Genomic DNA, 71687 nt, shown 5'->3' on the forward strand with positions numbered 1-71687 from the left:
ACCTGGAATCACCACAAGAACCGCAATGGAGGCGAAAGGATGCCTCGCATGAAGGTGGTAAAAATAATGAAAATCAATTTCCCCGTAATAATCAGCTTCGCAGAATCCAATCGGTTACACCTTTGAAGAATGTATGTGTGCCTATGTGCGTGTGTGCTTCGATAAAAAATACGCTAAAATAAGTCATGCTCACTGTTGCTAGTGTACATCCTCCCTTGCGCAAGCGTTGTTCTATCAACCGAAGCTGATCGATGGTTGATCGGATGGGGAGTTTGTATTAAAATAAATAAATCCCATCATATCTTGATGCAAAACGCGTTTGCAGCTGTTCGGTAATTTGCTGCCAAGTGTTATCCTTCCAAACGCAGTCCACCGAATGCGACTGATCAATTTTGTGTGAACGGAGAAGATCCAAATAGCAGATGGCAATAAATTGGAATTATTATAAAACGACCGGTATGTTGTAGGGTATCTTCAATTCAATTCCTTTCCTTTTCTTCCCTCGGTACATGCCGTACAACAGGAGTAACTCCCTTGCTGTAAGTAATTTCGTTTCGCACGTATCCGAGGTACGATCGTGATTCGTTCACTGGAATTTACTCGATCGCGAAATGATAACGAATCCGGCGGGGTGGTGGTAATAAATTTTGCTGCCATTAAGAAGCTACATTAACCAACCTCCTAAACGACACGTTAACATTCATGTATGGGTTCGTTTCCAGGTGTAAGAAAAACCACGATTTACTAATGCTTTGATAGATTTTTTTATTCACTTCTAGCATTCCCCTCCACCGTCACTATTACCACCCATGGGGTGGTAAAATGATCGCAAGAAAACACGCACATTTAGTCGGGTCGGGTTTGTTTTCCAATTATAGAAAATTGGATCAATTATTGATATTGCAGCAGACATTCACACTTTGCGCCTGGGCCGATTCACACTACGCTTGCCACCGTAAAGGATAGCGAACATTTAAGGATTCCTTGCCGTTCGTCCTCTTAATCATCCACAGAAACGATCGTTAAAACTTAGACAACCTGATTAGCGATTGGTTACGTTACGTTCTGCTCCACGAAGGTGCGGTAAAACAGATTCATTGCAATGGCCAGAACAACATGCTAGTGTTTCCATCAGATTTTCGCAGTTGGAAGCGCGCGGAACTGAACGGGAATGGCGTAAAGGGGGACGCGAAATACTTCGAACCGTGATAACGATCTGCGTAATTTGCAGCGAACGAGAAACAAAATGCACAACAAATGAAAACGAAACGTCTGGCCGGGCGGCAAACGGCAGGCCGGATAGTTGTTTAAATCCAAGTAAACAACATTCATTACTGTCACGCATATAGGCGCGGCTGTGGCTGGTGGTACGCGTCTTGTGGTAGGAATGCATTCTTTACGCAGGTAGCACGCAATCTTCGATTCTTGTTTGTTCTGCAAATGGGTCGTGCTGCGGTGAGAAAAGATGTCTTAACGTTCTAGGCACTCGTTAGCCATGTGCCTGAGAACACTTTGTATATAATTTATGCGATAATGCCAGTCCAAACCAAGCCGGAGCAAGCCAGTGTTCCATGCCAGGATCGAACAGGAACTCGATCGATATATTAAGTTGAAATGTCAATCACCGTACTAGATTTATAAAAAAGTTACTCAAGCAGTTCATTAGTTTTCCTAGTTCATTCGTGCAATCTGGTGGTGTAAGCAACATCAATCAAAACAATTGTGCATAAAATCGGGTCAAAGGTAGTATAAAAAAACCGCTCATCCCAGTGTATCGTATTTTTATTGCACGATCATAAAAATAAAACTGCAAAAAAAAAATCAACACTCCATCGAAATGAAACTCCAAAATCGTCAACATCGAAAGTCCCAAAACAACTTAATTTGCGTGTACATTAACCTACCCACAACATCCCTACGCCGACTTCGCCCGGATGGTGATGAACATCATCAGCATGCTCACTGTTTTGCCGCTCGCGGCTATAAAATATGAAATTTTATCCATTTGACCGAAAATGGTTTCAATTCGTCTTCTTTTTTATGACAGTTTATTATGATGGCCTTTGGCAACGCGTCGCAAACGTAGGCTGGAGGTGTACCGAAGATCGCAAGAAGTGAAGAAATAGAAGGTTCACCTGAAAATTGAACCATCAACGGAAGGTTTGCGGATGACGAAGTGGTTAGAATTATCAATCGTAAAAGATTGTGACTCGTCGGTTTTTGTTGTTGTTGTTAAAGGAGTGTTCCACTGCCAGTCAGAGCTAGCTCGACGATTTTGTCGGTGTCACAGACAATTTCTAAGCCTTACGGACGTGGTCACGATCGGTTGATAATGTCAAGATGCGTAACCATTAATCTGCATGACTAACGACCCGATGGCGCTTGGCTAGAAACAGAATGGTAGGAATAATGTGTATGCAAAGCATTTGTTTTGCGAATTTGAGGCTAGATTTTGCATATTCTACCCACAATGGCTATGAGAATTGGGACGCTAAGAAGACGTTCGATGCTTTGCAGTAACGCTAGCAGACTGACCAAACACAGACAATGTGTGTAGTAGTACATAACCAACGAACCAATGAATATAAGTAATATGCTGCTTTTCGGTCGTGTTCAAAACCATACGCTTCATATACACTGATTGTCGCACTGCGATTTCGAATAGGTTCACAAAGCATGGCGGAGCAAAATACAAAAATTCGATTCATTTTAGGCAATAAAATTGAGTTTGATTGAATCAATATCAGAGATCAGTGCCCAAGACATTACGATCGAATCGTACATTATCGACCCGACAGCACTCCGAAATGGCAATCCAATCGACAGTTATTTGTGTTTATTGTCGGACTTTTCCTTCGCCAAATCTGCACCATGATCGGCCCTGAATCAGTACGTGCACGAAAACGAAGCACAAATCAGCACGCGAGTTGACGGATTTCTTTCCAATTTCAATTTAAACCATCCCTCAAGGCCAAACTGTCCGACCCGGTTTGCAAGCGATCGATTGCACTTTTTCATTGCGGAACAACACATTTTGGGGCATGCGCTGTGTATTCTGGTACGCCAATCTGGGCCGACAGCAGACCAGCGATGACCCAACACAAGCAAACGTTGGCAAAAAGTCCGCATGAATGGCATCACTTTTTGAAGGTTTTGGAGCCGAATTGAAAAAATGGAACTCCACATCAACGGCCGCAATTGAAAAGCATTTGATTCAATTAAAATTCTTCACTCCACATTCAGTCTTAGATCAGCATTCAGTGTGGCAAAACCGCTACAGAAAAAAAACTCGTTGCGCTCATTCAAGCACTGCTGTTGAGTGACATTTAGCTGTCATCCCAGCAGGACGGACGCTTGACATATCACCACAGCATGGCACCGGCAGCACCTCACGTGAGGCCTTCTTTGTTAGTTTATTTTCAGCCCTTTGGCACTCGCCAGTTGATGCTGCTAGCATCCCTGACGTCAAACTGTTAAACCATCTAAAACAACCAACATCACGCGGTACAGTTTTATTTCAATTCCCATGATTCGCATCGTCTTCGTGCCATTTCATGCCTCATCACCAGAGGTGGATTTCAATCGTACATTCTCACACCTCGTATGCTGTACGGGGAACGCCAATGGTGGAGTGCACCATTTTTCATTCGATTTTATCGTCACCCGTAAATCTAATCTTGGAGCCTTCTATTTTCTTTCTTCTTGCTGTTCTCTGCTAGACCGTTATGACACCTGTTGGACTTGTCTCATTTCATGGCTGTAGCAGCAGGAATGAAAACTACGGCCAATCCGTACGAAAGTGATGCGAGTTGACCACCCGAGAACAAACTAAGCGTGCGAAAGGAATTCGTAGCACTGTCCAATCACGCCGTTTGTTGGCTTGGAACTTCCAAGTACAATTTGTCACCAGTTAAACAAAAGCCATCGCAACGGATACGTTTAGAAATCTTGGCTTTACGACAAGACATAAATGTGTATCAAAAGGTACATTACAAAAGCACGGCTGAGCGGGCACGAAAGAACCGAGCTGATCATAATTAAGAATCGAAGGAGCGAAGGTGAAACCAAGCAAGAAAACAACCAAACCTACATATGTGAATAGGTATCCAAATCTTTCACCAACAGCGCACCACAAAACTGCCCCAAGAGAACGAACTAGATGGAGGTTAAAATCGGAAAATTAGCATAATTAATTGCTGCCTTCACATCGTGCCGCCACAGAAACTGGCAGCTTCACTGAGTAATCGACCGATTGAACATGGATGGCCTGTAGAAGAGATTGTACGACGTTGTTATTAACGAATTTGTGCTTGAGAATAGCATAGACTGTTTAAGAAAAACACCTTAAAGAATCGTTCTTTTGAGCAATAGAGTTTAGAAACTGGTTCTTGCTCATTTTCTTACAACCACCAACAAAAATAAAAACGCAACGCAACAATCTACCGCTCTAAGCAAAGTTGTTAAGAAGTGGAAGGCAATTAATCGATAAGAAAATCCTGTTCTATCAGCATGCGATCACTATCGCGGGTCAACAACGTCGAAGCCAGTTTGCTGTGTGTTTTCAGACCGCACTGGCAAGGGCCTGGGCTGGGACGAACCCGCAGGCTTTTTGACAAGCGCGGTGCTAGCCGCGGTGGCGACTAACCCATACCTGCGAGTTCCTGCGCGCACTAAAATGTGTGGTTATGATCAAACTCATTTGCTTGACTGATGTGAGTTTTGTTGAGCCCCTAATGTTAATCTAATTAATCCATCGAAAGGCAAACAAAATGGACAGCGAATACAAGGGTGTATTTGAATTGCAAATTCGTTATCCTCCTGGTTGGCACGACGAGCCACTTTGGTAGATATCTGTTGTCCAACGCTTTCGATTCGAAGACTGATCCACAACTTGTAAATTAAGACGTATTCCGATTGGTTCAAGCTGGAGGCAAAACGAACGGATCGGACTCGCGTAAGGGTCTCTCGTTAGAGGATTTGCTGGGGTTTTTTTTAATGATCATGCTTTTTTCTAACCTTTTTTTTAACAGCCAGCATATCAGATCCGCTCTAGACTGTTGATTAATTGGAAAAATAACCTATAAACCAAAAAAAAACCTAAACCGGAGAAACCAACGATATTAATGATTCGGTTTTGTGTTCTTTTTTCCATATTGCCGAAATCTCACCGGGATTAATGTAAACTTCTTTTTTTTTAATATATGTTTCCTTGGTGAATCTTTACTATGACCTTTCCTACCGGTTGTAACTCGGTTATTCCGCACGGTAACGGAGCCGCAAGTTAACGGAACGGCCTTTCACGAAATCGATTAATAGGCTGTTTCGCTATTTTTCATCTCGAACCTGTCTTTCCAGTGCCGCCAACATGCTGAGCAGTAGTGCAAATCGAATCGAACGTATGAAAGAATTTCACACCTTGTGCATTTGAACACCACCTGTGAACCCAGATCGCACGGAACGAACTGGCTTGGTCGTAAAGAACAAAAGACTTCAACCGTGAGTAAAGCGACGAACCCCCTGCCGCAGAGTGGTGCCATTTTAGATCGCATTCTCAACGAACGTTTCTGATACGATTTGCTCACCACAGTTAAAGACAAATACATTAGCGGTAATGGGTTTCGAATGTTTCGTCAAAACCACCGAGTGCGAGAAAGCGGTTTGCGGTCACCAAAGCGGGTCCTAGAATGTGATGAGAACGCAATAACCCTAAACTCTGCCGTGCGTGTGTGTACTATCCAGTAATACTAACGGCTCGGCGAAATACATCTGCTGCTTCCCATAGAACGGTCGGGGTCCATGATCATTAGCACAATGCGCTTTAGAAACCATTAATATTACAGTTAGCCCAAATCAACGCGAGACAGTTGTCTTCAGTTTGTCGCTGAGTGAAGAAAACTAGTTTTTTTTCATTTTCTTCTGTCTACTTTGGTCACAGAAAATTTCAATTTCATCGTTTTCATAACCCCATTACGGTGGACACCATTATTTTACAGTTTTTTTTAGCCACGAAGATGTGCACAACGAGCGCACAACGAAATCGTACCAAACCTTTGAATTGAAGTGGCAACAACGATGAAACAAGTGTTTCTCCGTGCTGGTCAATGGCCAACGGCGAAGTTAATGGAGCAATGGCAACACAGCGAGACACTTCATAGTGTGATAATAATTTACGAGTGAGATAAATCATTTTTACCGACTAATTTTTTGGTTCACGACCGGGAGAACCGGGGCATGCGCATAGGATAATATCCGTGAGAAACTCATCACCATGTGCGCACCTGTCACGGTCGAAATGGAACTGCAAGTTCAACAGGCGGCCGTAGATAACGACGATGAAGATATATAAATAAGGAAAGGCAATCGATGCGAGCATTTCCGCATCGGGTTGGGGAAGACATGGCAGCCTGATGCCATGCTTTCCGGACCGGGACCGTCACAAAACCGCGCCGTACATTGTACATTGCGCAGTCGAGGCGATAGGTCAACGGCTATGAAGCAGAGGTCAAACGTTGGTTCCTTTCTACTCAGCATGTGTTCAATGGCCAGCGAACAAACCGGGCGTTAATGGTGGTGCGTCAATCGCAAGGAACTAAGCGGTACGCTCGTTTAAGAAATAGAGAGAAAGTGCACTAACTGCACCGGCTGAAGATTATAGATTAGCTTTCTCTATGCTTGCGTGATGGTGTGAAAAAAGTGAAGAAAAACTCACCTCTATACCTTCAGGGTGATATCGTGCGCAAGCTTCAATTGCTCCAGATTGCAGGAAGAATTTTAAAACAACCCAGCGCGATACTGTGTCGGGTGGCACAATACTAGAGAGTTCAGGAAATGGGGCCAGTGCACGCAAATAATTTATCCACGCTGCTAGTAAAATCCTTTACAAGCAGGAATTTCGCAATACAGGCTCCCTGTATTGAGGGCACGTTCGTTCACCATTATACTGGCTGGTTAAAATATGCATAAACCTGCTTATCACTTTCTCAACCTGAAAACGATTAGATGATCCCTCTCGTCTGTCTGTGCTCAGCTAAAGCAACTCTGGCACTCTATAAATTGTCGCCCATAAATTAGCACGAGCGTGTTCAAGCAATTTTACGAGCGAGGGGGGTCTTTAAGGCAAGCATGTTGGGGTTCGTTCATTGAAAAAAAAAAAACATAGTGCTAACCTTACAACAAGCCCCTGATCACCGCGGAACATTGGCGTGAAGCGTTTGATATAAATTTAATTTTCTATACTGATTTTCATAATTCGCTCGATTGATCAGTTCGTTAACGACATTTCTAGCTAGTTGAGCGACCTGTCCGTCTTGCGAATAAAATAATCGAACACAAAAGTACACATATACACAGATCCACATTAAATGTGGCATATTTACTGGCCGGTAAAGGTAAATTTATGAAACAAAATATGTAAATGAATCGATCGTGCGCTTCGAACAACGGTTCGATGGTTTGCAAGTTGGTCGTGATCGTTTCCTCTTGTGTTTCGCGCCATCATAGCACGCCTTCATTTACTAGGCTTCGTCTTCGGCCCATACGAAGGTATGCATGTCGAGAGTTGCACATATGTTACATGGTTAGATTTGCCGGCTGTCATTAGCATCTCCTGCATACACTGCGCCGGTCCCGGTAGGATTAAAATTAGAAAACAACTCACCTGCCACCATGAGACATGGTCGTATAAAAATCGAAAGCTTTCGCGAACGTCTGCACTGCCTCCTCGTGTGTTACGGCTAGTGAAAGAACATTACCGGATTTTAGCACCCAATGCTAACGAGACTGAGCGAAAGGAAGCGTGTGGCAAATATTTTAGTTTTCTCCTTACACTAGTACCTTCACCACGCCATTAGTACACAGTCGCTCGAACGCAACTGTTCAGCGCTACGTCTGACGACTTGAGAAACTCCCGATGGAAGATCAGCAGAGTTCAACCTGCTTGCGTTTTTCTAGGGCCATTGTGCCGTGGCACTAAACATTGGTCCGGATGGGCCAAACGCCAAAAACGGTAGAGTCAAACAGCACACACTAACGCCATGCTGTGACTTTCGGTGTCTCGCGATGTGAGGTTCGTTCGCTGTCGCGCTGTACATCTTCGCTATATTGAGGTCATGTGTGACGGCGGAGCGTAGGTTGGAGCGATAGGTTTCCTATCTATCGCCGGCGTTTCTTCGACCTGAAGCTGTGGCCCGATTTGGCGCGGAGTTTCGTAAACCGTTCGTTCATTTGAGTTCTCTGCTTTTGTTTCACCCCGTAGGCCACCATCAAAACTTTCTTCCGCGGCATCGCCCATTCGATTGGGCGTATGATGGTTGTCGCACTGGCGGTAATTCCTAATTTATATCCATCGATCGTCGCTGCCCACGAGCCATCTTCATTTCGAAGGACGTATGCGTGACATTTCCGATAATCGATGACTTTTGTCACGACCAATTAGCTCTTTCGGTGTTGAAAAATTGAGCACAAATGTTGTTTGTTAGGCTCTTAGTTATATTTGGTTATCGTTGGCTGGTTTTTTGTCTAAAAAAAAATCACACAGCATGCAGCTCCTCGTCGGTACATAACAGAATGACAATTTCTTCAACATTTTATTGAATTATTGTAAAAATCTCCATAACAATTTCAAGTATTGCACAAAAATTAATGGCAATACCTCTAATCATTCAACAATAGTTTCAGTAACAAGTTCATTAGCTTCACATTAAACATTTTGCCGCTTCTTTTCCACATTGAAGAACAGCACAATTAAATCACCGAGCCCAATGTGAGTGGACCATTTCCAGTCTGAATAGCTAAACCTCCGCCTACCGAAAGCCGAAAATCATTAGAACGAACTAAATCGATCGCGTAACAATGAAGATCAAGATCGCATCAGAAGTTGATCAAAAGCTGCTGCTGGCAGCATACTTCTTTCAGAATACCGTTAATAGCAAAGTGATTCTATCGTCACTCCGCGACCGACGTTGAGTAAACACCGGCCGTAACACAAAAGCCCGCAACATAATAGTTGAGGCAAAACGATGGTCGAGGAAAGGCGTTACTTGAAGCTAAATCTGGTTTATTCCCGTTTTTCCGAACAGTTCCGTACGATGCCGTCCATTTAGATGCGCCCGGTACGTTCTTTTGCTAAATGCTTCACTGGACACTGGACTGAAAGTGATTGCCGGTGTGGTTTTCACTCGCGAATCTTGCCACTTTTGCACGAAAACTTTGGTGCGATGCTGTGCCGGGTTGAAGCAATAGGAAAAAAAGCGTATGTACCGTTCGCAGCCACTCGATCGAAACACTTATTGAACGGTAGAATAATAAAAGCAAAGCCCGTTTGTTTTTGCCATCCCGTCTATATCTACCCAAGATCGAATTAGAGGAAGACATGGCTTTATTTAACTCGTTCGAAAAACAGCCCTCGATCACACCAACGGTTGGCCGGCGATGAGCTGTATGGCCCCTAATGGAATCTCAATCTTGATCTTAATCTTGTTCCGAGTTCGTTTCCAGCCATGTCGCCTTGCGTCCATCACTCCAGCCCCGTGGTAAACAATATGAAAATAAAACGGTAATTTGGAAAGACTTTTGCCGAAGATGTTAGATTTTTGTTACCAGTCGTAATGGCCTGCTGGCAAGTTGTTCTGTTCCACTCAACTGACGAATCGCGATTGTCGAGACAAAAGCATCCGGAACATCATTCCATGGTAGGGAACGGAGAAGAAAAAACAAAACAGAGCGGCTATATCCCTTCGGATGCACTTAACCAGAACTAATCCAATTTCCGCGGTATTGTGTGCGGACCGCAGCTCAAATCGGATCGAAAGATCATAATCCCTGCGCTGTGCGGTTTTCCTTTCCTTACATCGTCTTTTCTCCTAGCTTCTGCAGCGGTGCCGGATTGTTTCGACGTGCCAAATGTTATGGCCTTTTGAGGCAATGTGCGCATCGAATGTAAATCGAATTGAAGGGGAAAAAATATTACATAATAAGAATCGGACCAGACGTATCATTTGCATGAAGGAAACAAAAATTGAGGAAAAACGAAGCAGAAGCAGGAAAATTGATTTGTTCTTTCACGCGCACCATTGTGAGGCAGTACAGTTTTCTAACCGAGTTTTGTCTGGTAGAAATTAAATGAAGCCGCGCACCGGGGGACCTCCATCGATTCCGGCGATCAAGATGCAAACATTGACAATAATGTTAATTAAATCATTAAAAGGTTTGCGTCCCGCAACTCCATCAAATCCGCGCTCTCTCTCTCTCTCTCTGAGTCGCTACCGGCAGCAAACAAAGCAAAGACCGAACATCCCACTTCCTGGCGACAAGCTGTGCGTCACCAACTCCGTCGTACAGCGTCAACCTCGCTCGTTTGGGACCCGACCGTCTAACAGCGACGCATGTTAAACATACATTCAGAATCTCCCACGATTGTCTGCGTCAGCGTTGTTTTCAAGAACATCATCAACAACAGTAAAAAACCACACACACACCGGGCGATCTTGCTTGATCGCTTTCGTTCCCTTCTCCAAAAGACAGCGTTCGTCTTCCGCAGCATTTTCATTATTCCGCCTTTAGGAAGCTACCGGTCGTCTGTATCACGATTGTTCCTTTTAGCTCATTATTCTTCCGTCCTCCGGTGAGGTTGGGTTTAAAATCAAAACGCCATCGCTTTTCCGGTCGGGGTCCGGTTCGGCGGACCGACGCACCCCTTTACTTGGATCGCTGATCGTCGGTACGAAATCGGTGACCAACGCGGTAGCAAAGAAAAGCGATCATGATCCCACACTACTGTACCGCTGCTTACACATGTGTACGGTTTCAAGTTTGACGATGAATTCGTTTGTATCCGAAGAAGGCGGCGACAGAAAAACGGATCATTTGAACTCGTCGCCCTTCGATTAGCGCCAAACTGCATGCGCGTCAAGAACGCATAATAACGAGCAGTGAAGATGTAAGAGGCACAAAAGAACACAAAAAATCGTTTTATTGTATAAAATTCTCGTCGGAACGCAGACGAATCCAGCAGTGAGGCATACAAAGAGCACACCATTAGGTCGCGGCCAACCTGCGCCAATCGCCAACAATTGGATGTCGTGATAAAATGAGAATAAAGTCTAATTAATGAACCGAAAACAAAACAAAGTCTGCCAGTGAATAGATAGTAAATCAAATGCGACATTCGACAGAGAAGTTCATGCTAAATGCACGATCCAAGAGCCTGCGTATGTTGTCCATGATCAGCCGGAAGAGAATCACCGGTTGTGTGTATAACCAGGAAGAACAGATCTATCCAAACCTGAGGTTAGTAACACAGGACAGAAGAATTGCTGCGGTGAGTGATTTAGTGGTAGGTTGGGCCAATGCTAGCCGATGGAACGATTTCCTTTTTTGGTGCCTTGTTGGCATTTTCTTACTCTCGCACCTCTCTGCTTCTTCTGCTTGAGTTCCCAATCCAAAGCGACTTGGCAGCGCCAAAATGGCCAGCAAGCAGTAAAGCGCCACAAAACATTCGTCCAACATTGGTAATCATCATTTAACCACTCACGGTAACACATTATTTAATTTTATTAACATTTGCCCTGCTTCAACGGTTGCCCCTGATCTTTGCCGGTTAGAACTTGCTGGCTTGCAGATGGATTGAAGATTATTACGATTATCAATCATGGCGCGTAAGATGATGATGATGATGATCGTGCAACGTGTGGTTGTGAAGTGGTACGTTTCCCCACTTTGACTCAGAGCTACATTCTTCACATTTAGATAGAACATCTTTGCCGAAACGCTAGGAAAATCTGGCTGACTGATGGCTACCTGAAAAACGGAGCACAGGTTGGTTGAAGAGCTTTGGAAAAACAATCAGAACCATATGCTTCTGTGCCTCTGCCCAAGTACACGGTACAAGAAGTGAAGTTGTAAAACACACACACAGCCGGAGCGAAGAAAAAACCAACATACTTTTGCGCAATTAAGCGTTTATTCACATATCGGAAAGCAAACGATCAGCACAGCACAGGTGCAAATGGTGCCCCATTGAAACATCGAAAAGCTCAAGTTATTTTCCCTTCATACCTTTATAATGGTGCGATTAGCGAGGCTCGAGCTTGGCATGGCTGTTGCCGCTAATGATTCATATCGATGAGTGTTAATCTTAGCACACGGAGGCAACAGGCCACTCGATCACTGCTAATGCCACACTCTCGATCCCGCACCGGTATATTACAAAACCATACACAAAACCCATGTGAAGCCGTTCAAACTTTAAGCTGACCATTTTGCTTTTTAAATGCAAGAACAGTTTTGCTTTCGAATAAACTTATCAGTTCGTTAAAATGTTTCATCCTGTCGAAGTGCACATAAAAAAGAGGATGAATAAAAAAACGACACACCTCGCAAACTCGCTCACAGACAAATGGCGGATAGTAATGGCAAACATTAGCTAGAATCGTGCACAAATGTGAACATGCGGTCTCATCTGCTGATGGACTCTCAAGTTGATGACCAAAGATGCTTAGTTTGCCGCTAGTACTCTGCGTTTTTGGATGGTTCGACACTTCGTACAGAAAAGATTAAAGTTTGTGCCATGGGGCAACAAAGTGTCGTTAGAAGAAGGCGGCAACCATAGGCAAAGCCTCCCCCCTTCCCCACATTCGCAAAGCCAATAAATAGGTAAATAAACTCTTAATTACCACTCGAAAATTGAGCACCGTCGTTTCGGCAAAAAAGAAAAATCTTCCAAGCATCTTCCAAAGAACGTCGTTCATGTTTCGTACGCTGTTTAGATACCCTGCCGCGGTGCGTTCGGTCTGGAACATGCGAAAGAACGATCGATCGATCGATTGATCGACGGCTCGCACAATCCGTCAGATCGAGCGATTGTGCGCCTGTCAAGCTGCTAGCGGAGCACAAATGAGCAGTTTTAAGTGTTCTGTAGCGCGTCTCTCGGTAAACGTAACGGGACAGCTTGTGTGTGTGCGCTAAATTCCTCTGATTTTGGCATGAAAGGTGCAAAATTATGTTTTACCGCCTGTTCCACGAACTGATGACCCCCGAATTCCATAAAAATTTTAATTTTTACTACGAACTTTAAAGTAAGATAAGAAAAATCTGCATGCATTATCGATTATTCTAAATTTTCAAGAATATCTGCCGTTTAAAAGATTCCGACCCAGGACACATAGCATATTTGTCAGAAAATGAAAAAAGCATTAGGAATCGCGTCAGAAAATAAGCGATACAAAATACTGTGAAGCAAAACTAGACTAGAAAACCTTTCAAATACATCGGTACACCATTAATCATTTGTGTACAATTTCCACCCAATGTTCAGAACACGGCCAACGAGTGATTCTTTTGATATTTTTCTGATCAATACGCACCCACCCGAAAGGACATTAACCTAGACAGACGAAGATCACTTGCGCTCTTGAACACGAGTCATGCAACGCGTTCTGCCACGGCGTAGCGCTGGAAAAACGATGAGTCATTCTGTGTGATTTTCCGTCACTCCAACACGTCACCCGCGATGACGCGCAGTGGTGTGTTAATGTTTCAATTTCAATCACAGCATGAAGGAAATGCCAGCGGCTTCAGCAATAATGCAGCAAAAAAAAAGCAGAACAGAAAGCAGAAAATCCCAAACCAATCCCAGTAAGGGCGTTCCTGGGCACGACGCACAGAACGATCAGAACCGATCGCAGCAAGGCCATGAATGGGGGAGGGGGGTTCCTTTGGCAATGAAATGCCAAATAAAATACCAGTCGAAAGCGAGAAGCGAGCAAGGAAATCGTTTCCTATCAGAAGCTAAATCTAAACCAAAAACCAAATTCACCGTCCAAAGTCCAAGGCAGACACAGATGAACGGTCCAAACACGAAAAAGTCAACCTCCGTTTCGTTACGTTTAATGTTGCTGCTCCCTTCATTTCTTTTGGGTTCGTTGCTACGTTCTGACGCTTCCTGCTAGCCATCGTGCGGTGGTCATTTTCCGAAAGGGGTTCCCATTTCCTTCTGCTCACATTTGCTCCAAAAGCTCATTTCGGGCACATAATACAAGTAGTTAGATGTTGCTGTTACGTGGATTTGCTTTTAACTGCATCAGTGCGTTCCAGTGCGGCGGACATTCCGTACGGTCCGCCGGCATTTCGTGTTGTTTGTAGCGCTTCTCTTCCCAGATCTTATTTCACCCTACGTTATCCCTTTATGTTCTTCGCCACCGCTTGCGACTAAGGGCAAGAACGTCGGACAAACGGTTGGTATTTGGTTTATTTGTATGTGTTTTTTTTTTCGTGTGTTTGTTTTGTCGTAATGTTAACATAAAATTTTATGAGTTTATTGTGTTTGCCGAACTTGCACACTACGATGCGGTGTACGTTCGGCATGGTCGGAAACCTGATCCGAGAATCCCTTCGCCTCGATACAGGCAGTCGGTGCGTTGCTGTACAATACCAATACCATGGCTAGAATTTCTCAATGCACTCGATCGGCTACTATCGAACGATCGTACGTGAAAAGCCAAACTAGAGTTACTTGTTTCAATTAACATTCTTACACTACGATGGCAGCATCGTTACCAGCCTCATTATTCATTATACGCCAGAGCCGACCAAGGATTGCATCGAGATCGGTTAATCCTGAAATGGTTGCAAACGAAGCACCAGCAAAAATCACAATCAGCTGATCGTAAAATAATTGGATGGGAAAGCCAACCATACGGATTACGGGCAAGGATTCATCTCCACTTGCTGCCGCTGGGAACACAAACCTTTTGCAGCCAAATAAAGGTCCTGGTAGCGAATGCGATGATGATGATGATAGTGCAAGCAACGCACCATAGATAATGGCTGCAGCATTTCCAGTAATGCTGGGTGTGTTAAGTTTCTTGGAATTCTGGCACTCGAGGTAAATAACAAAGGGAAGCGGTAACAGTAGTACAGACAATACAAAAGGAAAGGCAATTATCTTTGGTTTAATATCTTGTTCACACTGCAAATCAGCGATTAAGCTCATGGTAATGATCAGCTCAACTTTGGCTGAAAGCAAAGGGTTTGGGGTTTTGTGGAAACACATTTATAAACAAACTCCAAACTCCTACTTTTGATTACATATTTCAATTGAAATTGTACCCTTAGGCTAAAATTCCAACCACTCACCCGATAACATTTATTGAGATATGGCATGCTTTTAACAAATTATCTTCTGAACCTGTCTTTTTGTAATACCTGTCTGTTATTGTAACTGTTATAGCGGTGCATTTCTTGCATAGCATAGCCGTTATTTGTTATGTGTATACAATTAGAACAGAGGCATTACAAGAAATACAACAAGTATAATTTTTTGGATTTAAAAAGAGTTTAGCAGAGCACGAAAAACGATTGTTTTATTGCTAATGTTTCACTAAAGCCCTATTTTATGTCAGCGCTCGCCGGCAAGAAAGGGCATCGCACTTGAACCGTTCATGTCAACGATGGTTGCACCCTGCACGCGCTCCGTTTTGGGTGGGAAATTTATGTAGATGAAATTCAAACACTAGCCACAAGTGTTCCCACCGTAACCACTTTCCACCGGTTTCGATCGTGAACCGATCGTGGCAGCGCAAGATGACGATCAGCGGATCGGTTACGGTTGGGCAGCTGTAAGAGAACGATTTCCAACCAAACGACAAAGCGCGTGTATCGATTTCAGATCACGTTGAAGCGCTACTTTAGCGTATTCTTCTCGCTTTTTTATAGTTTTCATGTCATTTGTTGTGCCTTCTGGTGCTCATTTTCTTTCTCCCTCGTCTTGTCGGTCTTTTCTAAGAAGTCCTCAAACTAAGATGTAGACTATCAAGTTTTTTTTCTCCTGTTGTGTCGATTTAGTTCCTTGCTTCACTATTTATGCGGCGGCAAGCTCCTGTGTTTGGGGTTCCAATTGCCAGCGCATACAAGTCGCTGTCATTTGATTGATGAGAACCATTTCGGTGGAGCGGTTCTGCCCGAGCAGATGGGCTGTCGAAAGACCGTTCTCAACATATGAAACATTCTTGCTGCCATAAAATCGAAGCGACGCCTTGTACACCACCACACAAGCCACCGTTTGATTCGGACGATATGGGTGGCCATAGTGGAGATGGGTGGGTGCGCTCGGCAAGTTTCCGAATGGACGGGATACACAAGGCAACGAAACATTGAGAGAGATTTTTGATGATTTTTGAAGATCGACTTTCAAACGCCTCCGACTTGTTGGCGGCTTAAGATGCTTAAGATGCCGGAACAGACGTCCTTAAGATCGAATGAGGGCAAAGAAAATTGGATGGAATGTAATTTGAATATTTTTTTTTTGCAGGACGTGTTAGAAGCTAGCAGTAACATTTGTATTCTTTTGATGGTTATAGCATCAATTGATGGTCTAGAGAATGAAAAAGCTGCATTTCCATATTCAAAAGCGATCGAATCAGTGACTACCCAGTTTTTGAATACGTCAAAAACTCCCAAATACTTCAGTGGGGATTAGGACTCGGAAACGACAGAAAAAGATGAAACGTGGAGTTAAAAACGCATAGCAATACATTGTGTTCAATGGATTGGTGGTTTTCCAGTGACCAGCGGGGGAAACGATCGATAGCTTATACAAATTAGAAACAATCAATTAATTACCTCCTGAAAGTGGCTAACGTAATCCGAATTAGTGTAACTGCAGTTTGTGCCAAGCGAGAGTAAGTAATCCAATTAGAGGAGACCGCTGCAAAGCTTGGCTCTGCTGGACTGGTATGCAGTAAGATCCAAACGAGTGTATTGACCGCGGCAACAACATGGAATTGCACTTAATCCAATTTGTCACCTGTGTGAGCACGGTCGGCACTCAATTCTCCATTTGAACACTTGTGTTCCCGATGCACATGATAATAGTGGTTTCGCATACTGCAGGCACAATGAAACAAAAACACACAATTCACAGCTAGTTGCACTTATACATCGAACAATTTGCACTAAACATACATTTTCACCATGCTTTTGCAACCCACCCCGGAATGCTTTTAGCGGCAGTATTCTTGCAAAACGATTCAACTGAGCTGATACTGCGTGGGGAACACGTTTTATCTGCAAAATGAGCAATGTATGCGGTAACACTGCAGTGACACTTGATTAAAATTCTTGCACAGCCCGAAACGATACGGAGTACCTTTGTCGATTCACGTGCTGCATCGCTGTCGGTTCCTTTAGTTAAAAACGCTTTTGCACTTTTGCTTTTATTGCATGAATCGTGCATAAATGAGGAGTAAATTACAAACAAACACTACATCCACATCCACATACTCACTAAAGAAACATTCTTCACATACACACTTTTCTAAACATACACATTTCCGTCAGATCAGACCTGTTCTCTACGCGCATTGAAGTTACTATCCACGAGAGAGAAAGAAATGTGTCACTTTCTACACGCCAAAACGTCACCACGATGACACACTTTTATCATACGGAATGCTGATCACCTTAAAGGGTGCTTGCTTCTTGAAGCTATGCTCTGACTCACCGCATACACGTGTGGCTCTTTACTGCATTTGTGCAACCTATTGCCTTTCACAGTGCACTTGCACATCCACTGACACCAGTTTCATTACTTTGCACCTGAAAACAAATGCTTCGTCAGGCTCATGACCAAATTCACTATAAAAGCACGAGAGAACCGTACGCATATTCAGGAACAGCTGCGTTTATACGAAACAAACCTTCGATTGTTAGAAACGAAGCACACATAAACGATATCCTGCCCCCCCACGGGGATCTCGAAATGTGTTGTGGATCCAGTGCACCTGTCACTGGTTGCCCGTGAAACCGACACGATCGATGAGGATAAGATATATTCGGACCCTTCTTAAGCAACAGCACACCGTTCCGGGGCTGTGTGTAGGCCGAAGCACTCGTACGCGTTCCTCTAAACCGCTGCTAAACCGTCGTAGCGCCGATGTGCATTGTACCGTGGTCTACACTCGACTGATGCGTGCTCCACCTTCATTCAGCGAAACCGGCAGATCGTGGTCGTTTGGTTACCATGGCTCGCAATGGTCCACGGGCTTTGGAAGCGAAGAACAGACTGTGAACCAATACAAACAGAAAACCACCCGAAAATATGAATGTGTGTGCTTTCGTGTGCTCAGGTGAACCGACTTCACAAGAACCGGTTTTCCGGAGCTTTTGGTGCGACTTTCTTTCCACCGCGCTCGTCCGTCTCGTTGCGGATCTCTTTCTTTCATGGTGGTCGCATGGCTTCTTTGGCCAGTTGTTATTTTTTTTTTTTTGCTCCGCTGTTCTGGCCGTTTCTCACCTGGGTTTGTTTACGGTGCTGTTGCATTAGTTTTTGTGTTACCGCGCAAAGCTGTGTTATGGCGGTGCAAAGCGAACACACGTACACACACTTCGACAAAACCGGGAACTGCTGTCCAGATCGTACCACCCGCGAGAGAACCATAAACCGGTCCGGGGATATGAACCACGAGATACGGCAGAGAAGCAAGCGCCGCGACAATGCAACAGGTTGCTTTCGTTGGGTAGTATGTACTCTTTGGTAGATGCAGACCATTGCTGTCCATGGTTCAAGTGAGCTTTTTCGATGTACCAATCGAGCTTTTTGGTTATTCGATCACTTACAAGCATAAGCTAGGGCGTGCAGATGTATATGACGAAAAAGGATAACATAAATTCACATACATTATTTAATCATTTATTTCAGTTCAGTTCAAATGAAGACAAGCAGGACATTTAAACAATTCATGGAAAGTTATCTTAAGTTCGACTCACTCACCAGTTGAATCAATCCTTTTTATGTCTAACTAACGTATACATGAGCGAAGCGAATGTGATTATTATACTTAATTTATGCTTAACAGTTTACGGGCTTTCGTTCGAAGCCCTTAACTAAATTTCGTACATTGCTTTAAATGAAATATAAAGATACCCCAAAGTGCAAGACAGCCATGCTTGTATCTGCACTTATAAGTCTACAACTAGGTTTTCATTAATTTAAAAGCGCTTTTTGTTGTGAATTGTTTTATTACATAAAACCTTCAGGCCTTTCCACAACTTTTGTTTCAGTTTGCTTCACTCTTCTACCTAAAATTGGAAATAAAGTTTAAATACTATCATGCTAAGGAAGGAACCGATAACATTGCGTTTTCAATAACGACCTAACCGTCAACGATAGGGTTAGAAAATGTTATACAAAATTGTGACGTAATTATGATGAAGATAAAATTAAGATTCAATCGATCAATCGTTTCAAAATATGAACACAATCATAAATTCCAAGTTAAAAATATGATATTACTGGCAAAACGATATAGTTACAAATTTATCCAATTTGAATAACGTTGAAATATGATACTCGAATATAAGTAAAGATATCAACAGTAACAAAACTGATAAATGGAATTGAACAGGCTGTTAACAGCTGTGTTAAGGAGTATTGAATGAATCCAATATATATCTTATCAGGCCATCTTATAAACAAAGTCGTTAAATTAAAATCTACGCATTGCGCGTTACCATCTGTTCAAACCCGAAAGCGTTGAAACCTTTATTTAATGAGTGTTTCGCTTTACTACTTATTATTACTTACCGTATTATGGAGTGGACTCAGCCTATTTCATGTTATTAGTCAGTGTTCAACACCTTAGGTGCCTTTACCTCGTAGTACTTTGAAACGAGTGGATGATCGTAGACCAGCACATATGTAAGGACAACATGTGGTGGTAGTGGGTATCGTTTGATTACGAACTGAGCCTGTCCAGTTTCGCTTAGCCGTGTTTCACACCGAAGTCTTCGCTCCACTGCTAATCTACGGTGAGAGGATGATTTTACTGGAAGTGCATAGGTAAAAGATCAACTTCAATCGCTTACCTCGTTAGCAGGATGCGTTCATATTCGGTAAATTCTGGCGAAAATATAAGATCATAGTACGGCTTGCGGATGAGTATAGCTTCCATAAGAACATGGTAAAAGTGTTCATCAATAATACAATCGCTTTCGATCACGCTTTTGACTCGAGTTTTTTTCACCGTCACTCGAGCACCCAGTCCGCGGCGGTCAAATTTGCCAGACACTTTTATCGGTTCCAAGATGCCCGTCTGTTTAGATCCAAGTGCTCCTCCGGTCCAGCCTAGCTTTTGGAGTAAACGATAGCCGATATTGTACTGCTGGTAACACTGTGCAGGTTGGTGGGTACATTCATCCAACAATCTTTCTACATTGTAATTAAGGTAGGAAAACCGTTGTACGTACTGCGAAATAGATATGAGGTGGTACACGGTTTGATTAAACGTCTCATGGAACAGTTAAGCCCGTCATACTTACATTAACCTGATAGCAGTAGTTTTTCAGGATTTCCAATAAATCTGCCACACATTGTGCGTAAGCAACTTGATACGTACCGGACGCTCTGGTAATGAAATAGTTTGATACGTAAGCTTTTACTTCGAACACTCCATACGCTATTGAGCTGATAGCAATAGATATGGTGCCACTACCCAAACGTTCGAACCATTCGGTTGTTTCTTTTAAGGAATTGTTCACTACAACAATATTTTGGAATATCTCAACCAGAGATTGAGCAGGAAAGATGGGGCTTAATCGTGACAATTGTAAACGTATTTCGGAGTTTAGCTCTTCCTGTTCCTGTTGTTTATCATATGATAGTATATCCTTGGGCGCTAGAGTACGGTAGGTTCTTTTCTTTTCAAGCTTGCGATAAACGGGTTCTCCTAGTTCTTTCACCCGTTCCATGAGCTTAGGTGTGTATTTACAACCATAAGCTACCATGTTCGCAAATACATGCGCTAAAGGTACCAACTCATATTCCGGGATACGCTGTTTGTGCAATTGCATGAACAACATCTTTAGCTCCCATAAATATAATGTGTCGTGTGGGTTACGGTGATTGTCGATGAGCCACTCAGTCTCAAAGAAGTGGTTTGGCGCTTCCCGACCGCTGCTGCAATCGTCTGATGTTGTCTGGGGCTTACGTACTGGTCTGGTTTTGGATTGTTTGCTCCGCGAGTAACGATTTGACCATTTGAGCTTGATTTGCTTCCTGGGGACTTTTGGTCTTCGTGCACGTATTTTTTTGCGCTTTAAACCCCTTATTTTCATATCAACAGCAGTTTAGTGACACAAGCGAGTGAAAAGTAAAACTAATTGTATGAGGATTAAACTATAAAAATTATCAGGTAAACGATCGTTCTCTACCAACGTAGTATATTATTTGCCAGCAGGATTACCCGCGAATTGAATCGATCGAGCTAAAAAATACAGTGAAGGTGAACTCCAGTTTGACACCAAACGAACCAGTAGACTGACAGTTGGTATGAAATTACTAAAATTTAGAAAATTAATTTTTGCGTTATTATAACAAATATAATGTAAAATGTAGTACGCTAGTGGAACGTTATAGAAAGTAAATTAAAGATTTTTAAATTTATATTTCCAAAAATAGTTCACTGGTATAACCGGTTCAATCGTATAAATCTTGGGACCGATTACCGTTTCAGCACATCAACACCTTGCGATATATTTCGCCTGTGTCACGCTTTGACAGATGTCATTTGACCAAAACAAAACCATGCTTCCCAAAACCATGCTCGCATAACAAGCAATTGTGGTTAATGTAGAATTGGAGTTGGTGAAAATTAGAAGAACCTAGTGAAAAATACTAATAAAAAACACAAAGTTAACCCTACTACTGCATTCAACATGAAACGTACAACTGATAAAATTAATGGTGAAACGAGTGATGATAATAGCAAATTGATTACTAAAGCAAAAGCTAAAAAAAAACCCAAGAAGCCTAAAGAGCAAGAGTTTCCGGAAATGAAAATTACCGATGAGACTTCGGTTAACGTTGTCAAACTTTGTAATCTGCTACTTAGAGCAAGTCTGCCACATAAACCAGTAACCAAGAAAAAACTCAAAAAACGAAAAGTACAACAGATTTGGAAAGAGGAAACTATCGATGAGACTTCGGACAACGTTGGCCAGCTCTGTAATCTGTTACCTACAGAAAATCTGCCACATGAACCAGTAACCAAGAAAAAACACAAAAAGCGAAAAGTGCAACAGATTGGGGAAGAGGAAATTATCGATGAGACTTCGGTCAACGGTGACCAGTTCTCTAATCTTCAACCTACAGCAAGTCTGTCACACGAAGAAGAAATCAAGAAAAAAAAGAAAATAGAAAAGTTTCGAGAAGAGAAAACTATTGATGAAACCTCGGACAACGTTGATAAGCGCCGGAATTCGTCACCTACAGTTGATAGTGACAATGCCAATCATGAAACGAATGTTCTTAACGGTGATGTGATCACTGAAGAAGTACCCAAGAAAAAAAAGATAAAGCAAACAATGGAAAAGAACAGGGAAGCGGAAGATATCGATGAAACTTCGTTCAACATTGACCAATTTCGGAATCCGTTTGAAGGAGAGGAACATTGGTGTTTGCGGCGTGCATTTTTGGAGAAAAATCAACAAGTTCTATCGCCAGATGAGCTCATTTGCCTTGCCCAGGTTTATATGAACGTGGAATTGTTGGGCTGTAACTATGCTGCAGAAACCATGGAAATGGTTGCCAAGCTATCTGAAGGGCTTGGCCAAGATTATCAACGTGCCCATGCATTTATGCTCAAACCAACATGCATTTTTGCCTCAGATGCGGCTGCTTGCAAAGTGCGTAAGCTAAACCTATCGGATGTAGTACAGCATAATAGGAATCTATCGGATAACACAGTCGTTGAGGACACGCAGCACCCTGTTCCAGGGCATGTGTTAAATTGGTTGCGTAATGATTTAATTATTTTTAACAACAATCTGCAACAAACTATGCAAATATTCAACAACCTCAACAACGATCTGAAAATGAATACATCCACCCGTTCGGATGGTAATGGGATGTTTGAAGGATTGGTCAAAGTGGGACCCATAGAGATAGCGAAAGCCGTCGATCATAGTGCCAAGCATGCTCTTATGAAGGCGTCGAAAAATGCAATTGAATTTCTTTCGCAATATTGCTATTCGTTAAAGGTAGGTAACTGTCATGTAATATATGTACTCTCCGTGTACATTTTCTTTTTTTTTGGTTCCGATTTCAGTTCAAGTACTGTCCAGCGGATCTGGACGGTGCAGACGTTGTAACGAAATCCGCGATTGCGGAAAGTCCCCATGATCGCGATCAAGAGGAGTCCCCATCATTGAAACTCGACGCGGAAAACATTGGATTCAAACTACTGGAAAAACTGGGTTGGAGTGGTGGAAGCCTGGGTGTTCGCGGGGATGGTATAGTGGATCCTGTGGCTGTCGATCAAAAAGAGGGACGTGAAGGTCTTGGGTTAAGAACGGAAGATGGTTCCAATGTCAAACTGAGTCGGGATACGATAAGACAGATGATGGAAGATTTCCGAGATGGACAGACTAATGTTCAGAAAATTGTATTCAGCAGTGAGTGCTCCAAAGAGGACCGAAAACTCATCCATGCGTAAGTGAAGTAGTGGTTAATTGTCTATACAAAATAATTATCTTATTTTTTATTTCTCCTGCTAGGCTCGCAAACCAGATGAAATTAAGATCACGAAGTTACGGGAAGGAAGGCGAAGAAGGTGGTCGGTACCTCGTTGTGACCAGGAAATACCAGTTGCGGCCAACCGAATTGCTGAGAAAAATACTGGTTGAAAAGGATCCATTCTTTTGCCAAACGTATGACGTTACGTACCCGACAGAGCTTAACTAGTTGTACATAAATAATATGAAGGAGTTTTTATTTTTTTCTTCTTTTGGTAACGTTAATTCAACAAACATGCTAATACGGCAAAGAGCTGTCATAATTAAAATAAAGTTATGACGAAGATACAATAATTAACCCTTTGTACACCTTGTAAATAGGACATCACCCGAAATCGGATGATGCGTCAGTGAACGTGTTAAATAATTTAGCGATTCGTTGCACCGGACTCCAATCGATAGCGTCTTTTAACTAATTGCATCACCTCTTCTATAAGTTCGCATTTACTTCGACGTCTTTTACGTTTTCTTCTTGAACAATACTGCTCTACATCGATCGTTTCGCACTGCGTATCACAATCCTTGTCTCCATTTTCTGTAACGCTAATAATGTGCTCCGGAGCTGAAACTGGTGCTTGAGCTGGCTCACAATTATCTGTCCAAGTGGATGCATCTCGTACATCCAGAGCGCTCCCGAAAGTGTGATGTTCCGTGGTTTGAGTGGTAGCATCCTTCATGCCAGTTTTTTCCACATATGATATGAGTGTTGCAGCTGGCTGAAGCGCAGGAACGTTGCTTTCGTGATCAGTTTTGTTTTTCATTTGCCATACTTCACGAATAACTTTATATTCTTCTATTTTTAACAAGCAATATGAACATACGACGGATGCGTGATCCTGTTCATATGTAATGGTGATACCGGACAGTCTGTATATAATTTCCAGATGCTTTTCCGTTAATTCGATTCCACCACGTAGATTGTATATAGGCGAACATACATGGTCGGGACTATCACATAAACGACATCTAATGGTTGGTAACAAGTCATCCGGCAAAATGATGATCTCTGTTTTGACTATAGTTTCTTCAAGCCAAGATAAGTTTGCTTCTGTTGGTTCTTCAACAGGATCATTCCTGAATTGTTCTGCCACTGTTGTAGTTTCTGAATTCGTACTGCCTTTCATACTGCTCCTTGTCATGATTTATTTGTGTTGAATCCTTTTCGGTTTGCTTAAAATGAGTGTAAGTAGAACGAAAAGATGCTTATAGCTAAGTATTTTCGCGTTACAATCGTTGGTGTTACTTACGACTGATTGTTTAGCTAAAACTAATTTGCAAAAGGCGCAAACAGTATTCGCAAGAAATGACCATGGCACTCTCTTCCATTCTGTTCGTTTTCTTGGAAGACGGTTGTAGTTTTCTTTGTTTTTCAAACTTTGACAGCCGGACACTTTACCTAAGGTTTATGCAATATTTGGAAAACACAAATGGGAAACAAAGATACGGATCTCGGTACTGGTGGTTTTTTTTCTACAGAACACAAAATTAAAACAATTACCGGTGTTATTTTTGTGAGTGTAAACAATTTTCCAATCTTCATAAATAAAATATCGCGTGCGTGACTGTTGCAAACCTTTCAAATGTGTGCAAGAAAACGGTTGCTAGCCTAACATTTTCAAGACATTTGTTTACTTCGTTGCTGTCAGCCCGAAAACAGAGCAAATGGGACGAAGTGTGAATCAAAACACAAACACACGGTGGGGTCTCTACGCGGTGTAAATCTGGCTATGAAATCGAATATTCATACGTTGAACCGTCTTAAAAAGTGAATTAAAAATTCTACGAAGCATCAAATTAGCCATTGAATGTGCTATGGCGATGTGTTTTTAATGTGATGAAAACTTTGCATACATTTTACGAACGCAATTCAGTGATTGTTTGGTGGAAAACGAATTCATTGGCTGAAAAGCTCACCAATTTCGCAATCAGAAAAGTGTAGTTTCGAAAGAAATTGCCATCAAAAGGAATAGAATTGTGTGAACGACGAGTCGATTCGTTATGGCAAAGGTGCAAGAAAACTGGCGCGATGTTATTGCTGACAGACTTCGGGAACGAAATAAAAATGAATCGGCACGGTTTGCTGATATTATACATTACAGTAAGTGTCCTTGTGGAACCGGTTCACTGGCATAGAGAGCGATAAATTAGATTATGTGTGCGTAGTAATACATCCTGTGCTGAGTGCAATATGCGCGTTCATCGGTCATACTTTCTACGGCTATCTCTTTGACTGGGAAAGTGAAAAGAGAAAGTGATGGTTGTAATACATTACGGAAGAAGTTTTGCGTCACAGAGCATCCATATGGCGTTGAAGGTTGTTGATTTTTTTTTTTATTTCAAACTGTTTTTTCTTATATTGCAGATAACCGACTATTCGATGCGGCCGCTAAACTGCGGCAGGAAAATTTGGATTTGAAAATTGATAAAAAAATTCGGGACAGTGTAAATGCTACCGGCACGGGGGGTAGTAGCACCGGGTTCGCGACGGATGTAGCTGCCATAACGAACGCCCAAATTCAATCGCTCGAAAAGAAGGTGCTTGCCCAACAGGAAGAGCTAACAGAACTCCATAAACGCAAGGGCGAACATTCGCAAATGGTGATTAACCTTAACCAGAAGCTGTCGGATCTGCAGCGGCTGCTGATTGAGAAAGAGCGGCTACTGGCAGAAAAGACGGCACTGAGCGTTTCGTTGAAGGAAGAGTTAGACGAGCTGAAAGCGTCACACATTACAATAAAGGATGAATCGCTAGCTTCGCAGTTGCGCGCAAATGCGGCCGAAGACAAGTTGCGCGCAGTGCAGGATGAGAACACCAAGCTGCTCAATCTGCTAATGGAATACAAATCACGCGATGCCGAGATTATGAACAAGGAAAATGATAAATTTGTCAAGGAGAAAAAGGCACGCATAGAAAGTGAACTGGAACGGGCTATACGCGACATACCGGGTCCTTCGTCACTCGGACCTGATCTAGATCGGTTCGATGTAGACGGATTGCCGGAGGGTGTGGAGTTTAAGTTTGATGCTCACGACGGTGAGGTGAATGCGGTACGCTGGAGTCCGATCGAGCGTATCGTAGCCACAGGTGGTGCTGACCGAAAGGTTAAACTGTGGGACGTGGGAAAAGGTGGGAACACAACATTTTAACCCGAAGCACATCGGCCGGTAGAAAATAATCGTCCATTTTTCTCATTTAAGGTATTTGTGAACAGCGTGGTGTGCTTGTAGGCAGCAATCAAGGCATCAATTCGGTTGAATTTGATACTACCGGATCCATGATATTGGCCGCTTCGAATGATTCAGCTAGCCGGATGTGGTCGGTCGTGGATCATCGGTTAAGGGTGAGTGAAAATTATGATATAACTATCTTTACGATTTGTTTTACTCTTTGTTATTCAGAAACTAGACGTTTATGTTTATTTTTTAAATTTTTCACTTTATTAAAATAATGTTTCACATTACAGTAACGTTTTCCTATTTATCGCTGTAAACCGATGTTTGTTGGTTAAGCCATTGCTACTAATCGCTGTTGTTCTGCGCTGTAGTGTCTAGCGATTACATAGAAAACATATGCATATGTATTGTATGTAGTACTATTGCGTTGAGACACGCTATTGCAATTCCTTCCTCAAGGGATTGCTGTGCGTGGCTATTCGGTTAGATTATTTTTCGTAACGTTTTGTATCTTCTCTGTTACTCTCACTTTCGTTCCGTCCATATACTACCCTAAGGTTGTTTTGCGCAATTAAGTTAATGTTAATTTGATTTCATTACATTTAAATTAAGTTAAATTATGATTTAATTTTTTGACTTTTATGCGGTGTGTGTCTGTGTTTCATTTTTTGATATTTTTATCATTTTTCATTTCTCTTACATCTTGGCTTCCTCAACTTGATTCGTAAAGCGCGGTTAGGAGTTGTGTATATTGGAGCTGTGAATGCTAACGGTTTTTGTCAATACCGGTGAACAAACTACTAGTAGCTGTGTCGAGACGAAATAAAAATGCACTTTAAACTATTGTAAGAAACACTAGGCGAATTGTAAGTGATTTTTACTGTAGTACCAGTAATGTCTGAGTTGAATTGTTTTCGTTTGAAAAAAAAATGTGGACGTCATTTGCTATTTGCGTCATTTGCTACTAACTATTGTTATGTATCTCTTACTGTGGCTAAGGTTAGTTAGGTTGCGAATGTATTCAGTGAAATGCCATCGCGTACAGCGACAGTTTTATACGAAGGTAATGCAGAAGTCTATGCACTCACGGTATTGTTTATTCTTGTTTGTCGGTTTTAGTGGGAGTTTGAGGAAATGAGGAAAAAGTGGCATACTTTAGCGTCCGGGGTACTGAGTATGGTGTGCAAAGTAAATAGCGCTCTTGCAAGATGCTCTCCGACGCCAAAGATCCATGTGTGTCACATGCTCAAATGCGGTGTGCTTCAAAGAACTAATAAAAGTTATAGTTTATTGAGTAAAAATAAATTATGATAAATGCTTAAAATTAAGGCCGCACATTTCACTGGCTAACAAGTTGCATGGGACGAGGCCTTTTTAAAGCGGACCCCACCGGGCATTGTTCCCCAATGTTGCCCAAATCTTCAATTGGATCCATCGTGCAATGCACAACTCAAATAAAAGCGTTTGTTACGGTTTCATTTCAATTGTTCATTGCGCTTTGATCGCTCGGTCCCAAACCACTCGCACACGTTCATAAAATAACAAAAAAACGTCCGCCGGCCTGAGTGTGGCCTTAAAGTCCGGAGAAAAGGACAAATGGATATACAATGCTACAGATTGGTCGATGTTTCCCTTATACCCTGTTTACACCACGGCCGCTACGGTCGGATTCGGGAAGGTTTTAATATGGGATGGGATTGTTTCCTATCTTTAAACTACTTTGCTTCGCCCTTTGCTAGGTGAATTTTGTCTTTGTTTCTTTTTTTCCCCTATTTAGTCGAAACAGTTACTACTAATGCTAATACACGCACACACTCTCCATCACCCGTACGCTTGTGCAATTGGGAAAGATGCACAACCGTATGGCAATGCACTCATTCATCCTATCGGTCAGTCACGCATATCAGTCTCACAAACGGAAGAAGCTTTTTGCGTTTAATTCGTAATGCCTATCACAATTACGCGTTCACCCTCGCACACACAGTTCCTACCAACCCTTCCCTTATAATGTTTCATTTCCCTTTCCTGTTCAAGAGATGTCTCTTTGCCTAATTCATTTTAGTAAACACTCAATTGTTCTTCTGTTTTATATTCTAGTCGTCCTTTTCTCCAATATGATTTAATTCATCGATTGTATGATCTTTTCATGAAAATGGTGATAAAATGATATTTGATTGGGTTGTATGATTTGTTGTTTTTTTTTCTTCTAAATGTGATTATGAGTTATTCATTCGCTTTTGTAAAAAAAAGACTCCATCACTAGAGGCACTTTCTTCGTTTTGTAATCGTTCTAGAAAATAATAATTGCGCACATCCAAAAATGAGTAAATTTTTTACGTATTTCCACCACGAGATATGAAGCAGCGGCACGTTGGTAATGGGGGAACTTTGATCATCAGGATAAAATATCCCCGTGGTTTTGGCGATGAAATTGCATTTCCTGACAGTAGTAGTATTTCGCATTATGTACCAATAGTGCTACTACTACTTCCACCATGAACAACAATCCGATCGATGTGAATCGTTTCTGAACAAATATTGTGCATGAGTTCTATAACGTTCACGTACAAAAAATGTACTTGTTTTTGTTAATGAATGAGTGTGTCAGCTATTTTTGTTGTTGGTTACGTGGAAAATCTTTTGTCATCTAAATCTGTTCCGGCGCAAATTTGGTGGGGATGTGGTCAGCATTGGCGTGGTGCGATTTAAAAGTGCCTGCCGGCGTAACCACTGTCATACAGTTTACACATAGAATCCGCTCGGCTACCGGTCAGCGTTGGGGTCGGTACAACCGACGAACCCATTGAGGCATTCTCGAACTGACGCTGCTTTCGGCGACGTTGCCACAGATAAGTCCAAATGGCAATGACTGCCAACTGGCCGAGCAGGAACACAGCTCCAGCAACGATAAGACCTGACGGAAGGAAACAAACAGAACAACCAATAGCTTTAGTATTACATACGATCCTACTAAAGGTATGTGCGATCATATACTTACCTAATCCATTGACACAGATTCCTTGTCCATCATTGGCTACGAACACGGTTTCACTGCTGCTGAGTTTTGGCTTGGCACCCTGCTGCTTTTCGAATCCGAACTTGTCCGTAATTTGAATCGATTGTACTAGCAGCATGTCGTCTTGCGGAGCCTGGCGTGTGGTTTCTCGGCGATGACGTACTGCTGCATCCATCAGCGCACTCATCGTAGCGTTAACCGATCGGCGCTTGCGTCCATACGACACCATCGAGCGCAGCTCCCCGCCGAAGTCGTCCTGATCGCACTGTACCGGTTCGCAGGTCGGCATGCACGGTGTGACGAGCGCACGGAACTGTACCATTTCCGACGAGGGGAACTTGAATGCATCGAAGTGCGAGAGCAGGATCTTGCCAGAGTTAACGCTCTTGTAGATTGGTCCCATGATGAAATGATCCGTCGGACAACCACGGGCATCGATAAGGGTAATTTCGCTGCTGTCCACACCGTCCATCGCGACCAGCTCGCGGACAAATATTTCGTATGGTGACTGTGGGTCCAGAATTTCGAAGCGAAGCGCCAGGGGATCGCCAACTTCGGCCGTGCGCATCATTTCGCTGCCGTCGCGCGTGGTAATCTTCATCACTACGTTGGGCGAATCCACAACCACTTCCTCCGACAGGGCCGGTTCAATATCACCCGTAACATCCAGATCGACGTCGTTCGAGACGGTCTTGTTGGTCAGATCGTACTGACAGGTGACGGCCAAACCCAGATCAGAAGACGTCACGATGGTGTCGTGATGCTGGATGACCACATCGTTCAGGTAGCGACCCAAACCGTTCTGGCGCACGTTACAGTCGATATCCTGATAGCCCATGCGCAGTTCGAATTCCAGTGAGTTCTTTACATCAACCGAGCACGAGTTCGGTGATCCCTTCGCGTATACCTTGCCGTCGAACAGTTTGGAGGTACGAATCTTGGCAATCATATCGCCGGCACGGCATTCGATCGAAACGTTGTAGCACGAGGATAGCTCGTAGGTGGCAGCTTCCGGTACGTCCAGATAGGGATCCTGAATGTCGGACAGCGTGGCACGGCTGTGATGGGACAGTCGGCACACCATATCGCCGGTATCTCCGTAGTCGTACGAGTGACAACGGTAGGGTGAGCTGAGGCACAGTTCGCGGCACTCGTCCACGCTGGCGACGTCCTGGTACACGGAGTCGACCGTTTTTAAGATGCGTCCGGATAGGCGCTTGAATTCACACAGCTTTGTCGGTTCTTCGGCGCAGTTGTTCTCCAGGTAGTCCGCACCGTCATTCGTTTGGAAAGCGGAGGATCCGGCAAGCGTGATACGGTCCATGTCGGACAGCTCGCAAGTCATCGTGGTCTGGTAAAAGTTGGCCGAACTAGAGAGAAAAAATGAAAATCGAGAAAACAACCATATGCATGAGTATGAATGTTTAGCGGATCGATTCGACCATTACTCTTTAATTTAAGGTATATAGAAAATTTGGTATTGCCACATGTTATGGTACATGTAACGGCAGGAATGTATAACCCTGTTATAACAGCAGGAATGTAACAGTTCTGCAAATAGATGGTCCGTTTTAGCAATCAGGAACGGTAGCGCTAGCAATACGAGAGCTGTGATAGTGATCTGGCTGGCAGGGTTCACAAAGCAGAGAGCTCGACACTTCGTGCACTGACATTCTACCGCACCGCACCAACTGTGTTCACCGTTACATGAGTTTGTCATATTCAAATCAGTAAAATTTAATCTCGACACCGATTGCCTTCCGTTTGCATACAGTGCCCTATATTGTGTGAAGCAACAACCGGTGCAAAGGGAGCATGGCATTAACGATCCTAACGGGGATTGAATTCTAGTACAGTCGGTATGGTGGAGCAAAGACCGGACACGTTAGCGCGACAGGCTTTCGCTTGCGAAGGACCAGGTCTCATCTGCCCGGTGTCGCGGCGTCCAATGTGCGGTAGTAATTATAATAATTGATCAATTTTCATCGATAGCGGATGGAGCCTACCTACACTGGACTTCGAACCAGGGGTCGTCTTGCCTTGTTTACTGTGAAGCAAATATGTTTCCGGGTATGATCGCTGGTCACCGATAACCACCAGCACCGGTAACGGCCAAAGTACATCAGGCACAGATTGCAATAACAAATATAGTCCGTGACGTGCGAGATGCTGATGGACTGATGGGTAAGAGTAAAAGTTGGTGACCCATAACCGGAAGGTGATCGGGTAAATTGGAGCGAACCAAATTGAACGGTAGGTGCTGCAAGTATGTCGCGCCCTCGCCCATCTATTGTGTGGTCTCCAACGCAAAGCAAACAACCGACTGTGACCCACGCCGTTGTCTGCGGTTTTTGAGATGCTTTCCATTTCACGTTGGACCCTTTCTCCACTTTTACGCTTTAGCATTTCGTTTATCGTACCGCAATTGATATTATCTTTCTGGTCTACCCGGTTGAACTGGGCTTCTGCGGTTAGCACGTTGGTGCTTGTGTTGATACGGTTAACATTGAACGACCAAAAAACGTATCGCGGTGTGATTGTTACCGATGAGTTTCGGGTTCCTTCTAATGGAGTCATTCCCCTTCGACAAGCTCATAAATCGAAACGATTCGAAAACGAGGCAAATTTTTAACGTTACGTGAAGTTGTAATTTTTCTTCTTCGATAAAGCGTATTGTTAATTTATTCTTTACGATAAAGGCGGCATCTTCTTCGGGCTGAAGGGGCCCCAGAAAGAATACATGTGTGTAATCAAACCGGTGGCACCGAACAGTTGGCTGAACAGTGCAGAGGATATAAAATGATTCAACCCCAAAAATCCTTTACCAGTGTGTTGGAATGAGGGTTTCGGGTTCCGTGATAAAAATGACCCGGAAAAACGAGTTTTTTTTTAGCAATAATGGTTTCTTCATCCGTGTGTTTTTAGGTTTTGCTACTCTTACTCTATGAACAGTCCTTGTTGAAGAGGTTCACATGGCATACGGAATCTTGAATTGAAAACAAAACAGAAAACAAACGAAGTTGGAAAGATATTTTGAGATAAAAAAAACACACACACACACACATAATCCTTAGCAAGATGTGTGTTTGAGTGTGTGAGTGGAAAAGGGGAAATCGCGAAATAGACCTCCCATCGAAAGGTCATTGATCAATCGCGCACCCTACACACTGGGCTAGTGGCGTGTGATCGCACGCAGTGGCGCGCGCTCGTTCGCTGATCCGGAACCCTATGGTGCCATTTAGTGCTTGTTTGGTTTGAGCTATTTCCGTTGTACACGTTTCGACTGGTGCTGATAAGCGCTCTTGATTTGTTTAATTTACTATCCATTTTTCAGGCTCACAGACGGGCTCATCTAGCTTTCAAACAGGTAGCCGTTGCGTAAAGCGGACCGTCCCCAAGTCAGCGGGTTATGTTGCGCAAGCGACAGTGCAGACTGCGGATTGTGTGAAAAGAAATGGCAACACACATAAAACTTCTCATTCGCGTTCACCCGGTCGCGAGGGATGGAAGGGCGATTGAAGGGGGGGTGCAAAACCATGCACGCAATTCGTGGTTTTGTCTTGATTGGTTTGGGTGCTTGATCGACCATCCGCGACCGGTGGACAAGAGAAAGAAAGATAGGTCATCGAACCGGAACGTCCTTGAGGGAAAGGGCGGTGTAAGCGTAGCAACAGCGGCAATGATAGTTAGGAGTGCGAGATACAATAATAATGACACTTATGCTCAGCCACAGAGGAACGCCCGTGTAAATTGAGCTGTTTTGGTGGTGCCGGTAGCTCAACGGACAAAGGCTGATGACATCGTACACCACCGTACCAGCTCTATGCCGTTCCGGTGGTTTGCGTTTGATGATTGATTACAGCAACAAGCCCGCTGTCGGTAGTGGCGGAGATCCGACAGCGAACAGACTCGAACGCAGACTGATGGACCTTTATCGACAGCCGGACAGGTCGGATGGGACACGATCGACTGCTTGCAAACAGCAACACGCGCTGGGAATAGATGGATCGATCGATAGAACCGTTCTGACACGGTTCTATTCAACCGTTCGAGGGTTGTACTGCCGGGTGGGACTATCGGCGAGTGCGGGTGAGTGAGCATTCAGCAAACGATTTGTTCGCTGTCATGTAACAAGGATTACCATTCGAAGGCTTCGTTCTGTTGCTGATCGCAATAATTGGCGATCATTAGAGTCGTCGCCCGGTTGTCGCATGGTTTTGTCACGAGTCTCTAATCCTCTCTACCATTGGGTTGTTTTGGTTCGTACGAACTAGCTGGCCACTACCCGTTTGGACTGGGGACTGCATCGCGACGACTGCAAAAGTATGGTCAACGACGATTCGGCAAAATTTGCCCTGACGCGGTGCACTCGAAAGCAGCATGGAATGCTTGTTCTGCAATAGTTTTAACAAGCGCATGCGGTGCTTTATTAAATCAAAATGGCTTTGAATGGGCGTTATGCAAGACGGCGGTCGGCAAAGTAGGTAAACGGAAGGAATACGAAGGAAACTTGGGCAGATTCTCTACATGTTCTGCCTTCTTGCACAAAACCCGTGAAACGATGGGCTTGCGATAGGCAATAATAATAGGTTCGCAGTACATCCGGGGATAGATATTTTTTACTTGTTATTACTTTTATCCGACTTCCATTATTTGCCTTCATGTGAGCGCGAACGCGCCCGCGGTACCAAATCGAGCATAGTGCAAACATACACACACATACACTCTTCACTCCCATCCCTTGCGCTTGTTTCATAAGCGCATTGACATGCGGAAGGGTTTACTTAAAAAGGGGTTAAAGCCAAAGTCGCATTTCCACAATGGACCCCGGCAAGCTCCAAATTGGAAAAGCCAGCCAAGGGTGGGGTGAGATTCTTATCAGTGAAAGAAGTTGAGCAACTCTGGTTCTGGTGCAAGGGAAGTGGGAGGCTGCAAGGGATAAAATATAAAATATGTACGGTTTGGTTGGTACAAAGTGCGCTTAATGGTCTTCACCCTTCTCGCCCTTGTTTGCTAACAATTGTGGCGAAAGATGTCCTCCTATCGTTCCGTTGTGTTTTTTTTTCTTCTTTCCCTTCTGGTTCGTTCAAACATTCCGCTTGTGCACCATCTCTCCAGAGCTGGCGGGAATGGGCAATCCCCCCAATTCTCCTATAGCGTTAGCTCGTTTCCGGCCCGGGCGCATAACCACGCGGTGAGTTCGTTTGCCGTTCTGCCCAGTGCTAGAGGTCGTGGTTCAAATAGTAATTGTTTCCCTGCTGCTATCGTCTAACAATAATGATATAGTACGAGCTTCCAGCTGCTTCTAGCATCCTTCTTCGGCCATACTTCACAATACTCCCATTATTGTTGTTACTAAAAGCGGAAGGTGATGGACCGTGCGCAGCCATGTTAAGAACCCGGTGGATGGCGTTCTGAAAAAGGGCGTTGCGCAAGCTTCGTTTGCGATCGAATTCGAACACGACTAGATTTTGCGCAAGGTGTGCGCGACTAGACATGCGGTCAGCACCGACCGAAAGCCGAAGGGAAGAATATAATTAACAGGTTGTTATGGATTCCTTTTGAAGATGGTTTAATGCTCAGCACAAGAACGCTAACCTGCACCGAGCATTGGCGCTCGGAATCGGATCGGCGTACAATTACGATACGGCTCTCCGCTGTCCGTGCACAAATCGGACGCTCGGAGAGGTGGCCCTCGGTGTATATGCGTGGTCCGCTCGTGTTCCTTTTGTGTGTGATCCATTTTGTGCTAATAAGACAAGCTTCATCACCCTTCGAGCGGATGAAAAATGAATCGGTACAGGTTGTTGTACCGCTGGGCCCTCACTCTTTCTCGCTCTTTCTCTCTTTTGTTGGGGGAAATCCTCCCGTGGTAAGCACGTAGCGGTGGAACCATCCGGAGTGTCCTAACCGTAACTTCTGCTTGCGCGTGCCGTGTACGATCTCGTCGAATGATTGGGGAGTAATTGGAATGTCAGTAGAATCGCGCACAGACCCACATGCCAACACGACAGGCCACCCTTTCTTGGTCGGTAAGGTTCGGATCCGTCCGAGGCGGGCAGACGGTTCAGACAAGATCTACTAACTGCTCGATGGTTATCAAGCACCGAAGTCATGTCGCCGGAGATAGTCGCACACCGTACCGCACACGCTCTAACAATGGTGCAACGTGCACGTAATAGAAGGAGGCACGGAGCTTGGTGCAGAAGTCATCATGCCGGCGACCTTAGCGAATCCTCCACACTTGAGTAGCTGGTACAGGTGAAGAGCAGCTGTAAGGTCTAATCTGCCGGAATCGATCTTTTCCGAACGCCTGCTACGTGCTGGTGGAGATCAACAAACCACAACGGCGTATGTAGCTGCCATGCTCTAATCCGTGTACCATAATTTACCACCATGCTTAGCTGATGGTTGCAAGTTAATTGAGCATGAGTCTGCCTTCCGGCAACGACAAACGAGCCTATGCGCAGGGATTTATGGAAAATGTCACTGCTATCGTTAAGGTACGTGCCGAGATTTTGGGCACCATTCTGGGGTAAACCGTTAGCGTTAGTTGAGTTGTCTAAAGGTTCGAATCTTACACCAATCTGCTAGGTCTGTTCTAGCTGTTTTATTAGCTCCGTAAAAAGTGTAACGGTAAACAAAATGAATTGCTCAGAGCGTTTTGTGTTTTTACTCTAGTGAGCAAAGTTTTACATAATATTTCCATCAGCACTGGGAGACGTAATTAATTCACTTGTCAAAAGAAAATTATACCAGCAAAGTTTGCAATCGTGGAGCGCTTGCGCGGCAACTGTGTGGTCGCCCGAAAGGGGTCAAAATCCACATTACTCGAATTTGCTATGTTATCGCGTTTTCACGGAATTTGTTACTCGAAAACATATCGAATGAAAGCAATTTAGATAAGATCGTCCCAACACATTATTTAACAAAAGGGCATAGGCAGCGCCGGGCAAGGGTTCGCTGAAACGTGTTGACAAGCGTAAATAGCGTACCGAACGGAGTACTGTGACATGGTTAGCTTCTCAGCCGCCTGAAAACTGAAACCATTTCATGCAATTTAATGTCTGCTAGTCGGAAATGTAAGTAGACACATTTGGGCGACACTATAAATCACTTGGCACGACGGGAGAAAACGGCGCTACGCCTGTTCCTCTCGAGCGCAGGTGTAATAGCCGTTCTTTACGCGCTCGGTAAGACAGACGCGATGAATGTTAATTATCTTCTCAACGCAAAAAGGCGGCAGCATCATTGGGGCCGCTCAAGCCTGCTTGCGCTATCGGGTTAGCATTCACCTACTTTGTTTGCACAGGATTTTAGTCGTTGTTTTTCACTAACCCGCTAGCTGTATAGTTAGCGCTTATTTCAAGCAATGGACCAACACGTCCGCCCGTTCCTGATGGCGGTGAGGATTAGTTCAGTAAGGAGTAATTAATTTGCCACTATCACAGGTACACGGATCATTAGCAAGTGTATTTATTTTATTTCTGTAAAGGCGCGTTTGACTCGTGCCGAGTTTTATTTGATTGTTCCAGCGCGAATGATCACGGGGATCTCAAGCCACCAGGTGCCATGCGTCTTGGAAGGATTCTGTGGCGCTCTATATTTAAAAGCCAGAAATACAAAACGAAGCTGTGGCTGTAATCTTGTTCGTGTGGAGTAGAAAAAAAAGTATCGCAGAGACAACTGTTGAACTAATGTTGTAGTGGGACACTTACTTAGGAGCGCCCCCTGGGCATATGCTACCAAGCAGTAGCAATGAAGCATAAAACAGTAACACAGCATAAATAATGCATAATTGTAATTGAGTAATCAAAAGCTTTTCCGTGCCGCCTGGTCAAGCAATGGGATCGAGGTTGGTTACACATGCCACTTCTTCAACTGCCTGCCATCGGTTGGATGTACGGAGCCTGATGAATGGATACCGGGTGCTACCCGTAATTGGGTCAATCGAAAATGATGTTGAGTTTTCTACGCCACGGAGCAGAAATGTGCTAACGGGGTACCATCTCTACGAGATGATGTGTTTCTCTCCCCGTCCTTCATCGCATCCCGCGCACAATCGATGCGGTTGCACCGCTGAGATCCCCACAGCTGGGTAGCCAATTTCATTAACACCTTCTCTTTCCGCGCGAAACGTGTAGCAAAGCTGTGGCGTGTATGCATGGGATTGGGATTTTTTATTTTCCCGTTGGAACACCGGGACGTAGCAGTACCGGTACACCCTTCGCTTTGCTCTCCTTAAGATCTCGATTGCGTCGTACGATCGAGCAGGCCCAAGCGGCAGGATGATGTTTGGATTGGGAGGCTGGGCCCGATATTTCCCATTCCCTTCGAAGCCCGACGTTACAGTTACCGCGATGAGCTGATTCTGGAGAAGTAGTGCATATGGAGGGAACCAGTTACAAGGTCGTAACGCGGACACACCTGGCATATGGGTGGTGGGGAAATTTGGAAATTTACCACAGGAAGCAAAAGTATTGTCGGATTGGTGTACACATGTTTGTTATGTAGTATGCACATGTTTTTCACTGAGTGGCATGTAAATATTTGCCAAAGCTAAGAAACTAACCCATATTCAGTTTAGCCTCGAAATTACACTTCGTTGTCAATTAATGCGTGTATCGTACTCGGTGACGATGAATATAATTTCACCCATATGCCAAAGGCTCTCCATTTGTCAAAAAAAAAAATCCAGTATATCGTTAAATTGATTTTCTGTTTTCTGATAAAAGAAGACCTATTGTGCAAAGACTCAGCCCCCATCGTTTAACGTTCCAGAACAGGCCGGTCAGACCGCTGCCGGCAAGGTGAAGTGCTATCACATTTCCCGTATGCTAATGAGACCATTCGGAAAGACGTTCATTGGAATAAATCCTTCAATTTTCAACGCAAAGCATAGTCGAGCGTAGCGGGAAGTGCATTTGTGCACACTTACCCCGATCAGTCGATCGGGTTCACGCGGGCGATCGTTTCGCGACATGGCATCGATTGTATCGCAGGAACGGAAGCCCCAAGCCCACCGGCGTACGCTCAACAATAGATTGATGGAAGTGGAGGGACATATTAAGCAGCTTTAGCAGCTCGTCCCCGGCGGCGAACCCTTTAAGACGGGTCCGGTTTCTACGTCTACGATTGTCCTGTCCTGTCCCTTCCTGTGTGCGCCTTCCAGCATACGCTGGCAATGGGGATCGATCAATCGCGATATCACATGACAGAGGGACATGATTTATGTTTGGCAAAGAGAGTTTGGATTCTCGCTGACGTGCATCGGCTTCTTTTCTAACCCCTGCTTTCTGTGCGGGGTGCTGCTACTGTGACGGCTGTAGGCTACGGCGATCATTAAGGAACAATTTTCGCTCTGGTGGAAAATAAATCGGAACCAAAGTGTAACCAGTTGGGGTGCCAAGATAGCCGATCCGCCTCGGTTCGGATCGAAGCGGTGAGGGACGCTTAGTCAATACGTGACCAGAAAGCGATTGCTACACGGTCACGCAATTTGGCGCCAACCGCACAGAGCGATCGCCGTAGGTGGTAAAAAGATACTCCTACTTTTTGCAGATATTTTGCTGCCCCGGATGGGATGGGAAGTGCTCATTGGTGAAGAGATATGAAATTAAAAAAAGAAATAGCATCTCAAACGTTCTTTTACCGTTGTTGACAACCGTTTGACTAGCGTTGAAAACAGACAAAACAAAAACACACACACACCCGGGGACTGCCTGGTACAAGTACGATCCAAACAATGTGTGGCTTGCCGAACAGGGATTGACAGTTTATCTTTTGCCGCCGCGCAAAAGGGTTCTTGCAGCTTGCTAACAACAGCGGTTGTGGCAAATAATATGACAGCTCGGGTATGATAGCATTCGACACTCGTGCCGCTCACTCACATTGCATGCGGTCCCCTAGATCAGAGAATGTCAGCCGCCTCCGGAGGATCCCCGCTGGTACGCTGGGAACGGATTGTACTGGAACCATGTCCAGTGTTTCCAGGGTGCGGGAGCTCACTATCGATACCTGCAACGTGCCAACATATCGCTGCTCGCTAAAAAAAACAACTTGGAAGCGGTGTTCCAAGTCTAGCGGGCTTATGCTTTCTAGTTGCGCCCGCCTCCAACACACTCGGGAAATTCTCACCCCAATTCCCCCATATGATGAATTCCACCGGCACAGATGGCCATCCGTTTTAATTGGACTTTCTACGGTCAACTCCCGCTAGAAGACACTGTGGACACTTTGGGCGGCGGGATCTAACCTAGAGCAAAAGGATCGCAACGCGGGAGTGGCCGCGACAGATCGGCATCGTGAAGATCGTCCCATGATCGCGTGAGCACGATGCGGTAAATTAATTAGACTTTCTCCTTCTCTTATCCCGTGATGTACTCGGGAGGGCTGCCTTATCGCTTCGTCATCAGTCGTACGGGTTGGTCCACTACGGTGTATTTTTTTTAAATCACTGCTCTGCATGAGCTTGAACAATCATGTGCTTCTGGAGATGATATTTAAAATTGGTCGGACGGTGTGGAGCGTAAAACGCTCAAACACATGCAATCACCAGAATGGTAGTGTTGACCCAAAAAATTAAGGTGTATGATGATGGTGTACTGCAGGCTTAGTTGGGGTTTAATAGAAGTGGCCGCCTTAAAAAACCGCTAGAATTTTTCGCACAGCCTTCTGCATCCCCGGCTACTATTTGAAGTGTAATGAAACGACGATGCACACGATGGCGGATGAAACGCACTGGTTGCGATCGCGGACCGAGCTGCTGCTTAGCTCTGCCACAAGGTAGACACAATGATTGTGGCTGTAGAACTGAAGCACTGTTTTTTTTTTGTATGTGCTGAGTTGTTGTTTTGTTCCTGGCCCATTGGATAGTAATTAGAACCGTGAACGGGCCAGGGCGACCAAACGAACGGTACATTTTACGGAACTTGGGCGCGTCTCTTTGGTCCGGGTCGCGGCACAAGTAGATAGGATAATTAATTTTCTGCCAATTAATAAACACACACTAATTTCATATTATTTAGCGCTCGCGCGCGCACACGCTTGTTCCCATTTACCGGGCGCCCGGAATAGGACGCAGAGTGTCGTCCAAGCCAATGCCATGCCCGGTCTCGCGATATCTCGTGGGAGACTTTCAATGGGCGTGTGTGTGAGCCCACAGTGTGTGCTAGAATTAATTATGGAACGTCGTTGCAGAATGGAACGTCTATTGTCCATGGACATCCTCTGGAACCTTCTTGAGCACGGTGGAAGATGGTGCTGCGGTCATACTTATAGGGTACGATAGTCCCTTTAAGTGGCTTACACACTATCACTTCGAATGAAAGGCGAATTCATTGCTGTTTTTCCCATCCCACAGTGGGGAGTAGGGCGAATATAAGGAGGTAAAAAAAACATACACATGCCTCTACCTCGGAAAACCACGGAAAGTGTCTGTAGCGGACGATAATGATAGTAACAGGTCCGCATCTCGACGGTCAGTGCGCTATTGGGGCTGTTGCTTTAATTTCTGGCTTAGAAGGCCACTCGTGGGGCCATTCCTTTAGGATGGATGAGTGGCGCATTTTTGTTCCACCTCTAACGTTTCACGAATTTAAGTTACCCAGTGAAACATGTTGGATTGTTAGATGTGGACAATGGTATGTTCTCTCACGCACCCGGTGTGTTTGGATTCGGTCTCCGGCGGTCTCCCGTCGATCCGTTTTGGTGCTCGTGACCAACTACGAACGATGCAGTTGTTGCAGGAGGTTGACAAAAGGAAGGCAAAGAACGAAAGATAATAAAAAAAAATCGAAATCCCACTGTAAGCACCATCCCTTTGAAATTTGACCTCGCTCACCGGGTCGTATGCTGCAGATTTGGTGCATCGGTTCTAGAGGGAGACTGTTTGAATTTCTGGAACAGGCCGTATTCTTTGCAATTAAGCAACATGTCGGTCCAATTAGCTTGAATGTGGGTTAACCAGAAGAACGGATCGCAATCAGGGCATTGCGTTTTTTGTTAGGTTTGTTTGCTTCATCGCTTGATCGAAAGGGGTTGGAAAATTATGCTTATCGGATTTATGTAATACCATTTAACAGTGGGTTTGCACGCGGTAAAAATCTAACCCGACCGTTAAATCAAATACCTTGCAGGCAGGTGCGTTGTTTGGACAATCGATAATCGATCTCGTTTGCTCTTGATCAATACAATTCGGTTTACCGGTAGGATAGCATCGAGGGAAGGAGAATGGGGGATAGCTTAGTGGGTCGACACCATGTTTGTTGATCGAGCGATCCACTGCGATGTTCGTACTAGCGGCTGGTTCGCTGTGCACCCGAGCAACGATTTTCCGATTGAGCTAATTTTCTAGATTAGTTGCAATCAAGCCATATCGCCGGGTGCACCGATTCCCTCCCCTTCGGTTCGGTCCCGCGTGGTCTCTTGCAAAATATACCGCTAGAAGCTATCCCACATTTTTCCCGCTTCAAGATAGTTGCCTGTGAGTGTGTAGCTCTGGGATGGATCTCGACTAGCTGCTAATTTGGTTTCTGGGTTTGGGTAACGTTGCGATATCGATTGAACTGTTGCCCAGACATTGGGAGTTCCTTTAACATCCTATAGAAGTGCGAAAACTATGCTGTTTATGCCATAACATCGGTATTCTTCTTTTGAACTCGTAATGCGGTTAACTGTTACAGTGATGCACTGCGCAACCCAAATGGTGTCTCAGTGTCGTCTGGTGAATGGCGTTACCCCTTAATTTATCGAGTACTGAACTCGAATATCACATTTATGCTTATCGTTTTTCGGTACGAAAGCTAGATATCGGCCAAAGGTTAGGTCCTTTGTAGCTATGTATAAATTAGAAACCTATTTACTTCGAATCAACCAACATCACACATATCATCCAGAACGAGTCTGCTCTAGATCGGTTGCGATAGCGAATGTGGTTTGTTCGCGTTTCGCATCTGGAACGCTCCGGTAACTGTAAACTAACCTTCAGCCGCACTATGCAGTTTGGTGGGTGCCATTCTGCTTCAAGGGGTGGCAAACCAGACCGGAGTGAAAACACCAGCACGATGATCTTAGTGCTTGATCCGTTTGTACCACATTTGCCAATGCCAATTGTCGACCGTACCATCGCTAAACCAATACACTTGTTTTAATATTTATTTAAGCAATCAATTTAAATGACCCTTTCCAAACAGCGGTCCGGCGGTCTCGTTGATAGCGTCATGCCCGAAGCGCTGGTAGTTTGTTATTTTTACCCTTGCTGGCCGCGCTTTACCCTTCGTGTTCGCTTTCTTTCGACGGAAGAAACCCGATGAAAGCTTTCTTGTACTTCAGCGCGAGCGTAATGTGAGGAGGAATGAGCCCGCGCGAGCCTGTTGGGTGTACGCTGAAATCAGCGGCTTTCATCACACTTCGTTTCGTGTGCGCCTATGCGCGGTCAACTGGGGGACGAACGTTGAAGGATAATCTAATTTATATTTCAACGTCGCGATTCATTCGCTTATATACGCTAGTGCTTCGTATGCACGGCATAGAGCTCTGTTGGTTTGCGTATGTTTTTTTTTTCTTTTACTCGAGTTTATCGATCCTCCCATTTTTCTCCTTGTTAGTGTTTGACCACAATCTGCCATGCCGGTTTATGCTGCTTAGCAACGTCACCTCAGGGGATACATCAACGAATCTCGCTTCCAGTTTGGGCGGCAGGACCGGAATGGAAGCACCAGTGCTTTTGATGCCCGAACTTTGTTTTTTCTTCTTCTATTGATCAGATGAAAATTTAAATCATGCCTTAATTTGTCAGCCAAACGCCGCCTTAGATAAACCGTGCTCTCCTGCCCATGGAAACGGGCAGTATTTGCATACAATGTTAATGCTATGGTAATTTTGCTTTCCTAGAGCCTTACACTCCAATTTAGATTCCTTGTCTATGAGCGCATTCTGCGCTAGAGCGTTGGTGCACACAATGATAGGAACGAAGGTAACGTGTTCTTAGCTTCCACCGAAATGGAATCGAAACGGATCAGCGCGCGATGGTAGAAAACTTGGCGCTGTTTGCACGGTGCTTGCCGTCTGTTCACCTGTCGCGGGAAGTTCAGGAAAATATTAACTCTACCACTTAAGGAAGTTTACACTGTATGATAAACAAAAGTGTGGGTAGGCGTTTGAAGGCGATGAATTGTTTGAAGTGATTTGAAAACATTTCTACCAAAGCGTGTAATCGTGAAATCATACAAGCGCGACACAAAAAAAAAACGGAATAGAAGAAAATCTTCACTCATAAAAGTGTTTCCTAAGAAAAGGATAACAACACAATAAGCAAAACTAGTGTGGACTCAATCCGTAGATTCGAGCCGGTAGTTGTTAGAGAAATTATGAAATTTATGATTATTGTTGTTTTCTTATGTGCTGTATTCTGCACTCGAATCAGCATCTAGAGACGTAATCTTTCTGTCTGGGATGTCTGGGCAGATTCTTACCGATGTGTAGAAAGAACTTCGTACCACTTGGCCGACGGAAAAAAGGAGAGTTGGTTTCGCGCAAATTGAAGTGAAACATTTTGTCAGGTCTAACGATCGTTTAAGTCTCCGGTGCAATTCACCAGCCGGGAACCGGTAGTTCGCAAGCTGTTTGTGCGTGTGGCGTTAATTGCACTTCAGCTCGATTGTTTCGCTCGATTGCACTTGCTTCGAACGGTCTTCGCGTCTCGGTCCGAGTGATGTTTGTGTGACGCTTTGCGTTTCAGCCTTGGCCAGGTATTGCAGTCTGCAAGAATGGTTGGTGAACCGGCTTGCGAATGGATTTGCCTACCATTGGTCCTGTAAGCACGCCGATCGTTAAGATCGCCATCCTTCCTGAAAGCACAGACGGCCAGTGAATGAATATAATGAGGTCGGTTGTACGCAAAGCGTCACTTTGAGAGTACACAGACACAGGGCCAGAACTAAGCACCGGGATGGCCAGAGGTACAGAACCGTTTTGCGGTTGGATTGAGCAGAAAGGGCGAGCAGATGGTACTTAATGCGACAATCTCACCTATGCTCGTTCATAACTTTTGCTACCTCGATTTTCGCATACCTCGTTGTCTTTGGGTGTTCTCTTTTTTGCTCTATCCTAGAGGTTAGCACTTGGTCTGTTTAGCACCACTCTGCCATCCACAGTTCCTACCGGGCCGGGGTAGTTTATTTGCATAAAAAGTGATCAAGTTGACAGAAATTACATAAAAGGGCAACTGTTGCAATTGTTTTGCATCTTACCGTTGCTGTTGGCAATAACCCGATGGTTGAAAGTGCCTGCGCCTTGTTGGAGTGACCAAATCGCACTTCTTTAATAATGTACTGGTCATGGGCGTTGGGGTCGGCAGCGCTGCGGTACGATGTGAAACGCACCGGTTTCGGTCGCGAAATCCATTCGAACGTCACATGGTGCATGTTCTATTACTGCACCCGAACAGGGAAGTGCCACAGTCATCAAGTGGCTGTAGATGTAGTATTTCAGTGACCGGATTCTTCGACGGGTTCTTGTACGTTCTTCCGCGTACGGGTGCAGACAGAACGTGTCGAAAGGAGCAAAATGATACTGGAACCATGTTCACAGCTATGTCGACCACATTTTTTTAAACTACCACCAGAACGACGGTCGTACAGCAAGCGTTCGGCTATGGGGGACGGATGGCAAAACGGGTGGTAAAGTGTTGTTAACTGTTGTTAGCTCAAAATACCGATTGTGCCCCTCGAATGGACATTGCAAAAGATAATTCCACAAAAAAAAACACACACACACACACACAAGATACAGGAAAGGCATCTCGCACTAACGGTAGCTAGGCCGGTAGCCGCAATACCGAAGGGTTAACTCAATATCTTTTATGCTTCTGCACACAGATCAAGTTGCCGCACGTTTTCGCGAGCGAAGGCTCAAGGAGGAGGGGGAAAAAAATCTTCCCTCGTGAAAGAATTCGGTTTTTATAAAGCAAAAGTGTGTATGTGTTGCACGAATTGAATGGACGACGGTATGGGATGATACTGTTCGCTGTTACTCTCGCCGTTGATTGGTTTCGAGTGATTCCGAGCGGATGCAATGCTGTGAACAAGATCGCGATCATGCGCACCCAACCTCGAAGCGTGTGATGTGGCTTAAGAAAGGTTAATAGAATAGAACACGAGTATGCTAGAGTAACAGCACGAAACCCGTAAAAAGACAAGAAGCACGTTTCAACCTTAACCAAAGCTCAAGCCCCGGTCAGTGATGATCGCTAGGATGGGACGACTAGGCGAGAAAGAAATGTTGCTTAATAGTAGCAATATCCGATGTTGTTAGTGTAAACGGTTGAGTTGTTTAGGTTGTAATCATAACAATAAATTCACCGCATGTTCTGCCCCGTACAGCGAGACGGGACCGCGTGATCAACTCACTTCCCTGTTCCCGGAAGCATCATTCTAGCTTTCGATCACTTTTATGCTTTACCGTGGATAAGGTAGTTCTAGAACTGAGAACTTTGACCATCGCGATAGTCACCGAGCGGATGCTGGAGCGTAAATCGTTTCTAGAATGGTTCTCCCGTATGTCATGTTCACTTCCGTCGAATGATCGTTTATAGACCACAGATTTAACGGAGAATGCGAAAAAAAAAACGGAAAACTTTCAAAAGAACTAGCCAAGGCTCATTCACAGCATCAGAAAAATGAAGCGTACAGATGACGGGGCCGGACAAATGGGTACGCTAGAATTACTCTTATTTTCTACCAGAGCGCCAAGGCTCGGACAATGGCCAGAAGGAAATGAAACTTGTTTTGATCTGGAAAAGAAGGAATCAGTTGTTTCATTTTCGTGTTGGCAATAGTCTTTCCGTTTTGATGCGATTAGTTCGAAAAAGAGTCACATTTGGCACCAGCTGAGGGGCAGCCTGTTACTAACCGTGTGCCAACCGAGACATCCATAATGTAGCTAAATACAATGTGAAATAAAATGGCGAAAGTGAACACACGGAACAGTTGCAATGGGTCATGATTTCTCTATTAAGATGATGATAAAATTTAAGTTTTATGATTGCGCCTGCATAAAGTGTGCAAAATGTACTGATGAGGAACGGAGTCTCCCGGATGTAGACTCACGAACAACAAGAGCTATCTTTTCCGTTTTGGTTTTCTTTTCTGATACAGTGATATTGCGATCGTTGGCTTTTGGTCAACGAAGAAGGTCCAATGTAAAAGTTTACCGACTGTTTAGAACAAAGTTACTGCAGGAAATATACCACAAATCGATTTAAAGTCCCATAAACGAAATGTTAGATAGTAAACCAATTCTCAAATATTGAGGCACAGCAGGTAAAGCGAAAAATTTGAAAATCTCCTGTTGGTTCTTGCAAATCTAGCTAGTTTGACCATGAAAAGGCAACCATCTGAAAAGCCGATTAGACTTTTATGATCTTTGATCGATTTCGTTAATTGTGAACAAGGGCGGATCATCAATAATAGTAGATCTCGATAGCAATGACTTGTTATATATTCCCACACTTTGCTGTTCGTAGAATCGTAGAAGTTCAATGCAAGACAGAAGATACGCACAAATACCATTCCCAATTAACGGTAGCGTTCTCCTTTGACAATTGCTGGAGATGATTTAGCTGTCGGGTGTCATCAAAAGAGATGCGCTAGCGAGCAGTCTGCTCCACGTATGTCAGAAGCCGTTCAGCGTAAGCACGCTCGTTAATGGGACTTATTAAGAAGGCTCACGAAGTCCCACCACTCGTTTTGGGTTGCACTGCCTCTCGAATGTGGATGGTTGTTCTAGTGACGTAATAATCCTCCATAGATCGTTTGAGCGAGCGGTTCTTTGCCTCTGCTCCAATGAAGTGTGTCACTAGCATCACACGATCCAGTTTTGGTGGCGACGAATCACGAAATATCCCAACTGTCCGACGGATTCCGCGGGACTCAAAGGAGTTGAATTCGTGCAGCTAAGTTCAAAGCTTATCGGGTTCGGTACAGTTGCTTCCGTTCGCGGCATCATCAGCATAAAAAGGGCACGATCCTGGCACCGATCGCGCACCCGAAAGGACTATGAATAATTCATAGATCGCGCGTGAACGAAACCGCACCACCGCGGGTGCGCTCGATCGAACGATTGATGATGGTTGAAGCGATGGTTCCTGGCTCCTGCTGTGAAGTCTCTGAGATGATAGGCTTCGCGGATAATTACCATCGAACGGTACTCTTCAAACAAGCACGGGCTGACTGCTGATTGCACCAACTCGTCGAGGGAAATTGTAATTTTCTCGTTTTATCTGTGCAAGCGCATCAATTCATATACAGTGCCATTTGATGAGCACAGCAGCGCCGATTAGATGTAAGTGTAGAACAAGCTCAGGTTTTTTTTGTTGTTGTGCTTCTTGTTTCCATCACGGTTTTATTCCTCGCAGTGTAGTTAGATGCGCAACGCTTGAGAAAATCGATTGGTTTATTATAAATTCCATTGGGCAGGGAATTGAAGGCTCATTTTGGACGATAGTTTGTCCGCTATAGCTAAGGAAGCGGAATTATAGACAACAATTGCGATCGATCTTATTCTGCCGCATGTTTGTCTTTCTTTTTATCGCAATGATGTCGACACTTGTTACTTTGTCTACAAATCGCATCAAGTAACTCGTTTGTTCTTGAACATTTCTTCAACACATACACACACACACACACACACACACACACACACACACTGACGAGTGGCCGTACATCTCTGTTGAAGGGTGTTTAAGCTGACTGGACGATAAGTTATTAAGCCACCGGGTGTGGGCATCCGTCTGTGAACGGTCACTCAATCGCAAACATGTTAACGATTGGCATCGTGGCACAGTGTGAAGAAAATGCATCGCATCTAATGCGAAGCATAGCGTGGAGGAAGAAAATATCTTCGAAGAAATCCCCATCCACGTACATCATATTCTAATAATTATAGTACCAATAGTTTTCCCTGCACCATTATGCCGTTTTCTGCTGAAGTATGGGTTTTTAATGAGCCATTCTGATGATCGCAGCATCATTACTTGATGCGTCGCGTTTGCTAATTCAACGCCACTGAGCGCACTTGGATGATCTCGGAGCAATGGTACCATTTGTTCTGCTCTGGCTGAGTGATGGCTGCTGTTGAAATCGGTGGATTAAGAAGATGATCGCAGTTTGAATCGGGCGGGGTAATAATCCTGACAGCGCTGATCTAGTGCAAAATTGCTCGTGTGGAGCTGTCGTTGGATGGAATGAAGATAGGATTCGCAATCGGATTTTCTCTATTTGATCACCATCAGCACCGGTCGGGTGAAGGGTTCTTCGTGTGTATGTATGATGCTAGTAATCTTCAACTGTTTGTTGGACGGTTGAACACATTTTAGTTTAAACAAAGTGCTAAAATAATGTACCACAAGAAGCAGTTAAATGAATTTCTCTTTTCATTCGGTTGATATGTGGTTCGAATACTGAAAGTCATTGTATGTATTTGGTCCAATATCCGTTCGCTCCACCTTCAGTCTTTAAGTGAAACAATAACCAAACTGGTCAGGCAGTCATATACATAATCCCAAGTGTCTGTCTACAATCCATCACGGTCAGGTTACTTTTCGTCTAACCGGTTCTACAAATTGAGTTGCTGCGGGCTTGTGTTTGCCTAGCAGATCCTCGTAACACGGTATCGACAATCGAACTACCTGTAATGATCGAAAAATAGATTTTTCCTACACTTTAAGCCAAACAACGATTCGAACTCGGACACGGAAGAAGGTTCCTAATCGCTGCCCAATCGTCCACAGAGCATTAAGAAATTCTAACAAGATGACTCAACGTTAATCGGCGATGCTTACGTCTAAATGGAATGTTTAGATTTCGTCGATAGATACGCTGTCCAACAATGCTGGATAGAAGTGGGAGGGAAAGTTTATATTAAACAGAAAATCATGAAAAATCAACAGCCGCGCTCGGCCTTGAAAAACAATTGTCTGAAATAGTTTCAAACCAGTTTAGGCTCAGTGTGACTCTACGCACGGCTCATCTTGATCTTGTTTAGACCGTCCGATAGAAGGTCACATTATATCTCATCTTTCCCGGTGTGCCTCGGATCGGTCTAGTGATGAATAGTTGTTAACCTAACCGGAGCAATATGAGAGCGATTTTATTGTGGAATGCGCATGCAATAAAATACAGCTGATAAATAATCGTTGTATGTCGGCATTAGCGGTTACGAAAACGTGGCCTGAAACACTTTCAAAGGGACCCCAAGAAGCCGCATTTCGTTCACGCTACTGTATAAATCGCTAAAATTGATTTCTTTGTCATTCTATCAGCGTGAGCACTGGTATATAAAGTCCTACTGGGGCAGAGCATTCGTTCCGCGATGCTTCTCCGTGTGCGCGCATCTGGCAAAGGGAATATGTTTAAAAGTTCATGCCCGTTACGATTATCATTCATCATTAAAATGCCGAGCTTATTAATCTCCTGAGTAATGGACCATGTGCATCTTCAAGTACCATCCTCAAGGGAGAGCGCATCCATGGGTGCCACCATCTCACGGGACTCCGTTACGCTGTTTACTCGTCTGGAATAGATTCCCCATGAACGGATGCACGATGGGCGCTACTACGCAATGGGTTGCTGTCATTGATTTTAATGTTGCATAGTTGGTACGACTACTGCAATGGTGCAGCGGACCTTTACTCGGGTGTCTACTTACCGGCAGGTGAATTCGTTTTCTCCAAGGCACATTTCGATACAGTCGCGGCGCGAAACGACCTGGGCGGTACGCTTGACGTGTCCGTTCAGCTTGTAGCCTTGCACTCTGTCGATGCACCAGGCACGTTCGCACGGACGTAGCTTCAAGCAGGACTTCTGTGCGTAGATCGTGAACACCGGGAACTGCGACTTTGTAAGGGCACCTAGTAAAGAGAAGAAGATAAAAACCATCAATGATTATCGGATAGAGGCGAATAGGCAGCAACAGCAAAACGCGTAAATCTATGTTAAATATTTATGTGTGTTTAGTTGTCCTTTTGCTCCGGGTGGGCAAGTACGCTGTCTTTCCCATATCTTATCCTACTAGTTGGGCCGCACGAGCACGGACAGCATAGATTTAACAAATTACAAAAATCATCACCTTTACGGAAAAGGTTTCACTTTTATTCAGCATGAATCGTCTGCTGCCTTATCGAGTAAAGCGAAGTGGAATGAAGTTTAATTTTACCTTCTTTCATATTACGAGCCGTCATCGGTGATCGCTTTTAATCGAGCGCTTTAAAAGACAATTATTTACGCTTCCAGGCACAACCGACGGTCAGAAAAGGTAATTATTAAGTGCAGAAGGGAATAGTGTACGCGACATGCCAGTACACTTTCTACTATAACGGTCGGAAATGGAACGTGCTGAGTTCACCTACTTCTAGCCGGTGCAAGCCGGCCATCAAGTTTGATGGAACGAAAGTAAAATGATTGAGACGATCGAATATTTCTAACCGATAGGGACGAAAAGCTTTGTTGTGTTGAATGTTTCCGTTGCGTAGCCAAAAGAAAAGCCTACAGGTAGCACGACGCACAGCCCATTCAGTGCTGCAGATCGTTCCGCGCATCGCGATGTGGTTGAGTTCGTGATGGTGTTCTGGAGCGATATTTTGCGTTAACTATTTGAAATCGCATTCGTCATAGCTGGCAACATCACGTGCCATGTGTTCAAGAAATCGGTAGGGCTAGCTAACAAAAAGTATAAGCCAATCTAGTTTCCTCGGTGCCACAATGCTTTAGATATCGGCCGGACGTTGACGATGACGTGGTATGGCGTTGGTTCGTTTGATAACACCGATTCCGCCGACTGTACGAAGTAGTGCCACCGGGCGTCCGTTTGTTGGCGCGGCATATCTATTGCGCTTGGGGCTGGTTTAGAGCGTTCGGGCTGGTAAGTATAGCCGCATGCATAAGATATTGTATTTAATAATGGGATAAACCATTATTACTGAGGCACCATGTATGCAATTTCATATTCTTTCGCTTCAGAAAGCGGCGCTTCTTTTCGTGCGGCCGTCCCGCGATCGAACGCAGAAGCAGCCTTTAATCAGTCGTTTCATTATCGTTCTCTTTCGCGTTTATGAAACAATATCTAAAGGGCCGTGTTTTCTGGTTATCCCGCGGAACGGAGCTTTCGCGCTGGTCGTTGCGTTCGCAACAGCACCGAATGCTCTTACCCAGCAGGGATGAGTACTGCAGTCAATCCGCAAGCACATCTTCTGCCACATCGGTCATACGATCGATCGATAGCTGATGCATGAAAATACGTCCAAGGAAGAGCGTTCGTCGAACAGGAAAAGATCATGCAGTGGTGCAAAAAGTGCGGTATTATTAGCGGTAATTTGATAGTTGTTAGGTTCTAGTTGTCTACGTGGTTGAACCCTGGGCTTTAGTTGAGCCGTTGGGTTGGTGTAACGATGCTTTGGTTGGAAAAGCTTCTTGACCGATGCCCTCGTCCCGAGTTGTAGCACCAATGGGAGTGGATGGATGGAACGAGCGTGTAAATTAGTGTTCCTTCAACAACGTGCTCTTGTGTGCCGCCTAAGCTTGCATGAAATGTATTTTCGGTTTTATGAATGGGTAAAACTATGCTGCAAAAGTATCCGAGCTCCTCGGCAGCGGGATAGATTTGTAATTACCCAACATTGTGGCTTTTTGTATCTCAGTTTAGAATATTCCTTTTCCATAATCGAATAATTGTATCTCCTTTGGTACAATTTTAGTGGAATGATAATGTATTGTAAATATTATGATCATTCATATAATGCAGATACACATGATGGATTTATCTCAAACACTGTCAATTCAAAAAGAACACTCGTTTCTCCAAAGCTTCTTTTAATAACGTCTCGAACGCAAGTGAGAGTGCACATGTTCGGCCCAGCTGTACCGAGCCGCGACCGTCTAGTAAAACCCCAAGGCAAGCGGTGCGAAAGCTGGTCGTGCAAACCGGAAACGATGAGCAAACGATAGCGCATCGTCGTTACAGGCCCATTTCTATTACTGTTGTTTGATTTAGTGCACCCATCAGCGACGACTGAATGCACCGTTCCCGCGGCTAAATGTGTGGCCTGTGGTTGGTTCGTCGTGACGCCGATCGCTTTGCGTTGTAACCGTCAACCACGAGAGGGTAGATGAGCCAAAAAAAAAAGACACCAAATCGGCCCCAAGGTGTCCACGATTTCTCCCGTTTTGCAAATAAATTATGAATTCATGTTCTTCCGTTTTTGCACCAGCATCGTACAACCGATTATATCCTCTGCGGATTTAGCACATAAAGGGAAGCAGGCACAAATCGTGTGCACTTGAGATTTGAGCATTTTTCCTTCGTTTTGCAGCCTGTTGCTACCTATCCGCTGAATCGCGTTCGGTTTGGTATAACAACATGCTCAGTGCCAGTGGGAAAATTAGATGAACTCCAGAGAGTTAAAGCAGAGCAGGGTGGAAGAATTGAGCCAAATCGAATAGAGGAACGACAAACGCCGCGTCTATTGGTGGCTAAATTTACGAGACAGCCGAGACATCGGCGCTGCGGTGCCCATTTTCTCATAAGTTTGCGGTTTTTCCTTTCACTTCTATATCGGTGTCAGTGGTGTTGATCATTCCTGCCCGGCTCGGGTGGGGTGTACTAGGTAAAAGGAAGAGATTTTTGATGTTGCTTGATGGAAATTATAATGAGTAGGATGAACCATCGGGCAGAAATAGAGCATCCCTGTCACAGCGTGCATCACAAGAAATGCCTCCGCGAAGCAGGTATACTATGTGCGTTTAGTTTAGATTCTTTCCCGCTTACACAGCATCCAGCACAACAGTCGGGTGGTAGAAAAAACAAACAAAATCGTTTGAAAAATAAACAGCCGGCAAATATCGGCACCGACTCACGATCCGACGATGGGACGTTGGGACTGAGAACTTCAGAACCATGGTGTACGGGGTTGGAACACGGGGGAGTTTGAATGGTGGATCTCTTAAATTGCCGTGCTTCTCATCATTCACTGGCAACTGGTAGAGTGGGCGACCAGTTGTCGATGGTCAGAATGTTGCAGCAAAGCCTGGGAATGCACTATATATGCACAATCACGAACTATCGAAATTCTTGCCTGCCTTTGAAAGAAATATCCATCCCAGCCACCGAAACTTCTTTCCAGGCGGCAGCGTGCCCCCGATGGTGGAGCCGCGGGTCGGTCCAATTTTTATTTATGTACTGGCCTGTTCCGATCACGAATTGCATAGACCCTTTTTTTTAGCGCTCCATCGTAGAAGCTGCAACGGTCAATGTCGTTGGTGACCGTGTAGAAGTAATGGGTTTTGGGTAGAAGCAGTGCTTTTATAGCAATTGGTACACACAGAAGGGTGACAGTAAAATGGAGATAACATTTCAATTTTTATTCTTTGCCGGCAAACCTCGTTCGGTGGGTTGAAAGAGGCTGCTGGGTGTGGAGGGGAAGATTCACATCAATTGCATTTGAACAGAACCATTTCAGGGTGGGAAGATCGGCATAATATAGAAATCGTGTTACACATCGAAACGAACCTAGTAATAGGATAGTTTTGACAGAGTAGTGAAGCGTTCGAAACCAAAACAACGTGAAGGAACCGGATTTAAGAATCCGTCCACTAACGATGTACACGACGCACTGCTCTCCGTTTCACGGAGCATAGAGTGACAGAGAACGTGGCGTGGAAAGATAAATTACAAATTATTAATTATCGTTGGCGGTCCGGGACACTGTTGACGCTGCTGTAGAGCGCTGCCTGCGTGCCGCAAGCAAATTATGATCAAAAGGAAGCTTCATTTCCTGCTGCGATGTCCAATTGTGTGGTGAGAAGATTGTGCCTCCAGTTGTGTTAGGGGAACGATTCCTGTCCTTTCCCATACTCCACATCCCACTGCAGCAACAATCGCTGGAACGATCGTTAGCTAGCGGGTGGTCTTATATTTAAATCGGCATGCTTATGATGAAAATCGAGCGGAACATAGGTTTTGCGTAAAAGGAAAAACGTTACACCATCCGGCATCGGACGTTCTTTTGATGCTTTTGCTTGAGTTTCACCTGTTCCGTGGACGGGATTTGCCTTGCGTGCAGCGCGAAGAAAATGATACGCGGTTTGATTTAGCGGCGAATCAATCTAGTGCCATTTACAGTGGGTAAAAAAAATTGATTTAGTTTTCCAACCAACCAGACATTGCCGAACGAATAGATGGAATGTTGTAAGTACCGCTCGGTGTCGGCTAGAATATCCCGCTAAGCGTTACAGTTAGCTTGCTGTACATGGTTCTCGAAATCGAAATGCATGCTGACATGAGAACACTGCGTGCTAAAACGCGTGACCGTTCAGAATAAAGAACGCGTAGGGGGACGTTGACGTAAAATGAAGCTTTCTATTTTGTTTTTACGATAACCTTTGGAACCATGCGTTGTGCACGTTTGTATGAGTTTGAGCTTTTGCTACATGCTTACCTGCACCGACTTCAAACATGCCGCATGGTTTCATCTCATCGCGGTTGTATCATTTTTTCCACTTACATTTCGTGTGCCGTTCGGTTGCGATCGATCAACGCAATTGCATGTTGCTGAGAATTTTAACGACAGCACTGCCTGCAAATGAGACTTCCTGCTATGCGTACGCACTCGCGTACCCGGATCGGTACTATCTGATAGAATGGGAACAATGTTTTGCCGTGGGGATTTGATTGTCGAGAGCGCTATTTATGCTGGGATCGTTAGTGAGGGCCCTCATAGTGGAAGATGTAATGCACTGATTTATGCTATATCTCTTAATTAGAATCGTAAACCCGAAGAACGGTTGCTTGCAATTCATTCCAATGTTTTGATTGCTGCACGGCAGTTAGATCGGTAGCGTGACATTGCAGCTGATCGATAGCCTCTGGTGTTCGCAGTGGGATATTCCTCGTACATAACGCTGATCCATCTGTGAAGGTGGTTTGGTGGATGATAGTGTGCAGTCTAAAGGCCCGTACGGTTCAAAGATATTACTGCATAAATCACTGAACTACTGAGCAACGCGTAGCCGAGGTCTGTTCACAGCATATACACAATATCAAGAAATCATCTACCAGCGTAGAATCTATATGAAACCAGTGTAAGGCGTAAGCTCGTTGTATGCGACGGTTCATAATTTATGGTCCACGCTTGTGGAAACTTTTCTTTCTGTTGTTTACGGTGCTGCTTTTTTATCATGGACAACCCATTTGATGGCGATGAGAACCGAAAAGGATGCTTTGGCCTGTTGTCTTTAGCAGAAAAGTTGTCAAACGCGGTTGCTCTTTCTTTGCCAATTCGATCGGTGGATGGTGGAACAACCCCCCGTCGAGATATCATCGAAAAGATACAATTTTATTATGGTTGTTTGTTTTTGCGATCGTTGCCCCCAGGGCATCATGGCAGCTGGCGCGGAAACCTGCGCAACTTTATCTGTGATAATGCAAACGCCATGACAGCGTTTCTCTCTGTTAGTCGCTAGGCTTCTCGAAAGGTCACCGAAAACGGCAGCCCGTCGGTTCGTAGAATCGTGTAGCGATGAAGCTTCCGCTTCGCGGTCGGTGATCACTGGCTGGAGAAGCTGTTCACATGCGCCGAAATCACGCCAAACAAACGAAACGATATGGTTACGACCGATTCAACAGATTTTCCTATGGTTCATCGGTTCGGTATGCTTCTAAACGAAGTCTTTACCGTGAGAGATATCGAGAGGGAAGGATGATGACAGCGGGAAGACACGATCAGTTTGTTCATTGCGCGCCGATACACAATGGCTAATTTATGTGCTTGTTGAAAAGCGAAATGCGAACGTTTGCAGGTTTGCAGACTGGTCGAATATGAGGAAGATCTAATAACTTTCGGGTCCGCTATTATTGTCCGCATCGCGTTTTTTTGCCGATTCATCGCTGTTTAGCTTTGCATGCGAATAAAGTTCCCTCTCGATAGCTGAGCAAGAACCGATACCGGTGTGGGTATCGTAAAATGAATGAAACTACTTTCCCCTTTTGTGCACATACTGCTGCCGGGAAGAACAAGCAGATCAGACCGCTTAACAACCGCATTGTATGGAAACAATAAATAACATCTCTGCTCAAGAATTTAAACGCCATCATCGCACACACTTGCCCGGGACCCACTTTAGTGGTGAGTGATGTGAATTCTTCGCTCATAACTTGCGAGCCATCTGCCTTGTCGAACAAATCACGCGACCAAGCGAAAGCGAACTCACCATGTGCTCGCCCGTCCATCATTAGCCCGTTATGGCTTGGGGCAAGATAGAAATGGAAGCGCACGAATAACTGAAATAAAAAAGAAATTTTACGTCGAAACTATGTCACGTGGAAATCATCACGATTTTTCTATAGGAATCTAGCGAGAAAATCTGACATCTTGCATCGGTTTTCTTAACGTCCCAGACATTACCTGGGAACGGCGAAAACTCCCGTGCGGATGTTCGACGAAGTGTTGAAGCATCAGCTAATGACCACACACCGTTCGGTCAGCGGTAAAACGATCGCGATTTGAGAAGCTTTTCCAACCTTTTGTTAGAAAGCCTAGGTGGCTTTCTCCATCGATTTTAGATACCAGCGGTCGTATCTCAGTATCGTCGATTATATTTTCACAGTTAATGGCTATAACTTTTAATTTGACTGTTTCGACACTATCTACTTTGCTGTTCTATGTTGTTTACACTGTGTGAGTCAACTTCTAACGAATGCGCATCTTAATTGTTGCTAGAGATTTCATCGCTTGTTTGTGAATTTATATATTTTTGTTTATATACTCAAGTATAGTCCAAAAAAACCCTACTATTACCACTTATTCTAAAATGTTGAGCCTTTCGTACAATCGTCTGAAGCCCTAAGGTTAACCGGGGTCCCATCGCAACAACGGTTATGGGAACGGTCAATTATGGGTGGTCGATACCGTCTCGGTAACCCATCATTGTTAATTTGATCAAGTTAATTGCTTTTCGATTAGCCATTTGCTTCAGCCGCCACTACGGTGAAGAGTGGAAGCTTTCGAGTTTTATGATATCTGTGCACTGGGAATGCAATTTGCCAGGAAGTGAACGGGATGTTTAAATGAACGATCAACATTTTCACAGGCCGAGACCATATCTTTAACCTTTCCTGACATCATTTATCCACATTACGGGTTAAGTTTTGAAAATCGAACCAGATCAAAATCAAGGTTCCGTTCTGTTTGTTGTGCGGCGCGTAACCATCTGTGTGAGGGATCAAAACGTTTGGAGATCAACAAAAGCGTGATCGATAGAGACCTCCCAACGAACAGAACACCAGACTCTAACGGGATGAACCATCCGTCCCATCCTCAATAGGATGCCCTTCGCTCTGTCCATTGGGCAGACAATGTTTCGATCCGGCGGGAAAGAAAGTGATCTATCTCGTAAAATTTCTTTCTTCTTGAAATCAATCAATCGATCATATTGTAGATGTATGCTATCGGTCCAAAGATTGTAGCGGTCTCCAGGGACAAGGTTTTGTGGAATGGGAAAAATCCACCTGCAGTACTGCAGCTTCGGAGCAAAGCAGTTTTCTATAGACGATACACCTAAATTATTGAAGACTACCAACTAGCAACGAACAAGAGTAAGGTATTGTGTGTTTTTCTCCCTTTTGACAGCAACGACAACTTACCTGGTAATTTGTCAGAGTTTGACGAGAACAGCACACACAGGCCGGTTTCGTAGTTGACGGATGCGCATGAATCATTGTTCTGACAAGCTTCCAAGCAGTCGGTCAGCATCAGCGTACCGGGCATGGAATCAAGAAGCTTGTTCGGTGCCGAGAAGACATACCTATCAGGAAAAGCGAAGGAATGCAAACGGTGTGGAATCAGGGAACGTTCTAGAGTGATGAGTGTGGATGTTGATTTGATGCCACCATTTTATAATTTGAGCTACTTCTTCTTCATTGGTAATTCAAATACGATCGAAAGGTACGTAATCAAAATGTTGATGGCGCTGTGTTTCAACCACGTTCGTCAACTTACCCGGTGACCAGCTCGAAAGCTATAAAATCCGGATCACATTCCTCGTCCGAGTACTCGTCGATCATTTGGCTGCTGTTTTCCGAACTACCGCTTCCGCTAGCGTTGGCGGACGATTCCGTCTCGGCGGAAGTGCCTGCACTGGTAGCTGCGGCCGGTGTGATGGCTGCCGGTGCTTCTACGCGCTCGTACGCCGGCTCTGAACCGGATGCGGTAGCAAGGTTGTCCTCGAGTGGTGCATCGGCTGGCTTTGAAATTGGTAGATCGAGTCGGGATCGCCTCTTCGCAGCATCTATGCTTGGGGAGGACGCTAACAGAAGGCACGCCAACAACAACGAACGTAACGATCTCAGCAGCATGTTGACAGATGAGAGTTTGTCGCTCTGGAAATATTGTATGATAAAAAACGAAGAAAACAGAATATTAATGAACCTGTCCGAATGTACGGTACATAATATGATCGAGTGATAGTGTGCAACCGTTTACATTAAGTCGCAATAGGACTAAATTTGTCAGAGTATTGACGTAATGTTTTCCCAAGTGTTGCTAATGAAAATTGTTTCCTTATATGCGCGGAGAAATACGTTATGATCTCCTGGGAATACGTTATGATTTGTCAGCTTTGAAGTTTAAGCAGCACGTTTCAGCACCCCAGTTGGGAAGTTATGAACAAAACAAAACTTAGCACGATATTCCATTCGCAACATTAGCAAGTATGTATTACAGTACATCTGTAACTTACTATTTTTTACAATGGATTATTAATATAAGTTTCTTCGTTTATAATAATTCAATATGTACATTGAAAGAATCATTCGAGTGAAAGCTTCCAATGCAATATATGATTCTTGTGGGTATGAATGAATTAATGCGCGAGAAACTTAAAGCCACACAGGAACGAGTGTACTGCAGTAAAGGAGGAAAAGAATGTATGTTCAATTCGATTCAAGTCGATATAAAACATATGCTCTCGACCGGACGCTAGCACCATCAAACGAGGCACTACATTGCTCCAGTGCAAAACAAACTTTTCTCGATCGGCCCTTTTAAAGATGGTTGTTTCTTTTTCTGTGGCCGAGCACGGCAAGGTGCGGTGAGTCCATGTCAGGCCTGCTCGTTATGCCAACTTGTTGTACCCTCTACCTACATCCTTGGTGATTTCCTTACTTCGCCAGAGTTTTGTTTATAACGCAGGAGCGGTTTTGTGGTTGTCGGTAAAAAGTTGTTATTTTCCAATTTATCTTTTTTTTCCATTCGGAAAAGTGAACTCGCTTGATCGCAGAATACCGCGTGATATGTTCTTGCGTTACTTGATTCCACTCCAGCATCCTCACGACCTGCGGAAGGCAGGACGCTCGTTCGCAAACAAATGTATGTCCAATATACGGGTGCGGTAGGTCTGACCATTCAAAAATCTATAAGCAATAGTATAAATATGAATTCAAATCAGATTGGTACCGGTCCGGCACCAGAAAATAAAACGTAGCCTCATGGTACTTCAGACGATGGTTTGCGCTTTTTGTGTTTTGAAACAAACACACATTGGAGGGCACAAGATCCACCAAACGAAATCCCTTTTTCGTTACAAATTCCATCCACGGCTCGACCGTAGTTTAAGCAAAGCGCTGTCATACTATCGTAGCAAAGTGCGATAATCGATTGTGAGCAAATACCACGACTGCCGTTGTGCGGCAGGGGAATTTAGTCACAGCCTAACATACTATATTCGTTTGTCATCCCCGTGTATAGAAAGCGTGTCTGCGAATATACTCCATTTCGTTCGGAAAAATAGACAAACGTGGATGTTTTTTTTTTTTGCAGATTCGAGTGCGTGTGCATGCACTGCAAGTGCAGTGTAGAATGGTTTTTCGATTCCCATTTTTCATTAATCTTGTTAGATTGTGAAGTTGGGATTTTTCAAGTATAACGATGACAGAATCGTTAACCATTTCATGGTTTGTTTATTATATCGCAATTGGTGTGTTAACTAAACATTTGCATAAGCAACAAATAATCTATCAGGTTGATCAATGAAACAATTTACTCGAATCAATCTGCGGTTGAATATTTGATGTTAAATCATTCACTATACTCAACAACGTGTGTCTTAATTGATTGCTCACTTTTTCCATCCTATTTTCCGCGGGAATTAACCAGCATGCTGTGCGATTGAGCTCTTATTTTACAACAATGTGTGCAAATGGTAACTGGTGTCTCTGTTGCGGCGTATGTTCCAAAACATACAACAACCGGTTAACGACGATCTAATGGGCACATGTTGGGTAGCCTGGTCTTATGTGAGTTGAAATGCATTAGTTGGAAAGCAAATAGCCCCAGGATGATCTGTACTATACGGTGGAAGTCTAGGTAATTGACGTAATTTCCACCGACCAACTGGCACATTACGCTAAGAAAGTCTATCTGAACTATGAAAAACTTTAAAACATGCACGCCAGCGTTGGTGTAAAATGAAAATCTTGCGCCATTAGCTGGAAGTAATATTCTACACTGCTCTTCAATAAAGGCGGGACACGGATAGTAAAAAAGTTCAATAGTATTTATTCTTAACCCTGTGGCCCTGGTAGACTTGTACGAGCGTATATATTTTCTGCACGTTCTACATAATGCTATCGCCCAACAGGGGGAAAAAACAAGAAATGAAATGGCTAAAGCAAACCAGCTAAGACGTAGCGATTATGAATGCAAATAATAATTTTAACAGCTCAAGGCAAAACGAATAAGATTAACAACGATGGATGCTAAGGTATTACGCCTTGAACTAGCAACGCGATTTTTGCGCTAGAAAGGATTTTACTGTTGGGTATTTGTTTTTTTTTTTTCAAGCTACTTCTTCCCTGTCAAATACAGCGGGTACACAGAAAGTCACGCTACAGCCGATTAGACCCATACCGGATGGGGTCAGGAATGCAGTGCGATATCTGTTTTGCTGTTGAGGAGCATTTTTTCCTGTTGCTCGTGTCTGAACTTTGCGCCTTGCAGGCACCTGTGGCCTAGATTTCTGTTTCGAAAACAAGCGAAAAGCACCCTTGATTGTATCCTGCTGCGCATGCTATTGTCGCCGAGCAGCTTGCTGTGCAACAATGTTGTTGAAAATATTAACATAAGCAGCGAAACGGAAGCGATTGTAGATAAAAACAACTAGCGTTGTGCTACGAGCGTTCAACAAACCCATAATAACAAATTACATTTTCTAATTTAATAGTTTAGAAGTGACGTTAACCAATTTACTTAGCATATCGTTTTAATTCCAATATTTCTATTTGCAAGATTTGAAATCTTCTCGAGCGATTGCAAGAAGAGGTATTGCAATTCATATCCCTTGTTGCCACGATATTCGTGAACAGAATATTAATTGTCTCCAGAATATTATTCGAGGTTACTGCATGTTAACTGCTTGAGTAATCTGTTTGACCTCAGCGAGTTTATTGTGATTGCCTCTGGCCAATAGAAGAGGAACACTACTGTTCGCTATATTGTTCATTGTCCATATTGCACACGACGTGCTAGAGGTTATATGAGCCGGCAATGAGCTTAGAACCATATCACCAATATTTGCTTTGTAATTCATTGTTTGTCGAATATTGCTTTAATATTGTTTTGTCGTTATATCTAATAATAGGTGTAGTATTTTACCAATAAAGTATTAACTAAGATCTGGTTAAAAAGGTTTATGAAACTGTAAATATCAAACGATTGTAAGCACTCGATTATGACAACGGTTGTCAAAGCTAGATCTTTAATGTGAGCAAGCGACGGATTATACACGATAATTTATAACCCTCGTTTCAGCTGGTGGGCATATACCAATTTACATCCAACCTGCAACCGTTCCGACTTTACCGGCACACTAAAGCTACGGCGGCAGCATGATTTATGATGCTGCTATACTGGACAACGCCAATTCATTCTACGTTCTGGCAACACGAAGCGCACTAGAACTGTCAGTAAAGCTCTAATGTGTTGCATTATGTTTTATGGTGTGCACCGGATGAATAGTCAGCACTGCCTGGCAATGACTTCTCCGCTTCTATGTTACTGCTTAATTACGACTATACCTGGTTTAGTGTAAAATGTCCTTTGATCTCGGGCGTTTTAGTGTTTGGGCCATTTTGCGAAGAAACTGTGGCACGTAATTAACATAAGAACCTTTGAAGACACGTACATCTTTCGCCATTGCGTTGCCCGTTTAACGGCTTCTTAAACGTAGTTATACACCGCAGCGAAAGTTCATCATTCTTTCCGTTGTGGCGATTGTTGTCGCGTAGGGAAGCAGAAAAAACAGAACGCGTGAAGGTCGGTAGGGCATAAAGAACTTCCTGTCAAGTGCACGATATGTCGCTCACTGATACAAACGGGCGATGCGAGCAAGCGAACGAAAAAAAAAACGACTTAAATCATTGGTCAAGGCATAAAGGAATGAACCTATTAGCGGGCACATTCCTGTGCACTTCTGTACTTTTGCTTTTCGTTTCTGTTTTTTGTTGAGGTTTGTAGAATTCGCAGCACCATAGTGATAGGGATGACGATGAAGTTGCTGCTACTGCCTTCAGCAGTGACGGCATGTCGCGCGGAGACCCATGCCAAGGCTAATGACCTTCGCGCTCAGGCTCAGCCAAGCGTCATCTTCAGGTTCGGCAGGTCCGGAGTAAGTGAAGCCAGCGTGTTTGCACGGTTAGGTTTTAGTGATTATTATTTCTAGCTTTATTTTCCTCCATTTATGCCACCTTTTGACCACCTCGCACATTGAGGCAATGAGTTTCCACTCTAGCGTGGCTAGGAATGGCCAGCAATCCTTCTTCGGTATTTGATTGTGTGGTTTTGGGACAAGTACCCTTCGGAACAATAACGAGATCACTCTTGGGTAGCGCGTAGACACACTGATGGCTCCAAATGTAAGCGAGATTATTTGGCGTCTTTGCGCATCGATGGGTTAATGCAAAAAAAAAAAAGAATAATAAAATACCACTGCTCGAGGAAATCATAACAAACTGGTTTATTGAACTCGACCTCCGTTGTTGGGCTGGCTGGATGGGTGCGTGCCAAAGCTGTGTGGCGAAGGAAGGTCGATCCAGAAGTAACGATATTTAATGAGTTATTATATAATCGTTAGACAGAAGAAATAACGCTCATCGTTATCCACATGGCGGTTTTGCGGAAAATCGCCCAGTTCGTTGGTGCAAAGGTATATGAGAAGCGTATGTGGAATGAGAATGGGCTAATGAGATAGCATCATTCTAGTACACAACAATATGTACTCAGGGTAGGGATCAGTTGCTGCCGAAAAGTGGAGATAATGGTAAAAATGGCAATAAAAACCTACCCATAGCACAAGTGCGTTTGGGATGGAAAATAAAGGAACCCACTTCAAGTGATCTCGACTGTGAAAGCATCTTGAAGAATGATAGCACCTTTTACCTCGAGGTTAAAGATACTCGCACATGAATCATAAGTGGTGCCTCTCGTTTTAAGAGGTTGCGAATTCTATATACCGGGCTAGGCACCGACAAGAAAAAATCCCATGATGACGGGCATAGGATTGATGATGAACAAATTTGATAAGAAAATAATAATAAGCAAATCGACCTTGACGGCTAATTGATGGTGTTGGAAATAGAAATGGAATTGACCTCCCACTGTCGAAAATAAAAGTGAAGAGGTTTCTATTGATCGAAGAAGTTCGGTGAAGAATTGTTACCTACGAACTCTAAAGAAGCTGCTTTTCTATCGCTGACTTGAAGTTGTTGGCTTGAAGTTCAACGTCCTCGTAAGTTCGTGGAATCTGTGTGTGAACTGCCTCACCGAATCGCTGCCGTTTGTGATCCCTGGGCACTGAAATGCGTCATCTTATGTAGAACCGTGTGCTGGTGTTTGTTTGGCGAACAGATCCTGGCCAATCATCCTGGCGCTATAAACAGAGCGGCTTTCAAAGGCTGATCAATCTAACGATGACCCCGATTGGTACGAAGAAGGAAACAAAGCGTACGGCGGTTCCGCTGCTTTTATGATAACCTTTCCTCAACACATTCGCATCTCACTCCTCCATACCTTGGACCCATCCAGCCCCGTGTTGCCCTGGAGAGAGTGTTGGAACATGCGCGAAAGAATTTCGCCTTTGTGTTCGTGTGTGTGTCGGCACATACAAGGCTGAAGGGCGCTGTAGGGCAAAAGATATGTTACCCTTCACGTCCCGTTAGCCCGTTTGCTTACGTGGCCCGTATTCGCACCCGCGTTGTAGGGCGCCCTAAACCGACATACCGATAACTTTGTTGCGGGAGGAATCGGCAGCAGCAAGATTGACTGCACGATAAACACTAATTCCCGTTGTGATATTGAGCGTGTGCGCGCGCTCCAGTACATTCGCTCGCTCAACCTGCTTATTGAAACATTCTCGATAGTAATCATGCATGTGTAACGTATCCTTCGCCAGCTAATGGCAACCAGCCCAACCGCTGCTACCGATACTGATAGCAGCCGCATGCAGTGTCGGCACCAGTTGGGCTGTGTTTCTGCATTAATGCTTGCTCATGAACCTCTGGAGTCCCCTCCGCGGTGTGTTCCGTGCTACCGTAAAATGTTGGAGCATCGTACGTATCCCGTCTTGACGTAAGCCGGCGCAACAAGCAACGGCCGACCGGTCAGAACAACGGCTTAAAGGGTGCTAATGAATGCCATGTTCTAATTATTCTTCCACTTAGGTAGGCCGATACGCTGGGCACTTGGAGAGAGAAAAAGAGGATTCTTGTATAAAAAAAAAAAACCTTGCATGGATGCTGGCGTCAGACGGTCGGGCCAGGTGTCGACGGATTATTCGATAGTAATATCAACCCTAAGTACATGCCAGCATAATGTAACCACAACAAATTTGTGATAGAATTCTAATTAATTTCCGCATGATCTATGTCTACCTCACGTGGAGCGCATATTTTTGTGGTCGAACAATTTTGGAGACGGGAAACTCGCTTTTGTATATATTTTACATCACAATAGTTAAATAAACTCCAAATCGTTGAGCTTAGTTGAAATGTGCAATTAAAAGCGATAGGATGAATAATTAAACGTCATCTTCCATTGAGAGTCTTAGCCAAATGATACTTTTAGGCGTTGATCACGCAGATCACGAAAGTTGATAGTTTACATCGTACGGAATGTCTTGTATGGTGCGCGCGTGTCACTAGTAGTGTAAGGAAGCAAAAAAAAAATGTAAGTAAGATTTCGAACACAAGATACGTCTCTTCTACGGTCGCGATCGCGAAACTGAAACGAAAAGCGTTTAGCGAAGATGTGATTTTTTTTTTTACATTTTATTCGCTAACTAGGTTCAATCGATAGGTTGGCAAAACACACTGGCTGTTAGTAGCTAAACCTATCCTGATGTGTATTTTTTGCTGAGCGATTTTCCCGGTCGGATCCAACCGGTGAAGATTTTCACCAACCGATAGCCATTTGAATGGTTACGGGATGCTATGTTTTTGCTTCATGTTTCCCCCTTTTGATTGCCAGTGATATTGAAAGGTGGGGATGGATATGGCCTTGCAACCCTTCTGCAGGTCGGCCCACACACTCCCGGACGATGAATGTGCGGAGTCCTGGGAATTAGAACACGTTCCGAGCTGTGCGCGATCGCTCGAGCTTTGCGTTCGAGTGATGAGCGTGATGCGATCGGGAAAATGGGGGTGCAAATACTTTCATTAAATTTTCGCAATGCTGCAACCGGATCGGCGCACAATTCCCTGCTGTAAATGAAAGTATTAGCAGAGGAAATAAATGTAGAAGCGGTGGATTTACACCTCGCACCGCACCGAAGCAGTGATGGGCTGGGTGGGAGCGGTTGAAAAGAAAAGGTAATTTATTTTCCCATCCACAGTTGTCCGTTTGCTGCTGTTTGGTTTTGTATTGAGAGTGTGACCAGTTTGCCGGTTGCAGTTGTTTGTTCTTTCGAGGGGAAAAAGCTTCAGATGACGTTGCGTAGCGTTGGCTTTAAATAAGCTGTAACCAGCCTTTCCCTTTTCACGTGTCAGTTAGAGCGGTGAAAAATAAAGATTGGCTATCGGAGGAAGCGCCCGCAGGGGAGAAAAGATTGATATCAATGAGTATTGGCGAGTGGCGTGCAGACAAAGAATATGAAAAAAGAAGATTCGATGAAAGTTGAATCTTTAAAATCGTTGACTTAAAGAAGAACAAAAAATACACGCGGAAGTAATTACTGCGTGTGAAGGGTTTTGTTTATGTTTGACCATCGGAAAGCTCGTTTGCTACACGGTAACCAAACAGCAAAAGTAGGTTTTGGTGGCAAATGATCGATAAGATGAGTGTATTGTTACATCGGCTTGCATCGTTCCCTGCGTTCAACCAAATCAATGACAATGTTCCGATTTGCCTGAGCTCGGGACTGCGAGTTGAGAACGATTTGCGCAGAACGTGAAACAAATAATGCTTTACTTTGTATTGACAAACATAACTGCACCCTGGTTGGTCGATCATTTATAACATCCATCATTAGACCTGGCAGTCTCGTGGTTTGTTGTACATGGCTTTGTGTACCGTGCGCTTACAGCCTCACTCCGGACACGGGACCCGGTCCGATTTGATTGCAGGAAGATTGGCTTTTTGAATGCGCAGTAACGAGATGTCGTTTGCTTAAAGACGCCAGACGGCTGGCAGTTAGACCGTTTTGTTGTCCGGTGCGCTATTTAACCTAGCTGGGGCGGCATTTTCTGAGACGACACTCGACTACATGTACGAAAGGTATGAATATTCGCATGCTACGCCGCCGGTTCTCGCACAGAAAATGGTTCGGTGGACGGTTGGACACAGTTGAACTAATTTATCACGAAATTGCCCACTCTCAATGAGTGTAACTGTTAGAACCCGAGCCGCCTAATGGGATGCAATATGCCAGAAGTGGGTTAAGTACGGTTGGAACCGTTAAAATTGTGTTCTGTCATCGTTCGCCGGTTAGAGGTGCCCGTGAGAAGAATCGAAACTCCCGAAAATTGTATTCCTCTCTTTTTGGGAACTCGTTTGCTCTTGGTTTCTGCTTGTACTTTGGGCACAATTGGATTGTCGGTTCTGAATTGCGGTACGGTTTACGGTTTGGCGGAAAGCTACTTTGAAGTGCTCCGCTTTCGAACCGAGTTTCCGCGGCCGGTGTACACACCGGTACGATTGTTAAAGAAGATGTTGAAAGTTAATTAGGCATTCTTGCAAGTTGAGTGTTTTTGTTGCCGCCTTGAACGAACTGCCATTCTGAATTCTAGGCGTTCTAGGTACATCAACCGCAACCGGATGGTGTTAGCCGTAACCGTGAGTATTGCAAGCGATTGGTGGAAAAAAATCAAATCCCCGAAAGATTCACGTTTGCAGATCAAGTGCAATCGTGGCCGCTGTGTGTATAATCGCATTTCCCAAGCTACGGTCTTTTCGTGCACTGCGCGAGAATCAATTTCCCAACAACAACAACCATCCGTACATGGCACCTCGAATCACCCCACTTCGATGATGATTTCGTATTCGTGTCCCCATGTGCTTCGCGGTGGAGCATTCCTAGTTCTTCGCTCTTCCGTACGTCGGCAACAATCCTCAGGAGTCGGTCGGCGGTAGGTTCAGAGTTTCATCAGCGTGGAATGCAAATTCCTGCCAACAGATAGTTAAAACCAGGACGGATGGGTGAAAATAGTCGTGATTTTCCTCCGTCGCTGGTTCGAAACGGTCGGTCCTTTCGGTAATGAATCCCCGTGTCCGTTCCCGACCAGGCAGGCGTTGTGACGGTCAACACTTGATAAGGCGTTGCGAACGCGACCCGACCCGACATCGTTCGACGGTGCTGCACTTACCAGCAACAGACAGGCAGTTTAAATGGTCTCCAGTATACCTTTAATTAAGACCCTTGACTTGAGATTTCAGCAGGAAAACACCGAAAGAAATTCATCACGTTTCTGTCCGGTTCGTCGAATGGGGAAGGATGGTTGCCATACCTCTGACCTCTCGCAGTATGGTCAATTTGTGGTGGTAGTGCGGTGGGAACGAGAGAGGGCGAAGGGCTGCTTGCATTGAAATTCTTCCCACATGAATTCGATAGGAAAGCTAGCTTCTGGAGGTAGTGACGATGTTTGGCGTGCCGCAGCAATTTCGCTGACACCGGTTACAAACATTTGGTGGAATTTATTGTTGCTGTCGTGCTGGCAAGCTATCGGTGGTGAGGGATCTTTTAATTTGGTGCAAGTGGATGAAGCGAAAGAAGGAAAAATACAACTACACACGTTGCACACGAATCGCTTGGTGTTTCCAGGAATCGAACAGTGTTAGATGTAGCCATCACTGATAGAAGTTCGCAACATAAGGCCCTCCGCAAACGCTGTTGACACCGATCGCGGAATACTGCAGCGAAGCGAAGGTCAAGACTTCGTGGCGATATCGATGCAATTCCAAAGAAACTACATCTGGTATTATAACGCATCCCTTGATGGGATAACCAGGAAAAGAATTTCATGCAGAAAAAACTGGCACTGTGCCAAACGCATTATCCGCGGTGGTATCACTTGCGAATAATTACCTTTATTCGTACGTTCTTCTCGCCAGTAGTAAGTGGGACTTGTGTCTTTAAGAGATCATTTGAATATTTTTTCTCCTCTCCAATGGGCCGTTGTAAGGATTGCAAAGAGGATGTGCCAGCAAACGCAATGCGAACGATCGATCGTGCAAGAACATTGCGATAATTCGTTTTCCGGAATGGTTGTGCAATTTACGGTGAAGCCTTGACCAGGTGATCGAAGACGGAAAACGGCCATTAGAATATTTCAATAATCGAATCATTCCAATCTCGTTGTAATCATCCTAATGCCACCGGCTAACGGGAGCCCCATTGACCGTTCGGATGCGTGCAGCAGCGCACTGATGCTTCCCGGTTGCTGTGTGCGGACCGGCTAGTGTGCGCTATTAAATCCTCACCACCTCATGGTGCATCAGACCGAACGCATCCTTTCGATCCGTGATCATTCCATTAGTACCCGGTATGTCCGCATGCTCAACACTACGGGCATGGGACGGTATTTGTTCAATCTGCCGCTTCAGTATCAGGCAGCAGTGGCCGATAAAGCTACTGCCTCAGCTGTGTTTACTGCTGCCTCTGCGAATTATCACCGGCCGTGTCGGACGGCAGTGGGCGATGGTTGCCAGGTGCCAGGTTGAAGATATTTTCCATTATAATTTCAAATTACATTTACGGTATATCGGTACGCGGTGGCTAAAGTATGGCTGACTGTGCGATCAACCACGATCTTCCCTAGCCGTCGGCCCTGAAAGTCAACACAACAAAGTTCTCTCTTGTCGTAGCACCAATGACGGCAGAATCGGTAAGGGCGTTCGCTATCTTGCGGTCAGTAGGTTGGTTTTGCTTGAAATGACCCTGTCGCTCTCTCCCGCTCACTCGTTTTGCGTTTGTGCTTCCGCACTGTCATATCGGGAATCTAAAGACTTGGCCCAGCGCGAACAACGAACCCCAACAACGAAGGTGTGAACCGTTGGCCCAGAAACGAAATCTTTCCCATGACCGCGTCGTGAAGATGATTATGCAGATCAAATTGACAGCAACCGAAAAACGTGGCATCCGTAATGAAGAAATTGATTCGAACAAACACTCATACACAGGACAGGGCGATCGTTGTGCATTGAGCTTCTTACGGTGGTACACTACCGGGGTCTGGCTCTTACTGGATTATGATAGTACCGCCCTCGTACCGTTGATCCAAATTTGGTGATAGAAGGTTTTGTGTTTCTTCAAGCTCTCTGTCTGTGTGTAGTTTTTTTTGTTTCGCTTCCATCGACCCATCAACGAATGAATTATTCATAATTTGCTATCCCCGTCCGCCGCAATGCGCTTTCAACGAGTTTAGCTGGGTTTCGTACGACTGGCTGGTGGTTACGATGATCATGCAGATGGTAAAATGCATCGTGCCGTTGTTCACCTCATTAGAATGTTCTTGTGCTGTGGGTGCATCACCCAATGCAACAGCGGTAGTCTGTAATCTCATTCGGGTGAACAAATTATGAAACTTAGCACCTTAACCTTTGTACGTGAAACGTTACATTAACTGCCGTAAATACGAGCGTGAGGCGTTGCACCGAAGAATGTGTCTGATTTTGTTTTGCTGTACACCAAACAACGAGTAACTGTAGTTTTGGGTGGTATTTGATGCCCTTTTCTACACATTCACTTGCACACACACATCCATGCCTGATCGTGTTGTGCGGGAGTGGCGAAAGATTTATCCTCCTCTAAGTGCCCGCCGTTTTCCCGGGTTTCCGTGAAAGGAGCGTGAAGCTTTGCACCGAATGGATGTTACGGTTCTGGCCCCAAAAGGCCCTTTTTCGTGTGATGGTTTGGAGCCTTCTCTCACCTTCCATGTACGACTCATTAAAAAACATGTGGATCGAAAGTGTGAGCTCACAATTACGGGTTCTGATTCTTTCACCGCTCCCGGTTTCCCGAGCACGCGCAGTAGGATGACGTGTGGTCGATGGTAAGGGTTTCATCGCAACCCGCCATGGGAAATGGAAGGGCCCGAGCGGGAACAGCTTGTAATTTGAATCGAAACCGAAAAATATTATTAAGCTTCGGTCGAATCCCTTTGGGGCTTCGTACCTCATCAACCCCATCAACGGCACGTCAGCACCCATCGGGAGATGGGGTGACCGATGAGCAAAACAGTAAGCAGAGCAGAAGGTTCGTTCGATCGGAAGAAATGAAGCGTAACTGATGCTAGCGATGATCCATCCGTTGCGCTACGTTACACGCCAGCGACTTGGTAAAGCAACACCAAACCATTCCGCGAAGGGATCGTGCCAAGTTTTCGGTGTTTTTTTTTTGTT

The 71687-nt window shown here is 44.4% G+C and overlaps 5 protein-coding genes across 5 annotated transcripts; 2 read left to right on the forward strand and 3 right to left on the reverse strand.

The window, feature by feature from the left end:
* Positions 1-19614: 19614 nt before the first annotated feature.
* Positions 19615-21108, reverse strand: LOC128708649 (uncharacterized). Its single transcript, XM_053803628.1, has 3 exons — positions 20314-21108; positions 19861-20240; positions 19615-19798 (listed from the first exon to the last, which is right to left on the reverse strand). Exons 1-3 carry the CDS (start codon positions 21106-21108, stop codon positions 19615-19617), a joined length of 1359 nt encoding a protein of 452 aa, XP_053659603.1.
* Positions 21109-21825: 717 nt separating this feature from the next.
* On the forward strand, positions 21826-23734 carry LOC128718056 (uncharacterized). Its single transcript, XM_053811730.1, has 3 exons — positions 21826-23031; positions 23100-23482; positions 23548-23734. The coding sequence occupies exons 1-3, from the start codon at positions 21826-21828 to the stop codon at positions 23732-23734; spliced, it is 1776 nt and encodes a 591-aa protein (XP_053667705.1).
* A 199-nt stretch (positions 23735-23933) lies between these two features.
* On the reverse strand, positions 23934-24704 carry LOC128718057 (uncharacterized). Its single transcript, XM_053811731.1, has one exon. It carries the CDS (start codon positions 24702-24704, stop codon positions 23934-23936), a length of 771 nt encoding a protein of 256 aa, XP_053667706.1.
* Positions 24705-25563: 859 nt separating this feature from the next.
* LOC128718058 (autophagy-related protein 16-1-like) lies at positions 25564-27128 on the forward strand. The gene is made up of 4 exons (XM_053811732.1): positions 25564-25663; positions 25928-26692; positions 26764-26906; positions 27111-27128. Exons 1-4 carry the CDS (start codon positions 25564-25566, stop codon positions 27126-27128), a joined length of 1026 nt encoding a protein of 341 aa, XP_053667707.1.
* Positions 27129-29444: 2316 nt separating this feature from the next.
* On the reverse strand, positions 29445-59191 carry LOC128719080 (uncharacterized). The gene is made up of 5 exons (XM_053812700.1): positions 58803-59191; positions 58448-58608; positions 50462-50663; positions 29738-31125; positions 29445-29653 (listed from the first exon to the last, which is right to left on the reverse strand). Exons 1-5 carry the CDS (start codon positions 59156-59158, stop codon positions 29445-29447), a joined length of 2316 nt encoding a protein of 771 aa, XP_053668675.1. The 5' UTR covers positions 59159-59191.
* Positions 59192-71687: the final 12496 nt, after the last annotated feature.

The sequence above is a fragment of the Anopheles marshallii genome, chromosome 2, assembly GCF_943734725.1.
Source record: "Anopheles marshallii chromosome 2, idAnoMarsDA_429_01, whole genome shotgun sequence".
In the NCBI taxonomy this organism is placed as follows: Eukaryota; Metazoa; Arthropoda; class Insecta; order Diptera; family Culicidae; genus Anopheles; species Anopheles marshallii.

Coding starts and splice junctions, on each gene's coding strand:
- LOC128718058 (XM_053811732.1), top strand. CDS start 25,564: ATGGCAAAGGTGCAAGAAAACTGGCGCGATGTTATTGCTGACAGACTT. Junction 25,664..25,927: donor TGCTGATATTATACATTACA/GTAAGTGTCCTT, acceptor CTTATATTGCAG/ATAACCGACTATTCGATGCG. Junction 26,693..26,763: donor ACTGTGGGACGTGGGAAAAG/GTGGGAACACAA, acceptor TTCTCATTTAAG/GTATTTGTGAACAGCGTGGT.
- LOC128718057 (XM_053811731.1), bottom strand. CDS start 24,704: ATGACAAGGAGCAGTATGAAAGGCAGTACGAATTCAGAAACTACAACA.
- LOC128708649 (XM_053803628.1), bottom strand. CDS start 21,108: ATGAAAATAAGGGGTTTAAAGCGCAAAAAAATACGTGCACGAAGACCA. Junction 20,241..20,313: donor ACTACTGCTATCAGGTTAAT/GTAAGTATGACG, acceptor TCTATTTCGCAG/TACGTACAACGGTTTTCCTA. Junction 19,799..19,860: donor GAACGCATCCTGCTAACGAG/GTAAGCGATTGA, acceptor CTCTCACCGTAG/ATTAGCAGTGGAGCGAAGAC.
- LOC128718056 (XM_053811730.1), top strand. CDS start 21,826: ATGAAAATTACCGATGAGACTTCGGTTAACGTTGTCAAACTTTGTAAT. Junction 23,032..23,099: donor AATATTGCTATTCGTTAAAG/GTAGGTAACTGT, acceptor TTCCGATTTCAG/TTCAAGTACTGTCCAGCGGA. Junction 23,483..23,547: donor GACCGAAAACTCATCCATGC/GTAAGTGAAGTA, acceptor TTCTCCTGCTAG/GCTCGCAAACCAGATGAAAT.
- LOC128719080 (XM_053812700.1), bottom strand. CDS start 59,158: ATGCTGCTGAGATCGTTACGTTCGTTGTTGTTGGCGTGCCTTCTGTTA. Junction 58,609..58,802: donor GCTTTCGAGCTGGTCACCGG/GTAAGTTGACGA, acceptor TTTTCCTGATAG/GTATGTCTTCTCGGCACCGA. Junction 31,126..50,461: donor GAAAACGAATTCACCTGCCG/GTAAGTAGACAC, acceptor TTTTCTCTCTAG/TTCGGCCAACTTTTACCAGA.